We start from the raw sequence: 72,089 nt of genomic DNA on the forward strand, positions 1-72,089 counted from the left end.
AAATTTCGTTTATTTTACAGGTGAATCTGTGCTTAAACTAAAATTTTCTTGGTGAAAATTTCGTTTATTTTACAGGTGAATCTGTGTAAACTAAAATTTTCTTGATGAAAATTTCTCGTTTATTTTACAGGTGAATCTGTGCTTAAACTAAAATTTTCTTGATGAAAATTTCGTTTATTTTACAGGTGAATCTGTGCTTAAACTAAAATTTTCTTGATGAAAATTTCGTTTATTTTACAGGTGAATCTGTGCTTAAAACCATTTTATCCTCCAACTTTTTCACTTAATAAATACAATGTTTCAAGACACAAAAGACAAGTTTCAATCAATCTCTTCATTTGTTAAAGATGCTGAGAAATATGTCAAGGATGTAAAATTGAACAAAGATAAATATAACAACTATTGGATAAAAACAATTATGGTGGATATGATGAGTTCTTCAATTTACTTCAGTGGAAGGGCTTTTAGTATACCTGGAAGAACATCAATTAAGGTATCTCTAACAAAGTTTCTCCACTCCTGCTGACAGTATATTCAAAACTAGAAAAAGGAATGGAACAAGAAAAGGTATCAAAAAATAAAAACCTTATGTATGAAGCTTTAAAAAAAAACAATAAGTCCATCTGTAATATGCAAGGAGAAGTTTGCATTTTTTTCAACAACCCTAAAGATATAAATCCTGATGAAATAAAGGATGTTAATATATCAGGTGAAATGACATTTCGTTCAATTGTAGTTAAGGATCATTTTAAAATTACCTTTAATATAAAAAATGTAGCAGTTGAATCTGTTAATGAAAAAATGTATATCGATATCGATGGTAATGTTTTTTCTACTAATTAAATGAGCCAATATTCAACTGAAGATTTTGAAGATTATGAGAGTGATTATGATACCGAGAGTTTGCATTCAAACGATAGTTATGACACCGAGAGTTTGTGTTCAAATGATAGTTATGAAAGTATAGATGATTCTGAAAGTATCGAAGATGATATCGAAGATGAATTTCAGTTTAAGTAAAGTTTTACTTTATAAATATGAATAGTTTACTCGATTTTGAGCCTCTTGAATTCCATGATTCTCCATATGACAAATTTGAGAATTGTCCTGCGTGTGAAAGACGGGATTAAACACAGAGTCAAAAGCCTATAAACAATGTATATTCTGTGATTATCTTCTAATTAATGATAATCAAAAAATATAAAAAGGAAAATAATTCTTTTAGATTTACACCAAAAATGAATTACTTTACAAGATTGATTCGAGAAATGAATGCAAAGAACGAGGGTGAGAACACACCTTTCCTTACAAGGGAAGAAACTGAACGTATTAGAGAAATGTTCAAAGGATTGTTGTTATATCTTATTCATGGATGTGATTTTCAGGAAATATCAACACAAGATATTGCATAAATAAAATAATGGATTATCTTGAAATTAAACCTGAACTTAGGATAAAATATAGAATTTCGAAAAAAGCCAAGAATAAATTAAATAACCTGTTTTCCAAATATATAAATGAATGATTTTTTACCTATTTGGGAAAATAAGATAAAATTTGACAACCATAAAAATCTCCCAAATTCATTAAGATGCCTCATAGTTGGTTCAAGTGGATGTGGAAAAACCTGCTTACTTTTAAAGATGCTCCTCACTCCCAACTTTTTAGATTATGATAATTTAATAATTTTCACAAAGTCGAGTTTTCAACCAGAGTATCAACTACTCTCACAAGGTTTTAATGCTGGTCTTCAAAAAGAAGATATAATCGGTTTATTTAAACTTCAAAAAAACCTAAATGATTTTAACATTGAAGATATAATACAACTATTTTGTGATACACAGAGATGTAAAAAGAAATCAAAACCGATAACTTGTATTCTGAGTGATAATACGGATGATATACCCTCTCCCCAAGATTTGGATAAATCCAAAAAGAACCTCGTTATCTTTGATGATTGTGTTAATGAGAGAAACCAAACGGTAATGGACAGCTACTACACAAGAGGGAGACATTCTTCTTGTAATTGTATTTATCTTAGTCAATCGTACTTTCAGCTTCCTCGTCGTTCCATCAGAAACAATGCTAATACTTTTATTTTATTCAAGTTAAATTCAATAGATATAAACAATTTTTGGAGAGACAATTGTTCTACATTATGTAGTAAAAAGGAATTTGGGGATTACATGAAACACACGACTGAAAAATATAAATATATTGTTGTGAAACAAGATGAGATATTAAATGATATTTTTCAATAAATAAATGGATGCGAAAGAAAGAGCAAGAAGATTTAGGGAACATCAAGAGTTGGTTTCAAAAGTTGTAAAACAGCAGGAAGACATAAAGAAGAAACGCAGACAGAAACTAACGGGCGAAGAAGCATTTGAAAGAAAACAAGAGAAATTTTTTAAACCACTTTTAAAAACTTCCCAAGGAAAAATGAAAGATGTTTCCACAGTTCCCACGGTAGAATATACTCCTAAAAACTTCAAATGTTAAAAGATTTCAGTCAAATGACGGAGGAAGAATTAGAGCATTTAGGAGAATTAGAATATGATGATGAAGGTTTATTTCAACAACTGGAAGAGATTAATCGACCCCCTGATTATATTGTGAATGCTCTTCAAAACAATGAATATTCAGCGGATTCAAAAACCAAAGCAGGACTCATTCCAACAGAACAATCAGCAATATTTCATCTTGTTCAAGAAAAGGTATTGATATTTAATGATGAATTAAGGTTCTTGGGTTCTGCTCAACCCCCTATTAAACTAACTCCAAGATTAATGTTTCTTCTCACAAAAGATGGAAGACAAGGTTCAACTGTGAGGGATGAATCAAAGTATATTGATAAACCATTGGATATGGAAAATAATGATGATAGAGTATATATTGATCTGCTGAACACTCTAAATTATAAGGTTATTCTTTCTGGTAAAAGTAGGAAGAATGAGAAGGAGAAACACATTATTCAGGCTTTAAGTATCCTTGGTTCAGGTGTTAGTTTTCTTCCAAATGACCCATCGCAATTAGTTAATAGACTGTTATTGTTGTTAGGCAGTAAGAAGGCTGGAAATAACAATTGTTTTAATGAAGCATCAGCCATTTTAGACCAGTTGATGAACATGAAAATAATTAATAAATATCAATATAAAGACATTTTATCTCATATTAAATAAGATGAGAAGCACAATCCTTAGTTTCAATTTCACAACAAGCGACCACACATCTTCATTCCCATACCCACTACAACTTGACACAACAAAAGAATATGAGGCATCTTTATTGTCCATGGAAACTTATAATACCTTATTTAATATAACCGAGAAAAATGACAAGTTTAGTTATAATCCAGGAAGTGGATACAAAACGATAACAGTCTCACCCGGAGCATATGAGATTTCTCAAATATCTTCCGAAATTGCCCGCCTTATGAAAGAACAGGGTGATGAACCAAAAAATATTGTTATAAACATTCAAAAACATACTTCAAAATCAACCATTAAATTTACAAATAACTACAACCTTGATTTCACAATTGATAATTCATTTAGAGAGTTATTGGGTTTCTCCTCAAAAAGATTGAAACTAATGGGACGTTTTACAGTGATAATGTCATTCAAATATCCTCAGGAATAAATTCGGTGTTAATTCACTGTGATTTGATTGATGGTGCTTATAATGATGGGAAAAAAACAAATACAATATTTTCATTCAGCGCATACTCAACCCCAATTGGTTATAAATTCAATATGGAACCCAAAAATTTGGTTTATCTACCTGTGTCAGGAAAAACCATACACAGAGTAAATTTTAGGATAACCGACCAAGATAATCGTGTGATTTCTTTTAATGGAGAAGTTATATCCATCAGAATTCACCTACGTGAAGTTTTCCAATAAATAAATACGATGGTTATTTTGAGGAAACACGAGTTGGGAAAATATAAAATAATTACAGGGGATGGGATGTTCCTTTCCCCATACTACAAGGGTGAAGGTATGTATCTTGGTAGAGGATACTATAAACCTAAGAGACATAGGGGTGTTGGACATCAATTTAGAGGAGATGGGATAATTGATACTCTCATGGGTATTGGTTCAACTATTCTTAAACATAAAGATCTAATTGGTTCAACTGCTTCTGCTGTGGGAAATGTAGCAGGTGCCGTAAAGAGTATAAAAGATGCTCAGAAGGAATCTCATAAATTACAAGCAATAAAAAGAAATTAAGAAAGGCAAAACTCAGTTGTCCCCCCAAGAACGACAGAAAATAATTCAAATACTTGGATCAGGGTTTCAAAAGTTTTAACATCTTTTTTTTTCCTAAATAAATACAAGTATGGAAGCAATTGATAGTATCTATGATTTGGATGATACTATTATTATCTCAAACTCCACTAAAAAAGAAGATTACTTCAAGGTAAATGCAATAACTGGAACAGACTGGAATACGAATGGTACAAAAAGTTTTGAAATAAAAAATCAACAAACCTATTTGAAGCTCTCCGAAAGCTTCTTGTTGTGTAAATTTAAATTGACTAAGCAAGGGGATAACACAAACGCTACACTTGTAAATGATTTCTTCTGGAAAATGTTTGATAGTGTGCGTTTGTATATTGGAACACAAGAAGTTGAAGCGGTTGATTATGTCTCTGCTGTATCTGAAATGATAAAATTTACACTCTATACATTCAGTGATAGAATGGGAAAGGGGTCTGTCGAAGGTTTTATTCCTGATATGTCAACGGGAACAAACACAGACCCTGGGTATACTCAAAGGAAAGGAATGTATAATGATGATACAAAAAAGCAGAAAATAGTTTTACTGTGGCAGTTCCTCTTAAAGGTATATTTGGATTTTGTGATCATGATAAAGTTCTGTATGGCCTTAAAATTAGATTTCAACTACAAAGGAATGATAATGAAAATCGATTGCTTTTTGGTGTTGGTAATGCTTTTGGTGATCAGAATAAATTTGTAATTGAGGAGATGAGTTGGTATATCAGTGAATATACTCCTAATCTTAAAACAGAAGAGATGTTGAATCGAAGACTTAACTCAAAGAAACCACTCAGTGTATCATACCTCAAAAGAAGATGTCAACACGTTAAACTCAATCAAACTACTTACACGTGGAATTTGGGTGTTCTGGAAGGAAAGCCATGATATCTGTGGATGATTTTTAAAAAGCCAGATGGTGATACTGCGACTGATAAGAATAATGCATTGAGTGATAATGCTAAGGTGAAACAACTTCGCGTTTCTCTCGATGGAACATTTTATCCACGAGATAGATTGGAAATTAATTGGGAAAAAATGATTTTGCTGAAGCATACAAGTCTTACCAAAAGGTGTGTGAAAGTAATGGAAATAAAGAACCTATTTTGGATATGACAGCATTTAAAAGTTTGTATACAATCTATACGTTTGACCTGAAGCGCTCAAAAAGAAACTATAAAGTCTAATCGAGTGGATACTTCCCTATACATTGAAAGAGGAGAGAGTGAAGAAGTTGATACATATTGTTTGCTTTTGGAAGAAACAGAATTGCAGATTAATACAGATAATGGTGTGATGATTAGTCTCACATAATTTTTTGTTAAATAAATGAGTGGCAAAGTACCAACTGGGGTATATGTTAATCAAATCAATCTTCATAAACTATCATCTTGTGTTCAAAATCAAAAGCCTTGTACGATTAACGTTAATACAATTCAGAGAAAAGGAGCAGTAAGAATTGATGTTTTGCTCACAAGAGAACAGGTTAAAATCTTGAATGACACTGGCTCACTTAAAATTAAAATGACAAAACCAATGTTGAAAAAATATTCAATAAGAGAGACGAGTGGAGGATTTCTCCCATTTCTAATTCCTTTATTTGCTGGTTTAAGTGCGGTTGGAGCATTGACGGGTGGTATTTCAACAGCGGTCAAAACTGCCAACGAAAGGAAGGCTCAACTCCAGGCTCAAAAAGAATTGGAAAGACATAACAAAGAGTTGGAGAAACAAATTAGTGGAAGTGGTGTAATTGTAGATTTTGCTGAAAAACTTGAAGGTCTGCCTGATAAAGCGAGATTGTTAGTTGGAGATATGCTTTCTTCTATAGCACAAGCAGGTGTAAAATTAACGAAAAGAGGTAATGGATTATATCTTTCTAATAAATAAATGAGCATTGATGAGTGGTTGAAAGAATTTGGAAAGAATACAACATCAAATTTACAACTTGCCAAATATTGTAAGAAATTAAAAATTCATAATGTGGTTATTTGTATGAGAGATGAATTAACAAATGTGTCGAAACATACAAAGAATATTATTATGAACTTAGAAGATAATGATGGGAACGGTTCTCATTGGGTTTGTATTTTTAATAGTCAAGACAAATATTATTTTGATAGTTTTGGTCTTCCACCACCTTTTGAAGTCATAAAATTCTTACAGAATGGTGTTTATCAAACATTTCAAGTCCAAGAATTAAATTCCAAGTGTTGTGGTCAATTATGTCTATATGTGTTATTTCAACTCAACAAAAATAAAAAAATTTTATGATATTATTTTTAATCTAATATAAATGACTTATGTTGGTAAAGATGGTTCTATCTTAGGTGTATCTCAAGAACTGGATATTGATTTATCAAATTATTACACAAAGGCACAGGCTGAACGACATAAATATAATATAAACAAAAATATTAACATGAAAAATGCTTATAAATTAAAAAATTATCCAAGCCCGACTGACGCGAATGACTTGGTGAGATTAAGCGATTTATCACAATATATATACTTAAATAAAACGGCTGTGTATTCTAAAGATACAGAAGTGTTGATATTATCTCCAGGTCATACAGAATTCACAGTTCGAATTAAAATAAATTTTTATAAAGAAGAGGCGTATCGTTGTATGAGAATAGAACAATGGGGGTATGATATGAATGATTTAGGGTATAATTGGTCATTTAAAATTAACCTCGAAGACCTGGAACAATTAAATCAGTCTCGTAAGGAAGAATATTATCCACTTGGTATCGAGAATGAGTTTTGTGGAGCCACGATTAGTAAACAACAAATAAAAGAATTTAATAAGGGTAAATATAATAATGGTTTTGCCCTTGTTTATCTCATGAAAACAGAAAAAACAGGATTATATATAATAAGTAAGGAAATACAAAATGATTTAACTATGGGAAGATGGGGAGGTGTTTCTGCCATAATATTATTCTAACATATATTTCTAATACATAAATGACAGCAAGAAGGCTTCAAGAAAATTATCATTTCTGTGTCCAAGCATACCTTCAAGAAATGGGTATTCGGTATTTTAATAAATAGGTTCTACAACATAAGAATGAAATATTTTCAATAAAAGATTGGCATTATGCTGATGTTGATAAACCGACAACTTTAGATTTAATTAGAATGTTAAATAATGAAAAAATTATAAAGTTAAGAAAAGGTAAGGCTCTTTTAGAAATTCAAAAGAAATTTTATTGGTTTCCTGTTGTAAAAAAAAATTATTTTGGATACAGGAATAACAAGAAATCCTGATGAATATATGTATAATATTCTATGGGGTGTAAGCGATTCAAGGATAGTAAGGGATGAGGAAGGAGTTGAAGAAGAGAGAGGGAAGAGGAGGAAAAGGAGAAGAGGGAGACGAAAGAGAAGGAGGAAAAGAGAAGAGAGAGAAGGAGGAGAGGGAGGAAAGAGAGAGAGAGAGGGAGGAGAGAGAGAGAGAGAGAGGGAGGAGAGGGAGAAGAAAGAGAAGGAGAGGGAGGAGAGGGGAGAAGAAAGAGAAGGAGGAAAAGAGAAGAGAGAGAAGGAGGAGAGGGAGGAAAGAAGCGAGACAAAATAAATATCAAAATATGGAAACCAGTGAGATTAAAAAAAGATTAAGGGTATTACAGAAAATAACTCAACCCACCGAGGAGGAAAACAAAGAATTGGTAAGTCTATTTGCAATACTTTCGACAAGACTATTGACATCGACAAGATATGGATTTTAATTCAAGTTTTTCATTTTTTTTCTTTAATAAATGGGGGAGAGAGTGAAGGCATTTCTAAGGATTCTTTATGTTTTAAAAATCAAGATTCAAATGTGCATGTTGGAAACTAAAAAGGTTTTTGCACTCTGCAGGAATTTTTCTCATAAATAAATGAGTTATTGTCTCAAATGTAAAAAGAAAAATAATACTAAAAATATTTCATATATTAAAAGTAAAAATAACAGGGTTATACAAAAAGGTATATGTTCGGTGTGTGGTTCAAAAAAAAATCAATTTATCTCCCAACACAAACTAGGAGGAGATATCCAAAAGTTTTTATCAGGAAGTAAATTTACAACTACTGGAATACCAGGGGAATTACATCTTCCAGGGTATTCTTTCTGTGGCCCAGGCACAAACTTGGATAAAAGATTAGATGAGGCAGACAATCCTAAATCCTGGAGTCGGCCTATCAATAGAGTTGATGAAGTGTGCATGAGACACGATATTGATTATGGGAATACCACAACGTTGGAAGAAAAGCATGAAGCCGATAGAGAAATGTTGCATAATTTGTCTCTGATACAAAATCCAACCTTGAGAGAAAAAGTTGATCGGTTCATTGTGAAGAAGATGATCAGTGCTAAATTGAAACTTGGACTTGGAAATTCAAAAAACTTATAGGCTCTAATGATGCCATTAAGACTGAAGAGCAATTAGCTGATGAATTACATAAACCAATATTCACAAAGTTTCAGAGAAGGAAAGTTTATTCCAAGGAAGTAGATTATATCTGGTCTGCTGATTTGATTGAACTCAATAATGATAAGGGGTACAAGTATGCTTTAACCGTTATTGATTTGAGGAGTAGATATGCGTGGGTTGTACCATTAAAAAACAAAACAGGTAATACTCTTATGTTAGCCTTCCAACAGATATTTAATAAAAGTAAGAGAAAACCTAAAAAATTGTGGACTGATGAGGGTAGGGAGTTTTATAACAAGACATTTATGAATTTTCTAAAAATAACAGTATTACATTATACAGTACCTTTAATGAAGGGAAGGCAGTTGTTGTTGAACGTTTTAATCGTACCTTAAAAGAGACTATAAAAAATTCACACAACTCGGTTCACAACAATGGTCATCTTTTATTCAAGATATTGTGGATAAGTACAATGACACGATTCACACGTCAACAAATATGAAGCCATCAGAAACATTTACAAAATTAAAATATGAAAACGAGATTAATGTCAGAAAACCTAAGTTCAAAGTTGGTGATATCGTAAGAATATATAGGTGGAAATCTCATTTTGAAAAAGGTTATACGAAAAGATGGACCAACGAGCTTTTTAAAATTGTTGATGTAATAGATACGGTTCCTTGGACTTATAAGATATATGATTTGGAAGGGGAAGAGATTTTAGGTTCATTTTATTCACAGGAATTACAAAAGACAAAGATAAATTGAAATTTTTTGACTCCGCCCCTTTTTGGCTCCACCCACACAAGCCCCGCCCACACAAGCCCCGCCCACACAAACCCCACACAAACCCCACCACACACCCCCACAAGCTCCAATAAATTGAAATTTTTGACTCCGCCCTTTTTGACTCGCCCACACACGCCCCTCCCACCGAAGCCCCGCCCACACAAACCCCACACAAACCCCACACAAGCTCCACACAACCTCCACACAAAACTCCACACAAGCTCCACACACACAAACCCCACACAAGCTCCACCCATATTCATCATATTCACATAATTAGTGATTAGTTAATTAGTTCCCCACACACACAACATGTTTATTTAATTAAAAATTATCCACCCATCCACACAAGCTCCACTCATCCACCCATCCCCCCATCTCTCCACCCATCCATTTATCACACAAACCTCATCCACATAAGCCTCATCCACATTCACCCCTCCCACACAAGCTCCACCCACATAAACCCCTGCCCATATAAACCCTGCCCACATAAACCCCTCCCACATAAGCCCCTGCCTACACAAGCTCCACACAAAACTCCACACACATAAACCCCTCCCACACAAGCTCCACCCACATAAACCCCCCGCCCACACAAGCCCCACCCACACAAGCCCCACCCACACACACACCCCGCCCACACAAGCCCCTCCACACACACCCCACCCACACAAGCCCCCACCGAAGCCCTGCCCACACAAGCCCCGCCCACACAAGCCCCACCCCCTCATCCCCCTGTGCGCCCCCACCTTTGACCCACCACCTCCCTCATCCCACCCCCACCCTTCCCACACACACATGGGGAGGGGGAGGGATGGGATGAGGGGTGATGGGTCATTGGGGGAGCGCACCTACCCCCCCCAACCCCCCCCTTTACATCTCTTTTATTCTTTTCTTGTAATTCAGAATCAAGTAATTGTAAACAAAACAAATATAATTTATTAATATTGAAAATATTAAATATTCATTTGCGAGAATGTACAATCTTTCCCAGCAATCTTCTTCAGATGCCTTGTGATTTCGAAACTCAGACACCATATTCTGTTTTGAAACAAAAAGTGGATAATAATTAGGTTCTATAAAGATAATTACATGGTAATATGAATAAGCCTCGTTGACCACTGAATTAACACACCAGGAGCCTGTCATCCTTTCAAGGTCAATAAAATGAATTCCAGTGTACTGACAAAACCACGTCCAAACTAATGATGCAACCAACATAAGGCGACATTCTAAAGAGAGTGATATTAATAATAATTCAGAAATATTTACCTCCAGAAAATCATGTGTTGTATGAGTGATATTAATAATAATTCAGAAATATTTACCTCCAGAAAATCATGTGTTGTACAAGATTGCTTCAACAGCTGATGTTGTGCGATAGTGCTGAAAAAAAAAAAATAATAAGTCAAGGGTATAGATGAAGAGACAGACAGGGAAAGCAACACACACACACACACACGCACACACACACACATACACACACACACATAGACACACACACACGTGCCTCACCATTGGTTTAATTCATTCGAGATCAGAGACCAGTCATTATAAATCATTGGCCTCTTCAATAAGAGCAGAGAGAGGTAGGTAGAAAGACAGACAGAGAGAGAGGCACACACACGTGTCTCACCATTGGTTTAATTCCTTCGAGATGAGAGGACGTGATAAGACTTCATGCCACTCATTGAAAATGTCTTTCAATTCTCTTCTAAAATCATTGATCTCTTCAATAAGAGTATTAATTTCATGAACCACGTCGTGATATGTGAACTCAATTTCTTCCAATGCCCTGTCAGGGAAAAAATATATATATATCAGAATTATCATGATTTAATTAATAATCATTTGCTTCATCGTTCAAAGAAAAAAGCATACACAAACTTACCAACTCTGTAGTGGGCTGTTGGCTTCATCGGAAGAAATATCGTCCATGCCTCAGTTGTAAAAATGAAAATCCCGTCTGGCAGAAACTTTGTCTGGCGAACCGCTTATAAAGCAACGATGAGGAGATTGCTTAATCATTGGGTGTGAGCACAGGAAATGACAAGCTTCTCTTAATGATCTCATCTGGCCACCGCCCGAGTTGCAAATCGTTTTTGGACATAAACCACGCCATAAAAGTTTTGATTCAAATGTTTTCAGTTCGTGTTCTGAGATAAAATATAAACACGAGACCTTGTCTCACAGAATAGTTCCTATTTTTTCACAGCATGACAGTCCAAAACCACTTCCTCATTCACACAGCACGGCCGTGTCAAAAAACACTTCCTCATTTTCACGGCATGAACTGAAAACATTTGAAACAAAACTTTTTTTCTGGCATGGTTTATGTACAAAAATGATTTGCAACTCGGGCGGTGGCCAGATGAGATCATTAAGAAAAGTTTATCATTTCGTAATGGCACAAAAGGGGTATCTTAAAAACTATAAAGATTCAAATGTTTTGTTTTTCAATATTTTAGATGGGGATTATTGTGCAAAGAAAATTAAACTATTGAAGGAATTTGAGAATGAACAAATGTTTATAGGTTCAATGAGTGAGCTAAACAATATGCATTGGTTATTTGATAAAGAGTGCCCCGGGGCTTAGGCGTTTCAGATATTTTTTTCCAATCACCTTTAACAAATCTTTATCTTGTTGTATGGGCTATTTGAATAGAGAGCCCCTAGGTTAAAAGGGGAAATAAAAAAATGGCCATTTTTACAGCCATTTTTTCCCTGCTGTGCAGGGGTTTGGCTTTTCTTGAGGCAATGTTTTATGGCCGGATGCCCTTCCTGACACCAACCCTGGTCGCCTCTTACGACACACAGGGATATGGTACACCTATTCTAACCGGGGCATACACCGGGACCAGTACACTGGCACTCATTTCGCCGACCTCGGAAGGATGGCAGGCTGAGTCAACCCCCTGGTGTTAATTCAGCAGCCAACGGGATTTGAACTCAGGACCCTGGGATCCCAAGCCGCCACCCTAACAACTAAGCCAACACCAGGCTCCAGGTTAAAAGGGGAGACAAATAAATATACCTTGGGCTAAAAAGGGGATTTATTTTTTTAGGGGAAAAAAAGAAAAATTTCATGGCTGAAAATCCCCCATTCATTTACATGGGGAAAAGTGAGCCAGAACCAGTATTCTTTCCCTACTCATACTCTCTTTAATCCCACTCTTCCCACCAGGTCTTCAAAATAGCTGTTCACCATTCATCTATCAGGACCATAGTTTGTGCAGAGCGTTGGTGCTGCCGAAGCAGTCTCCTTGGCTATTGGGCACAATCCTGGATGGGTCGCCACTCCGACAGGATACCAGAAAGCTGGCACTTATTTTGCCAACCTCAGAAGGATGACAGGCAGAGTCAACCCCACCTGGTATTAATTCAACAGCCAAGTGAGATTTGAACTCAGGGTCGTAGGATCCCAAGCCCACCATCCGAACCATTAAGCCAACACCAGGCATGCTGTTAACCACTATCTCTTATCTTCCCCCATCCAAAACCATGACTTTTTCTACCCCCGTTAATCCACCCTAAACCCACCTCCTTCAAATTCCCTGCTTTCCTTCCTGAAATTCCCTGGAGTGTCCATCTTGTTTACCCGGTGTCCCCCACCCAATCCCTCTCCCTTCCACAGTTCTCCTAATGTCTCTGTTCCACATTGTTTTTTCCTTCCCTCTCCACCCCTCTTGTCTCCTTCTCCCCTTGTGCATTTCTGTGTGTTAGCTCTCATATGAGCCTCGACAGTGTATACTAAAAATAAAAATAAAAAGACCCAACCAACCAAATAAAATGTTTTCAGCTATAAAGGTTTCATGCAAACAAACTTGAAAAATTAACCACTTTTAACGGCCTTGTCTCATGGACGATTTTAACAAAACCACCACATTTGTTACCTCTGCCACCAAAGGTGGATGGAGGTTATGCTTTCACCCCTGTTTGGTTGTCTGTCTGATTTCAATGATGGAGGATTACGATGTGTCAATGTGGATTAAAATAAAAGAACTCCATATTAAATTAGGCTCTGAGATTGCAACTCAGAGAGCATTCAGGAGGGCATTTCCACGCAGAAAAGCCCTGTGTCATACATAGCACTATTTTCTCCTTCGTCAGAAAATTTTATGAAGACGGTAGTATTCGTCCACGTAAGTACGAGAGATGTACAGTGAGGACAAAAGAGACAACCGCTGCCAAAGTGGCACCAATTGCTGGAAGGCCGAAGAAGTCGATCCGACGCCTTTCAGGAGAATATATGTTGTTTGTCCAAGCAGTCTCGGACTTCACGAAGATCTTCACCGATGGCCATATAAAATATCCAGGTTGCTCAGAAACTTGACAATGCTGATTTAGGAAAGCATCAGATTTTTTTTGTCGTTGGTTACTTGACAGATGTGAAGAGTATGGCTGTTTGATAATGACAGATGAAGCTCATTTCGATCTTTCTGGTGATCTAAACAAATAAAACTGCAGGGTCAGAGCTGCGGAAAATCCCAGAGTTAGGTCAAAGTTAGGGCGCTGTCACACCTTGACGTTTTAGCCAGGAATGGCAACGTATAAAAATGCACGTAAAACGTTGGCGTACGCCGAAGTTTTGAGGTTTTTTTAAGTTTTGGTCGTATTCATAATGTGTTGGTCGTATGCATAACGTATTAGTAAGGGGCACAGAACGTTTCGTTGTGTTAAAGATAACTTATACCAACGAATGCTTAACCTGTTGTCGGTGTTCACAACCTAGCCCAACAATAGTTTAACTTAATCATAGCGCACTGCACGTATCGCAAACGAACTCGTGGCGTTCTCTGTTAAAAAACCTGCCGCTCGCAGATTTAAATCATAACCACCGGAAAATTGGAAGTGTCAACATCGCAGTCACACCTTGACGATAAAGCCAGCGTATGCCGACCTATGAAAAATCTGTCTAAAACGCTGGGACACGTCGAATACGGTATGGGTAAGTTGTGCATACGTTAGGAGCACACTGAAAAACAATGAAGTACGCTGGCATATTACGTGGTATATCTAGTGCGTCGTGAAATTTCAAGCATGCTGAAAATTTTACGACGTACTCGACGTATGGCTCACAAGTTCCGCATATGCTGACATAAGTTCTCGGCACGCTCCGCGATCGTTTACACACGTCGGACACATGTTACTTGTAAGTTACTCATAAGTCGAAACACGTCGAGGTAATGTTTAGCATACCCGAAACTTAATTTTTAACCTACGAGTAACGTGCTTTGAACCTATTAGTGGCGTGCTTTGAACCTATGTAACGTATCTCAAACGCATATTGACGTTTGTAGACGAATTTGATTGACGTCTTCCGGACGACCACAGAACCTACTGAACGTGTTTCTAACTTACAGCTACCGTATAATGGCGTCTTGGCAGCGTTTAGGGGAATTGGTATATACAAATGGGCTTCACAAGAGGAACCCATCAGTGTTCCAGACTCCATGTTGAGTTGATGTCAATGTCAGTAGCAGTAGCAGTAGCAGTAGTAGTAGCTAGAGAGAATTTAGTGATGTGGATGTTAGTAGTAGTAGTAGTAGTAGTTCGAGAGAATTTAGTGATGTCGATGTTAGTAGTAGTAGTAGTAGTAGTAGTAGTAGTAGTAGTAGAAGTAGTACTTTCAAGTAACGTGTTGCAAAGTGTGAACAACGTTCATGTAGCGTGCTTACAAAACGTTACTCATAGGTTAGAAATAAGTTTCGGGTACGCTAAACATTACCTCGACATGTTTCGACTTATGAGTAACTTACAAGTAACGTGTTTCGACGTGTCAACGATCGCAGAACGTGCCTACAACTTATGGCCAGCATAGCGGAACGTGTGAGTCATACGCTGGCATACGTCGTAAAATTTCAAGCATGAGAAAATTTGAGGAAAACCCAAAAGTACAACGTTTAAAGCCAGCGTACTACGACGTATGGCAGTGTTTTTCATTGCGCTCTTGATGTATACAAAACGTACCCATGACGTATTCGACGTGTACCAGCGTTTTAGACAAATTTTTCCTAAATCGGCATACACTGGCTAAATCGTCAAGGTGTGACAGGGCCTTTACATACATTATTGGGCCATATTTCTTCGAAGAGAATAAAGTGACTGACGGTAAACTCTGAACGCTACCTGGACATGTTGCAGAATTTTCTCATTTCCGAATTGCAGTGTAAGAATAGAGCGTATGCAGAAACATGGTTTCAGGAAGATGTAGCAACGTACTATCCTACAAAAATTAAGCAATTTCTAAGGCAACTCTTTGGGGAAAAGATAATCTCTCGGTTTGTTAATGGTTCATGGCCATCCCAATCCTCAGATTTGACCCCGGTAGATTTCTTCCTCTAGAGATTTTTGAACAGCCAAGTTTATAAGGCACGTCCCAGATGTGTAGATGAACTTAAGATGAGAATCACTGGAGCCATCCATTACCGCTATTGATAATGACACAATGAAAGCACCAATGAACAATGACAGTGAACACCAATGAACAAACTCCCAGGTTGGATGCAGGGAGTGCATTAATTGTAATGGATGGCATTTAAAAGATGTGGTTTTTAAAGAAGTAGAGCTGGGTTTTCTATACTGCTATGTATAGGCGTCGATTGGTGGGGGACAGGGGGGACATGTCCCCCCCTCACTTTTTATCAAGGGGGGGGAGGACAACATATCGATTACCCCCCCCCCCCCACTTTTTTCATTGAACGTAAGTTACGTAACACAAAACGAGCTGCTCTAGTGCAACCAGGCCGAGATGCTCCTCAAATACAAGAATAAATTTTTTATTCTCTATTAAAGTTTTATTGGTTGATTATAGTTCTATTAAAGATGATAGGTTAACAATTCAACATTGAGAATCTGTGCTTCCCAAGCCACGGTCTCCCACCGGCCAAGTGTCCATAACGACGTCGCTTTTTGATCCTTCGATGTCGGCTCTTCCTATCATTGCGAAGCAGAATTCGCCAAGCGTTGGATTGTTCACCCACTAACAGGGAACGTGACCAGGACATTTTTAGGTATGTTGGGATGTTTTCGAACTTTGTATCGTCATTCTATGAGTGTTTCAAGAAATCGCGGCTTCATGGCCCGGAGCGCGATGCCTCGGATAGTGTTAGGCCGCAACGGCTCGGGGCCCCTTTAGCGACCAAAATAGTTTATTTCACCTTTCTAACCTATATCGCCGGATGCCTGATATTATTACCTGCACGATGATGTGTGTGTTTAATTTTTGTGACTTTGCGCCGTCGAGTTATAAGCCAATAAAAGATTTCGCGGCCTGGAATTTTGATTGAGATGGTGAAGCCTGTGCAGCATGACGCGGTTTCACTCTACCGGCTCGCACGAACGAACGGAAAGATATTTTGTAATTCTGTTTTCACATTTCGCAGTCGATAACAGTGGCCTAAATCCCAACGTTGAAAACCGGGTGAAAATCGAAGGAAAGTGGGTATTTTGGCGACTAAATTAGCTTTGAATACTTGGGAAACATAAAATAAAATGCGCTGATTTACTCGCTTTTGCGGCGGTTAATGTAAATAATTTTTTCATCGGTACTTGGACTTAGCGGAGGTATAGACGTACAAAACGAAAGGTATCATTCGGTCGTCGGACTTATGAGGATTAAATTATAGATTTAAAAGGTTGCTGTTGAAAAATATGCAAAATTCACCTCGGCGGTTCGGACAAACGAACGGAAAATTATTTTTGAATTCTGTTCTCGGATTATACAGTATCTATAGGGTAGTAATGAGATTACCTCGAAAATCCGATTTAAAAAGGCTTAGACTTAGTAGGTTAGCCGCGGCTTGCAATTTTTACAAGGAAAAATAACGTTCTGGAAGGAATTTCTCTTCCGCCATCATCCGAATAATTTTCCGTTTGCACGAGGACAAAGACGAAGGATAGACCGACAGAATAAGGTGTCTCATTAAACCGTGTGATTTAGAATGATTAAATTAGAGATTTTAAATGCAGCGTTGAAAATAAAATAAAGAGGATTGTCACCTTCTTCTTCACCATGTCGACCCCGCAACGGTTCTGGGCACTTCAGCGACCAAAATGGTTTATTTCACCTTTCTAACTTGCATCGCTCTACACTTAAACAAAACGTACGGGCACACACTGTACTTAAACAAAACGTACGGGCACGCACTATACTTAAACAAAACATACGGGCACGCACTGTACTTAAACAAAACGTACAGGCATACACTGTACTTAAACAAAACGTACGGGCACGCACTGTACTTAAACAAAACGTACGGGCACGCACTATACTTAAACAAAACGTACGGGCACGCACTATACTTCAACAAAACGTACGGGCACGCTCTATAGTTAAACAAAACGTACGGGCACGCAGCCACACACTATACTTAAAACGTACGGGCACGCTCTATACTTAAACAAAACGTACAAGCACGCACTATACTGAAACAAAACGTACGGGCACGCTCTATAGTTAAACAAAACGTATGGGCACACAGCCACGCACGATACTTAAACAAAAGGTACGGGCACGCACTATACTTAAACAAAACGTACGGGCACACACTATACTTAAACAAAACGTACGGGCACACACTATACTTAAACAAAATGTACGGGCACGCACTATACTTAAAATGTACGGGCACGCACTATACTTAAACAAAATGTACAGGCACGCACTATACTTAAACAAAAGGTAAGGGCACGCACAATACAAAAACAAAACATATGGGCACACACTATACTTAAAACGTACGGGCATGCACTATACTTAAACAAAACGTACGGGCACGTACTATACATAAACAAAACGTACGGGCACGCGCTATACTTAAACAAAATGTACGGGCACGCACTACACTTAAAACGTATAGGCACGCACTACACTTAAACAAAACATACGGGCATGCACTACACTTAAACAAAATGTACGTGCAGGCACTACACTTAAACAAAACGTACGGGCACACACTGTAATTAAACAAAACATACGTGCATGCACTAAACTTAAACAAAATGTACGGGCACACACTATACTTCAACAAAACGTACGGGCACGCTTTATAGTTAAACAAAATGTACGGGCACGCAGCCACACACTATACTTAAACAAAACGTACAGGCACGCACTATACCTAAACAAAACGTACAGGCACGCACTATACTGAAACAAAACGTACGGGCACACTCTATACTTAAAACGTACGGGCACCTACTATACGTAAACAAAACGTACGGACATGCACTGTACTTAAACAAAACGTACGGGCACGCACTGTACTTAAACAAAACGTACGGGCACGCACTATACTTAAACAAAGCGTACGGGCACGCACTATACTTCAACAAAACGTACGGGCATGCTCTATAGTTAAACAAAACGTACGGGCACGCAGCCACACACTATACTTAAAACGTACGGGCACGCTCTATACTTAAACAAAACGTACAAGCACGCACTATACTGAAACAAAACGTACGGGCACGCTCTATACTTAAACAAAACGTACGGGCACACAGCCACGCACGATACTTAAACAAAAGGTACGGGCACGCACTATACTTAAACAAAATGTACGGTCACGCACTATACTTAAACAAAACGTAGGGGCATGCACTATACTTAAACAAAACGTACGGGCACGCACTATACTTAAACAAAACGTACGGGCACATACTATACTTAAACAATACTAACACTTAAATACTAACACTAACACTTAAACTATACTAACACTTAAACAAAACGTACGGGCACACACTGTACTTAAACAAAACGTACAGGCACCCACTATACTTAATACGTACGGGCACGCACTATACTTAAATAAAAGGTACGGGCACGCACTATACTTAATCAAAAGGTAAGGGCACGCACAATACTTAAACAAAACATACGGGCACACACTATACTTAAAACGTACGGGCATGCACTATACTTAAACAAAACGTACGGGCACGTACTATACTTAAACAAAATGTATGGGCATGCACTACACTTAAAATGTACGGTCACGCACTATACTTAAACAAAACGTAGGGGCATGCACTATACTTAAACAAAACGTAGGGGCATGCACTATACTTAAACAAAACGTACGGGCACGCACTATACTTAAATAAAACGTACGGGCACGCACTATACTTAAACAAAACGTACGGGCACGCACTATACTTAAACAAAACGTACGGGCACGCACTATACTTAAACAAAACGTACGGGCACGCACTATACTTAAACAAAACGTACGGGCACGCACTATACTTAAACAAAACGTACGGGCATGCACTATACTTAAACAAAGCGTACGGGCACGTACTATACTTAAACAAAGTGTACGGGCACGCACTATACTTAAACAAAACGTACGTACATGCACTATACTTAAACAAAACGTACAGGCACGCGCTATACTTAAACAAAACGTACGGGCACACACTATAATTAAACAAAACATACGTGCATGCACTAAACTTAAACAAAACGTACGGGCACACACTATACTTAAACAAAACGTACGGACACGCACTATACTTAAACAAAGGCACGCAGTTTCAAAGTTATTGTGTTTTTTTTGTTTTTTGCACGTACGGGCACGCACTAGTGGAAATGATGAACCTATTTACAAATCAGCAAACTATGTACAATAATAGGAAAGAAGAGAGTGCACATCCGGACGGCAACAGATCTTAATCCCTCATCTCCTGTTCTCGTGGTTTGTGAGAGGTGAAGAATTACATAAATGTTCACATTACAACTGATTTTAGCTCATTCCTTTGGTGAACCCTTTTGATTGCATGTAAATCAAGAACACAATCTTTAACGACGACGCTAACTATGACCCAATAACATCATAATCATCTCACTCAACTTTAGCTCATTGGTTAATTAAATGTAGATCAAATAAAATTATGAATATTAATAATCCCAGGTAATAAAATACCAGGGTATCTGACCCTAAGCAAAAGTAATAAAAGTAATAAGTGCGTCGCTGGGAACTAAGCGAGTTATGGAATGCTAAATTGGGAGCTCAGATGCTAAATTAAGAACTGAACTCGTATCGGCGCTCTTTTAGTAATCCATGTGTTATGCAAAGCTTATCACATGTCAACATTGTGCCTGAAGGTAGAGTGACCTAGCCAAAAGTATGGTGACCTTAAAAATGCCCTGTTATGCAAAAATAACCCTTATAATTCACATGTCAAAATTTATTCAACTGAAATGCAATTCCCTTCTCGTTTCATAGAGGATATGGATATCAGTTTTTCGCGACAGCATCAAGAAGCACATCCCCGACCACTCTCCTGGAGCAGTCAAGTTCCCAGAAAGAGGTGGACGATTCAAAAGAGAAGATAGCAGAAAAGGGTGCATGTGCAGGTAGTACTCGGCCTAATTTCCCAGATCAGCCTTTTCAACCTCATGATGTCAGTTGTATCCCAGTCCAAATATGCCAAACCGAAAGTTGAAGTTTCAACAACAGTGGTTCAAAGATTTTCCGTGGCTTCATTTTGATCAGAGCATCGGCGGTGTACCCTGTCACACCTGTACGGACGCTTCTCGTGAAAAACTTGCCGAACTTGCCCGCTGTGCAGAAGACGCATTTGTCTCAAAGGGCTTTCGGAACTGGAAAAAGGCTACAGAAAAATTCAGACAACACGAACGATCAAACACACATTGGCTTGCCTCTGAAAATCTGAAATGTCGCAAAAGTCAACCTGGTGTCCATGTGCAGCTGAGCAGCAAACTGCTAGAAGAGTAAAGATCTGCACGGTCAGCACTTCTGAAGATTATCATCTCAGTGCAATATTTAGCCTGACAAAGTTTTGCAATTCGTGGGAAGGATGCCTCTGAAAGGAATTTCAAAATGCTCTTACAATTGCGGGCCGAGGATGATGTAAACCTCAAGACGTGGCTGTCAAGGAAGACGACGTTCACAAGAGGAGAAATTCAGAACGAAATTCTACAGTTGATGAGTCATGCCATCCTCAGAAATATCTGCAGTAATGTGAATGAAATGTCCACTCAGTTCGGACTCGTAACCGATGGAACACAAGATATTCAGGGTAATGAGCAGGAGTCGGTGTGTGTGCGCTATGTGACGGATTCCTTTGATGTTCAAGAAGATCTCGTTGGCCCCTACAAAGTATCGTCAACAACAGGAGTATCACTTTGTAAGATGCTTCAGGATGTCCTAATTTGGTGTCAACTCCCTATTGAACACCTTAGAGCGCAGACTTACGATGGGGCAAGTAACATGTCCGGAAAGTACAAGGGCTGTCAAGCACAGCTAAAAAAAACTCCAACTGCTGGCCAATTATGTTCACTGTGGAGCTCGTGTCACCAAACTCATTACATCCAAAGCCCTACAAACTGCACCGTTCATAAGAGATGCCCTTGATTATGTCCAGGTACTCAGCAACATCGACAACAACTGTAGAAAATTCAAGCATCTGTACTTGAATATCCACGCTGACAATGCTGACACTCCTTGCCCTACACGCCTGAGGCCAATTTGCCTGACGCGTTGGTTAACTCGTTCTCCTGCAGTGAAATCGATATTTGATTACTATGAAGTGGTACTGGATGCCCTTCAACAAGAAAGTGATGACTTTGGTATGAACACGGCATCATGAGCCAACGGTATTTGAAGCTGTCTTTCATCAGGAAAGTGTGTTCTCGGTCTGTTTGCATCATTGCCCGTTCTCCAATCCCTTGAATACCTCAATAAGGCACTTCAGGGTTCACAAGTTACCGTCTCTGGTATGCTTACTGCTGCAAAGGTAACTGCACAGAATCTCCAATGTCTCCGTACCGACCAGACGTTTAAGGAGGTTTTTGAAGCAGCACAACAGAAGCTCCAGCAGTGCCAACTCGATCCAGTGACCCTCCCTTGTAAGCGCAAGCTTCCGAAGAGACTTGATGGAGGCACGCAGGAATACACTGCCAATTCTGCAGAGGAGGTATACAGAGTTGAATTTTTCAAAGTCATCGACAGCGCATCCGTGAAGTTGAATGAGTACTTCACATCAAACGACCTCATGGCGTATAGGGGACTTGGGTGAAATGCTCTTGTCTGGGTCATTCAAACCGCAAATAGTCCGCAAATATCCCAAACTGTTGGATTCCCTAGAGCAGGAACTTGGCTTCTTTCGTAACCAGTTCAGTGGTTCAACTGTTGAGGATTACCGTAAGATATTTGTAGACATGGTTCCGGAAGTCCGTGGAATGTTCCCACAGGTAGAACGTTTGCTTAGGTTTCTATTGCTTACCCGAGCAAGTTGATGTGAAGCTGAACGGTCATTCAGCGCACTCAGACGTATGAAGACTTCGTTACGTTCCACAATGACCCAACAACGCCTCAACCATCTCATGATCTGTCATGTTCACCGAGATAGTCTGACTGCACTTAACCCCCAAGACATTGCTACAAAGTTTTTAAATGGATCGGCACACAAGAGGGTTCATATTTTTGGCAAGTTTTAAGGTAAGTTGACCGTACTCGTGTAATATCAATTTGTATGTCAGTCTAGTTTTCAGTTTATGTTAAGTGAATCAGTTCAAGGGTCATGAAAAGGAGGGTTGATAAACAATTCTTCATATATATTGTTGCGGATTCGCGCCCGCCGGCGTGCTGACGGCCACGTAACTCGAATCGCGGCACGTCGCCCACCGGACGGACAATCCAGTCATGACCCTCTCGGACTAACGCCGGGAACCAGTCACGGGTGGACCTTTCGGTCTCACCGCGATCGAGCCAATCAGCCCCCGCGTGGGATAGGGTTGCTCGCCGAATTCGACCTACCTAAGTACCCACGCGGAGGGTAGACCGGGCGATCGCACCTCGCCGCAGGTCGACTTCGGACACGGGCCACTTAAGCGACCCGTTCCGTACTATCAGAATAACCGAGCGGTGTTATCGTCGACCTCGACGGTTCGATTAATTATCGGGCGTATTCAGCCCACTACCAACCCTTTACGTGAAGCAAGATGGGGATTCAATGGGAGAAATGACGAAACGAAGCGGGAGAACAGTTCAATAATAAAGCACATTTATTCGCGGCACACGGGAAGCACACATATTCAATTCCACCAAAAGCACACAAAAAAAAGAAAACACAATTCCATTTACACAAAAAGCAAATGTAAAAGCGAAGACAATGCAGAGCTAATACCGACTACCGAGCACACGGCAACACTTATACAATTCTACTTCACAGACGGCGCCGACAACACATACCCAAAACCAAGGAAAGAATACCCTCAAGGATGAGGCGAGCCTGAGGCCGAGACCGGGTCGCGCCTACCCGTCTGGTGATGAGACGCGGAGCGGCGATGGCGCCTCACTCCGCGGGCCTCGCGGACAGTGCCTGGCAGGGGGTGGGAAAAGGGGCCCCCTTGGTCGCACTATCTCAGCGCGGGGGGAAACAGGAGGGGGTTGCTGATGCTCGGGGTATAGAGGATCTTTATTATCCCTGGTGTGCGTCTCCACCTCGGCCAGGTCGCGCTGCCGGCCTTCCTCGGGCGTGCAGCTCCCGGCACCGTCGCGAGCACCCCCTCGTCTGCCTTCGCCGCTGCTGCCTCTCCGCCTCTGGACTCTCCACCCTGGACTCTTCTTTGGGCTCTCCTCGTTCGACTCTCTTCAGCTTCTCCAGCTACTGCAGGCTTCGGGCTCCAGACTTCCACACTCTTCTCTCTCTGCTGACTGACGAACACCGTCCTTTTATCCCCCCGTAGCTTCGCCTTTGACCCCCTCCCTTCGACCTTTCACCTCGCTCCCCATTGGCCCGAGAAAAAGTGGGCGTGAAGGCTTTTTGATCCACAAATTTGCATATATCGATCGTTCTGGAGGCGGGGCCAAATCGCCCCTCGCTCACCGATTGGACGGCAAAAAGTGGGCGTGTGTCGTTTTTGATCCGTTTTTGAAGCACAAAATCCGTGATTTTGTACACGCTGTTCAACGTGCGCCCTGCACGAGTCCAACACCGGTACCCACAGCGGGGCAAGAACGGTGGCGATGCTACGGTTGCGAGGTGTGACGTGAAGGTCGTGGCGGTTGTGGTGAAGCGGCGTTGTGGTTGGTGGTTGATGTTGTGGTTGTGGTGGTAATCATGGCGGTTGGTCCAAAATAAAGATAGTAAAAGAAAAACGGCTATCCTGAAGAGTCGCAGCACGTATAAATGACATGTATTCCCACTAGACAACGGGTTTGGGCCTAACTACACATGCACTTACCGAGATACCTCACCTAAGGGACCTGAATGGTGGTTTGCGAATTTGGTAACCACAACAATATATATATATATATATATATATATATATATATATATATATATATATATATATATATATATTATAATATATATTCAAAGGCGAAGCTACGGGGGGGATAAAAGGACCGTGTTCGTCAGTCAGAGCGGTGTGGAAGTCTGGAGCCCGAAGCCTGCAGTAGCTGGAGAAGCTGAGGAGAGTCCAAAGGAGAGTCCAGAGGAGAGTCCAAAGAAGAGTCCAACGAGGAGAGTCCAAAGAAGAGTCGGTCGGAGAGTCAAGAAGAGGAGAGTCGGAGGGAGGAGAGTCGGAGAGTCCAGAGGCGGAGAGGCGGAGAGTAGGAGAGTCGGAAGCAGAGGGTCAAGACTTCGCGGGCGGTGGAGCTGCTCGTCGTGTGCGGAACGGAGGGGACGGAGCTGTGGAAAGGCGGCGACACCAGACGAGGGGGTGCTCGCGTCGTGCAGGAAGCTGCACCCGAGGGAGGCCGACAGCGCGACCTGGCCGAGGTGGAGACGCTCGTCGCACATAATAAAGATCCTCTATACCCCGAGCATCAGCAACCCCCTCCTGTTTCCCCCCGCGCTGAGATAGTGCGACCAAGGGGGCCCCTTTCCCACCCCCTGCCAGACACTGTCCGCGAGGTCCGCGGGGTTGGGGCGCCATCGCCGCTCCGCGTCTCATCACCAGACGGGTAGGCGCGACCCGGTCTCGGCCTCAGGCCCGCCTCATTCTTGAGGGTATTCTTTCCTTGGTTTTGGGTATGTGTTGTCGGCGCCGTCTGTGAAGTAGAATTGTATAAGTGTTGCCGTGTGCTCCGTAGTCGGTATTAGCTCTGCATTGTCTTCGCTTTTATATTTGCTTTTTGTGTAAATGGAATTGTGTTTTCTTTTTATTGTGTGCTTTTGGTGGAATTGAATATGTGTGTTTCCCGTATGCCGCGAATAAATGTGCTTTATTATTGAACTGTTCTCCCGCTTCGCTTCGTCTTTTTCTCCCATTGAATCCTCATCTTGCTTCACGTAAAGGGTTGGTAGTGGGCTGAATACGCCCGATAATTAATCGAACCGTCGAGGTCGACGATAACACCGCTCGGTTATTCTGATAGTACGGAACGGGTCGCTTAAGTGGCCCGTGTCCGAAGTCGACCTGCGGCGAGGTGCGATCGCCCGGTCTACCCTCCGCGTGGGTACTTAGGTAGGTCGAATTTGGCGAGCAACCCTATCCCACGCGGGGGCTGATTGGCTCGATCGCGGTGAGACCGAAAGGTCCACCCGTGACTGGTTCCCGGCGTTAGTCCGAGAGGGTCACGACTGGATTGTCCGTCCGGTGGGCGACGTGCCGCGATTCGAGTTACGTGGCCGTCAGCACGCCGGCGGGCGCGAAGACCGCAACAATATATATATATATATATATATATATATATATATATATATATATATATATATATATATATATATATATATATATATATATATATGTATAATCATACACATTTCAAAGTATTACATATGTATTTCTTTGATGACACTTGAATCTTTGAAATGTGTATGATTCATGTTTAATTAATTTCGCTCCGTCTGCTTACATTTGATAAAAAGATGGTCGATAGATGGTCAGATTAATTTAAGGGATTTGTGTGATCAGAAGGCAGCATGTCAACGAGCGTATAAAATCAAGAATTTGCAAGGGTAAACTTGCTGTGTCCACGCCGGCACGAAGTGGGCTTCGTGGTCTGGACATGCAATGTCCTCCCCCCCCCCCCCCCATTTTTCAAAAGCAATCGACGCCCATGCTGCTATGACGGTATGACATTGCACAATTTCCCATACCTGTAATTCACTTTATGTCACTAAAAATATGATTTACTCTGTATATTCGTGTTTTATTACAGAGATAGACATGTCAGAAATTAATGCCACAACCTGTATAATAGGAAAGACCTAGTTTTAATTTTCATATTTTATTATAACTCCACATTGTGAGATTTGCAATTATCAAAATGAGGTCTCTGGAGCTGGCAGTATAGTTGAGCGGTGTAGTTGGGGTTTGATTCCTAGCCTGATGTTGCGTTTCAGGAAAGGCGTTGTTGCCGTCAGTGAGCGCGCCATCGTTCTGCGGAACCAGAAGCCAGGTGTCCCGTCTCAAGATCCCATGATGCTGATTGAAAAAAAGTATACTAATGTGTGACATTACTCTGAGCAAGTTCCTGCCTTGACTATAATTAGATGGGAAGAGCAATGGCAAACAACCTAGTGTATTCTCTTGCTTTCTGGCTGTGCCAGCTGTACCGACGCTCTGGAAAAACCATAAATATGAACAAAAATAAGATAACTTTTGCCACTAGAGAAATAAAGTTATAAGAAAGCCATTTATTGATTCAAACAAACTTTTATTATGGCATTTAGAGTTGAACAAAACATCCAAAAATCCTCCATGGGCTGAAATAAAAAAAAATTGGTAATGCAACATCGAGACTCGGGGACGGGTGATGGCAGGTGGAAGAGGTAACATACCGACGATGGAGCCACATATGGACAAAACAAGCAAAGGAATGAGTGAATAGAAAAAGAGGAGAGGGGGAGGAGGAGAATTTCTCAACATATCCAGCAATTCACTTTCATTGTGGAGTGAGTGTGAGTTTTTATACTTTCTTGGGGATGTGGCACACGTCGAACTCGCAGGTCTCGATCAGTCCTGCACGGTGATTGGAGGTGACAAGTAAACATTTACAATCACTACCTTCTGGATCATGGCATACAAAAGAGGTCATGGCTAATCACAATACATTGGGAATACGATATATGACCTCTTCAGGAAAATGATTGCATGGTTGAAGAGGAATACTGTATTCTAATCGTTACTGGACACCACCTGGCTGATTTGTAAAATTTGCTTTGATTCAAACTACCTTCACAAATCTGATCATTCTTCTTCTTCTTGCATATGGCGGCTTGGCTGCCGGGTAGCTATCACCTTGTTGGGGCACAACTATGCCGCTGATGCTGTACTCCTATACCAATACACTGGTACTCATTTCACTGACGTCGGAAGGACAGGCTGAGTCAACCCCAACTGATTTTAATTCAGCAGCAAACAGGGCTCAAACTCAGGACCCTAAGATGCCAAACCAGCCACCCTACCCACTAAGCCAACACCAGGCTTACATCTTATCATTAAGTCCTCTCTTCATTCCTCTTTTCCACCATTTTGGAACTGCCCTCCTGAGGGTGTTCAATCACACTCTTCCCACCCTGTGAAACACTGCGATGACAGTTGATAGCTGTGTCGGGATTCAAACCCAGGCTGGACAGCTTAGAGGGGCATTTGCATACCTCTCGGCCATCCTGTAAGCCCGGGTGCATTAAATGAGTGAGTTTGACTCAATCCGTGTCATCAAAGGTCACTTAGCAATCTGAGTTTTGTGTCAGGACAAAAATCTGGTGACCTGAGTTTCATGCCAAATGTCCTCAGTGCTGTAGTCATTTAAACCATCAAAATATCGATTACCAGACTCACCGGATGGGGCACAGGCATTCAGCCCCTCCATAGACTTGAAGTAATCTCCGAGGAAGTCTTTGTAGTTGTTGGTCTCAATGCTTACGAGACATTGTGTGGAGTCCTTGAACAGCAGGTCTTTTTCCACATAATCGGCAGAGCAAAACATGCTGAAGATGTTTTCTTGAGAGCCTCCGTGGCCATATTTTTTCTGCAGAGGGAAGAGGAAGGTTTGAGAGATTAGTAGATCATCTTCGCCTTTGGGGCAAGACCTAAAAAGGTGTCTCAAATATCATGCCTTCAGTCACTGTTCTCGAGTCGATTGTTTAATGTTGTGAGGGTAAATGCTTTGTCGATAGTAGTGGAGGGGGAGGGTTCTAAAAGGAAGAGGGACGACAACTATGGCAATGAACCTCAATAGGAGATTGACAGGAAGAATTGAACGAACCCAAGATGAAAACCTAGCGGTTTCGGTTTTGAGAGACATTGTTTCTTAACGGGTTTTTATGTGTGTAAAGGACTGTTTGCGGCAATTGTGCGTCAGACACTTTGGGAGCTATGTTGTGGTGAAGAACCACACAAGAAAGGAAAATGGCATGCAAGGAAAATCGGGTCTAGTTGCGTCGAGCACTGGGAACTGAGCAAGTGCTTTCCAGGTTGGTGAGCAGTGGCGTGTATGGCTGCGCGAATGGGTCCTGAGGACTAAGTGCAGCACAGTGAGGGCTCAACGGAGCGGCTTCAGGTCAATGCACGTGGAGCACCAAGTAATGACTCGAGTTCTCGCATGGTTGAAATACAATGGACATGGCAACGCGGTAAGTAAATCAAGCAGGCATTAACATGCAGGTTTTAACATTTCCCCCATTGCAAACCAGGCTTTACAGTGGTCCTCTCAGCAAGTTCTATAACCTCCGTGTTGAGTAGCGTGGTATGCTGCCCTGATACGTCATCTCAATCAGAAGTACAATTGTTACAAACCTGAGATTTCAGGAGGAAATCATGAACCCTCTCCTTCATTTCAAGTCGTGAAAACACAGCATGTGCTGGAGATAATGCAAGGTTGCATTTTAAATAATCGGTGATTGGAGCTCGAGTTCCATCAATGCACAATAGCTCAAAGTCACTGGACTTCAGATTATTGGCCCATGGTGCCGGATTTGCACCTGGAGAAGCAAGAGAAAGAGCAAGCATTAGTCTCATCTAATGAGTCCAATGCTGCTTTGATTATCATTTCATCAGATATAAAGTATTTCCTGCTATCAGAGTTCCTTCTATATCAGATTTGCAACGTGTTCCTGGTTTGGAATAATATCAGACAGAATGGGATGTTGATCATTCTTACCATCGGTATTCTCTGGTACAGTCAAGTGCTTCACAAAAGCGACGTCACCTGCACCCTCTGCCATACACCTGGGAAAGGGTGCACCAACTTAACCCAAGGTATTATTGAGACTCTAGATATGCCCAAAACACGATGTACAGTAGCTCCGTAATATGCTGTTCATGTTCCCTTTCGAGTTTAAAATACAAAGCGAGACCGTATTATGCAATTTTGTCCCTTATGCCAACTGAAACGTCTCCATAAAACACACATTTCTTCTCCTAAACATTCTGTTGAACGTGGAAGGAAAACACAAAGTAATTCCATATGAATAACATTGTAAGAAGAATGTTTCAAGAGTTTACCTGAATGCTCCAGAGTAACCCGAGTATCGTTCGCTGCTGCTACGTTTACATTTATCAGTGTCTGAGTCACCGACGATATTGACACCTGATCCCACACATTTCTTGCACAGGTTTGAATCGAGAGGAGCTCCAGGAGCACAGCCAGGTCCAAAGTAATTTGAAGCAGCTGTCGAATTCAAGAGAGTAGGCATCAAGGGATGGAAATCAAATTTTACTGTTCCTCGGAACATCAGACAGGCAATTTTCTTGTTCAGAAATACATTATTTTGAATACGTCATCTCAATCAGGATGTGCAGTTATTCATGTCAATATTAAATTCAGGGCAAAAAAAAAAAAAACACATAAAAGCTATTCGCGGTGGTTTTGGGTAATTGTCTGTTTTTGAGATAATTGGCCACTTTGGTCACCCAAGTGAGAGAAAACTGATTTCCGAGCTCTGTGTTATCGTTTTATCAAACTTTTAGCTCGTAACACCAACGTATATCATCTGATGCTGCAACTCATTGGGGTGCCATACTATTTCCATACCACGGACGATGTCACATTTCGAAATCTTTCCCATTTGCACCAGCCGTCCGATGGGCACATTCCAGCCTGCCGTGCGGTTGACCCCAGTATGACAGGTACTCTTGCCAGCTAGCTCTCGCAGAGTGATGTTGTGGTTGGTCTTGCGAACAACCGCGACTGCATAGTATTTCCCTGCAGGAAACAATTACTGTACATTTTGTTTGTAAATAACTTGGTGTTGATCATCTTGTCATAAATTCATCAGACTCTTGATGTCTGACAAAAAGGAACTTGGATGTAAGAGGAGCCCATTTGGCCCATCATATCTGTATGTTAACATGAGCACATTTATTCAATATTTCAGTTTATTGACTTAATTCCACTGTGGGGAATGAGTGGGTAAGATAATGTGTTTAGCCACAGGGTCGTCAAATGGGATATCTTATTTTTGATTTTTAAAATTATTTTTGAGGAGGCGGGCGATGAAGAGGGTTGAACAAACACCAACCTCACATTCCATTTTTGAGAATACCAGCTCGAATACCCAACAATCACAAGACTTGTATACTATATCCATTCATACCTACGATACCTACCAGTCCCACCAATAGCCATGTACCCCTTTATCCCCAATACTTCTAAGAACCTACAGTATGTAATTACTATTTTTGTTGCCAGTACCGATCCAAGGAGCCCATTCCATGCATTAACTACTCTCTGAGTGAAAGACTCCTCCCTAACTGTCTATTCTGAAAAAAACTCTTCTGCATTTATTTTGTCTTTCCCCTCCAGTATCTTAACATCTGATCATGTGATCCCGAATTAACATGTTAACATTTCCCCTCCCCCCCCACATGATCCCTAATTAACATCCCTCACATCTTCCCCACACCGGAAGTCAAACAAACAGGTCTATAGATCCCCAATTCCTGTCTGGCTCCTTTATCAAATAATGGTGTTACATCTGTTACTCTCCAATCCTCCAGTGCCTGTCCTGACTCCATTGAGCTGTTAAAGATATCTGCCAACATCTTGCTTATCTGCTTCACCACCTCTCAATCAACACCCTTGGATGTAGATTATCTGGCCCTGTAACCTTATCATCATAGGTTTCTTAGCTGCTTCTTAACTTCCTCCACTGTTAGTAATACCACTGTTTGTTATTGTGTAAATGTTGAAACATGATAACTATTTAATAAGCCTGCAATCTCGCTTTCATCATGAACCGATCTCCTTGTGCTATCCCAAAATTTGGGCTTCCACTCACCTTAACCCGTTATTTACCCCTTGTATACTAAAAAAAAAAAAGCCTTGTTATTATATTTAATATCTTTGGCCATATCCTTATCATATTCTCTTTTGCATTACTGAGTTATTTTGTTAACAAACCTGTTTTTACTTCCATTTATACTGATCTGAGTCCAACTCCAGTTCTGTGTTTTCATACCAAATGAATACCTACTGCTCATCTTCGGCGGTATTCCGTAACTTCTTGCTCAACCACTATGGTATATTTCCACCTCTGGATTATCCTAACTCCATATTACACATCTCCATAGTCTTTATGGGTTCCAACCACACTAACCAAGTCCACAAAGCCACCACAATTGGTCTCCAAACAATTTTAGCTTTGACAAATAAATCAGAATATCTTACCTGAAGTTTTTGGTTTATCTGGATGGGCACAAGTGTCATCTGGAAGGAAACAGAAGATGTTGACGGACATCATAGGCAATTGCTTTCATGTACATGAACAAAATGACAACAATATCTCATGCACTGTTTGATTTGCATGAGCACACATACACACGCACGCACGTACGATTTGATGAGTGTCACAATTATCGTTGAAACAGAGTACAATATTTCGTTAAATAATAACTTTGTATAATATATATATATATATATATATATGTATATTAACCTGTGCTGTAGTACTCTGACATGACAGGGACGAGGCCACACTTGCCGGCTGTGTAAATGTGACCCCCATCCAAGCTCATCACATCAGCCTCGCCAACCTGAAGGTGTGCAGAGTGATTGTGACATTAGGTTAGGTATAAAATGGTGCAATTAATTCAGTAATTAGAAACGTCTCATTTTGAGGAGTGCCGCTTTATTTCAACGACATTAGCAGAGAAAGCAGAAAGTTATGATTGATTTTTAACATCAAAATAAAATGCAAATATCATAACAAGACACAAAAGGGTTTCTATGAGCATCAGGTCGTTAATAAGCTCACATCATTGATGTGGGTGGGTGGTCTTTGCGAGCAACGGGTTTTTTTTTTTTTTGGGGGGGGGGGAAAGGTTGTCACTCTCATCAGAGAAAGCGACAACAAACTGATTTACATCGAGCCAGCAAATGCATATTCAAAGGGGATTTCATTACAAATTTGGTTTGCTTGTCGATTTGTTAGTTGCATCATTTTTGAGTAGTGGCTATTCTGCCAAGGCAGTACCTCCATCGGTTAGGTCAAGAACTTCGAATTTCTCTGAAGGTATCAGCACACAATGGTCCACTTTGTTCGATGAAATACTGTGGCATCTTTAACATTTGGAATGATTTTCAATTTTGTTTCACTGCCAGACAGACAGAGTAAAAACCATGATCTCACAACTCTCTGCACATGTGCAATCAGGTCAAATTCAGAGCCAAAGTACTGCTAAACGACTGTGTTCAAATTTTCGTTTCATGTTCCAATTAGTGTTCAAAATAAAATATTCAATATAAATTAATCTGTCATGCGCGTGGGATAACTACAGGCTGAACATCCCAGAAGAGGACATCATTGAAGCCACTTGAAACAGTTGTACAGTGATGGGGATAGCAGAGACAACATCTGATGCGATGATGCTTCCAATAACCTTGATTTTCCAGATGCAATTTTCCACTGTGGAAGAACTAACACACTGCAATTTCTTCTTGCTGGGGTCCCAAGCATCGCATTTTTGTTTTTCACTGTCGCCGATGCAGCACCAACGAAGGGCCTTGGTCTCTGCAGAGAGAAAAACATTTCGTCATTACCCCAATAGAGAAATACCCATGCACATAAGGGGGCCAACTGGCCCATCATGGCTTGAGCCATATCAAAACCTCAACACTCATACAGAGTAATACGAATTGTACAGCTAACCCCAAACGAGGAATCTGCCTTGGGTACCGGCACACAATGGCCTTTTCATAAATAATGTCCCAAAGCATGCACACGATATGTGTAAGATTGGAGGAACAACACGAGAGGAGCTTGTTTTCCTTTAAGAAAAACAAAATCCACGAAATATGCTCTGAAGAGGAGCTTGAGCAGTCCATACTACATGCCACTGTGATGTTTTAATTGCTTTCATGTGCAAATGAAACTTTCACAGGCCCATGAACTACGAAGCCGAGACGGTACCGAGTCAGCCATCAACAGCCACAAATATTTGGGGGAAGAATAGATATGAAACTGTCATACAAAATATTCATATCTCAGATGGATGCTCTCTTGAACCTGCTTTTCTGTTCATCTCAGTTCCTTGTTTCATCTTCCGTATGCAGCACAAGGCTACAGGGCACCATCATTGGCTGAAGGCATGGCTGTGCCACTGATGCAGTGCCCTCTGTGAGTTATGGCAGGAATTTGTCATTTGTTCATGGTGCTGGCAATAGCTCAACTACTCTTCGCGTCGGCCATCATGGGATCTTTAACATCCACCAACTTATGCCGACAGATGGGACTCTCGGTTTAATGTCCATCTGATGGCAGGACCCCAGGCAAGATGGCTCATAGGTGTGTGTGTGTGTGTGTGTGTGTGTGTGTGTGTGTGTGTGTGTGTGTGTGTGTGTGTGTGTGTGTGTGTGTGTGTGTGTGTGTGTGTGTGTGCTTACCTCCCGGCCATCATGCCAGCCCCAGTTCTACATGAAAGCATTAGATTCCAAGTGGAGAATTTTTATTGGCCTCGTTTTCTCTGTGATGCCTCTATTACCAAAAGTTTCCATTTATAGAGATGTTTCCTTATTTATAGTCTATCGACCTTTCTCATTCTAAAAAAAATGCCCAAATCCAATGACTAACAAAGCCAAACTTGAGAAATGCAAGTCGATGTTTTTTAGAAAAAGTTTTATTGCAAGACTGTCAAAGGCTGATACCGGTATGTGCCCCGGTTAGAATAGGTACACCATATCCCTGCGTGTCGAAAGAGGCGACTAAAAGGGTTGGCGTCAGGAAGGGCATCCGGCCATAAAAACATCGCATCAAAAGGAAACCATGATGAGTACAACTGATGGGCAGGGTACAGCCCGAAGTACCCTGTGGGGGTCCTCACCCCCTCTCGTTAAAACTCAAGGTGAGGAACCCGATCGAAGCAAGGGAGGAAATCTTTCCATTTATGATGACCAATCGTCTAATGCCCCACGTGGAGATCGGTTTCTGAGGTTTGGGATATGGAATGTAGAGACAATGACAGGGGGATCAGGAGAAGTGGTTGAAACATTGGTCTGAAGAAGAGTGGGCATATGTTGTGTGCAGGAGACACGATGGAAGGGAAGTGGTACGAGAATGGTGAAGGGTGGGCAGGGACAAATGTACAAGTTTATGTTGCAAGGGTGCCCAGAAGGTATACATAGTGGATCAGACTCTTCGATGGTTGCTCAAGTGAGATGTGCATGGAAGAATGATCGGGAACTGAGTGGCGTGGTGACGAAGAGGGGAGTGTCCTTGAAGCTGAAGAGAACGTGTATACTACATGTGTGAGGAGTACAATGATTTATGGGAGTGAGACATGGGTACTGAACATTGAGCAGCAACAAAGGCTGGAAATGGTTGAAATGTGAATGGTTCGGTGGATGTGCTCTCAACAAATATTGTTGAGAGAGAGGAAGACAAATGACTTGTGGAAGATGATGGGAATAGAGTCTGTGATGGATGTTGTGAAGAGAAACAGTTTGAGATGGTTGGGTCATGTGTTGAGGAAGGATAAAAGTGACTGGGTGAGAGGATTGTTGGAAATTAGTGTAGTCGGAAGTAGAGGACGGGGAAGGCCGAGAAAAACTTGGCTAAAGGTGGTGGAACAAGAAATGTGGGCAAGGGGATTAACAAGGGGAGATGCAGAAAATATGGTAAAGTGGAGAACATTGTCATAGGGCCCGCAAGGCTAACCCCCACTTTAGCAGGGAAAATGGCCTTAAAAATGCTTCTTGTTGTTTGTTTGTCAAAGGCTGATGGCCTTTTCCATTTTGGATGAAATCTGCACACCTATTTTATTGCATCAGTTGCACATTCAGCTCTGGACATTTTATGAGGGACATTTTTGAACAACATGCATCTCTCGTGGATTCTGAAAATCCAAAGTTCTCCACATTATTGGAATTTCCGCACCGAGGCCGATGCACTAGAACTGTTGCTCTCTCTTCCTTTGGTGCTCGGTTAGTCTCTCCATTTTCGACTGTCTATTTTCCAATATTGCTCTCTCAGTCCTCTGACCCTTCCCAGCTCCTGCAGAATACATGTTTTTCCAGTAACCCCCTTCCAGTTAAACTTCCAAAATCCAGGCTGAATGCACATCTCATCGAACTTTGTTCCTTGTTTCTCTCACATGTGGAACCACCGTCCAAAGACCATGCTATCCCACTCTTCCCTCCAGATCTTCCAGCAGGTGGTGCACCACCATCACCTGCCATCCACAATCTTCATTACCCCCGTTAACCCATCCTAATCCAATCTTCTTACGTGCTGTCTGCATTGTCTCCTTCCCTCCCCTCTTCACTCTTTTCCTGATCATTTATTCCATTGCTTTGTGTCTCGGGATTATCCCACTGCTTTACTGTGAGTTAATACCCTCCACGAGCCTCGATCTTGTGAATAAAAAAACCAATGCCCTCTATGCCAGAGGAAAGGGGGTTAGATGATTGCTCAGTGTGACTGGATCGATCATACAGGAGAGCAAGGTGTCAGCAACATTGTGGGGGGGGGGGGGGAGGAAGCATCACATTTGGTTCTGGTACATTTAAGAATAAAAGAAAATCACAAATAAACCCTGGATTATTTTCATGAGTGGTTCAGATTCGACCTGAACTTTTATAAAAGAGAGAAAAATGTATCTTCTTCTTCTACAACGACGACTACTACTACCTGAATGGCTCCAATTAATCATCACCTTGTGAGGTTGGCCATGGAGGAAATTTGGTCTAAGTTTTTTCATTAAGGGGCTGGGAGGCCTAATGTTTGACTCGTGAGCTGATTTTGACATAACTCGCCTCGTCCTCTCGAAAGGCCTTTCCTTTTGTAACAATCTTTACTCTCCACCAACAAATGCGAGCAGACAGGACACCCGGTCTAATGTCTGTCTGAGGTATGGTATGCTTGTGATTCAACTTCCTTCCTCAAAAGCACCGATTCGAGTCTATAGTTGGGTTGAGACTCGACCGCAGACAAGACTCAAATGTGACTGCGCTACCTCCACACCATCCTTTGTGACAGGTATGTAGATTATTTTGAGGAAATAAATACCCATAACCACGCATTTCCTGCCTTAATAAACGTGCTAAATATCAAGATGGTGGCAGGCGAGGGAACAAAAAGGGTGGAATGACCAATAATTTTGAATTCTGTGCTCAACATAAATATCAAGACCCTTCAAATTTACAGATGATTCAGGGCACAGTATGGTGATGACTGCCTGTCAAGGTTAAATCCAAACTTAGTTTTAAACATCTATCCCAGACAAATTTGAAGCACCCTCTGAGCTTATCATGCCTTCTCAAATTTGCATGGACCACAAATAAATTATACAAAACTACATGTTGTGGTTTATGGAATTTTTAGAAATTCCTGCAGTGCGTTTGCCTGTATAAAAGGACCTTCAAGCCACCATTACTTCCCGCACCCTTTTCAAAACAGACGAGAGCGAAGTCGATGGCACGCAATCGCAAGTCCATACACTTCCCACCAAAGCAGTTGAAAGATGACAAAAAGTTCCACCATGAATTACCAATATTAAATTCTGAGTTAATTTTTGTTTTCCATTTTGACTCTTGTGACCCCCAAGGCCTCACCCCCTGGGGTATGAAATGGAAGCAAATCCCAAAAAATTGATACATATTTAATATGTCCCTCAATGTTGATTGTACATACAAAGTTTCATTTGAAAATGTTTTCAAAAGGGTCTGTAAATGCATTTCTCGGTGTTTGACCTCTTGACCGCGCCCCAGGGCGTGACACCAAAAATGGCATTGCTCTTGCACCTTGGTGTCATGTGTTGATCATAACTACCAAGTCTGGTAACTTTCTGCACAACCATTTAGGAGTAGATAGTGTGATGGACAGATAGACAGATGGAACTGGTTACAATATCTCCCCGTTTTTTTTCAAAAAGAGTGGAAATAAAACTTTTACCTTTCTTTTGGACGAGACTCTCCACAGCAGTCACGTATTTGTTGCCCAGGTATCCTCGGTAGTCGAGGCCCTCTGGTAAATGGAAGAGGCTCACCGTCGAATCTTTAAACATCAGGTTTGAACCAGAAAATTTTGAAGAACTGAAAAGCTCAAAAATATCCTTGTGGCTTCCTTGAACACCAAACAGTTTCTGTCCAAAGGATGAAACTTTTGTTAAGGTTAAATACCCTGGAAAGTTTATGGTTTTGAGGAACGATAAGAACATTTGAGGAAATGTATAACTGCAGTTTATCCACACTGTATGAGGTGCAAGACAAAAATGGCTGGAACGGCCAATGGTTCTCACTAATTTTCCACCGATTGGCGACTCGTCCATTCAAATGATTCAATGACTTGATGTATGTTGAACATGAGGTCATGAACGTTGATGTATGCAAAAGATAAACAGTCTTTTTCAAAGTTTATACATAAATATGGTAGTTGTTCCACAATCGGTGGTGATTTTCATCACGCATGCTTCACATACCTCAGCTTTGTCGAGCAGAGCCAAGATGGCAGCCCTCGTTTTCTGATTATTGGCATCGGCTTTTCGAGCCACCACTGCATGCGCGGCAACATAGGCCAGGTGACAATTCTTAAATTCAGAAACTGCGGCACGGCTGCCATCAAGGCAGAGTAACTGGTAATTTTTCCGCTCGTCGTCTGAAAAGAGAAGAACAAACATGCAGTAATTTGGATTTTGTCACCTCGGTGGGATGGCAATTTGTGCAATTCCTTTATGAACTATCTTGGACTTGGTTAATTGTTACTCTTGGTTTTGTGCCAATGAAGGGACTGCAAGGCAACACACACAGCAACACAAAGGAGACATTAATCGAACTGTCCAATTTGTGATTAATGGATGGAATCAACAGAACGTTGAGAGATGCAAAGAGAAACTAGAAGGGCACTCGGTAGAGCGCATACCTCTGTCCCGTAATTCCTGATCCATGAGAACATATCGGGTCAAATACATTTTTGAAATATCATGCTATACAGTACTATATCGTTATTGGCCCTGTCTCTCAATGGTGAAGAATGACACACACACACACACACACACACACACACACACACATATATATATATATATATATATATATATATATATATATATATATATATATATATATATATATATAGATATATATATATATATATATATATATATATATATATATATATATATATATATATATATATATATATATATATATATATATATCCGATATATTATTTCTGTTAACGTCTGCGCGTAATTTGAGGTTTCTCCTCCGAAACTGCTGGACGGATTGTCGCCACTTTCGGCATGCGGGTGTTCTGTGGTCTACTGAACAGCATGGGCTATGTGAGATCGCGCCAGACGGACAGGTTTGGGAATTTTTGGCGATTTTCTAATTTTTACATTCGTTTACATGGCGACGTGTGACGTGACCGCTGAGAGGCGTAATGACGTCATGACATCATCGGTCATTCGGTGACATCATTACGTCTGTCGTCGACAGACCGTCACCGCTGAGAGGCGTAATGCCACTCTGAGAAAACAGCGTCTGCAAATGTAAAACCCTGATCTGCACATGCTGACTTCCTCAGAAGGTGAATTTGACACAAAAAAATGTAACAAGAAACATTGTATTTAAAGAAATTCGATAAATCACATTGTGAACACTGGATTTTTTGACGTCCGAAGGAACCCTCACTTCCGAAACTTCGCGCGGAGCATGGGTTTGGCTAGTATATATATATATATATATATATATATATATATATATATATATATATATATATATATATATATATATATATATATATATATATATTAGTGGGGTATGCTTACACATTAATAACGAACCGTGCTTCCCCATTGTCTCAAGTCGCTCACCTGAATTTGATTTTTTATTTACCTGTATTTGTTTTCTTTTTTTCATTTATTTATATTTTCATTTACAGATGCTTTCTGACAGTTGTGTGGTTTTTTTCCTGGTGTAATGACTTTGATGTCCGTCGGCACGCAAAATTACTGTGCATCCCCATTGTCTCGAGTCGCTCACTTGCATTTTTTTTCATTTTTTTAATATTTTAATTTACGGATGTTTTCCAATGGTTCTGTGATTTTTCCCGGTTTATTGGCTTTGATGTCCATCGGCACGCACAACTTCAGCTTTCTATGTCACCCAGAAGGTACAGATCTTTAATATCAGTCAGTCAGTGGTTTGCATGAGCTTTATATATTAGATATGCTGTATATCTTCTAGCTGAAGAAAGCTGCATAAAGCAACCAAGAAAGCTACAAGGTAAGCCCTTTTCGTTTTTCAAACCCGACCCAGGTTCCTCGACAGCTGCAGTCACAAGCAGCTAAAGCAGTTTTTACAGTGAAGGTTAAAATCCTCGATAGGTCGCCGCTCCGCCGCAAAGAATTATGGCAGGAATTTGTAATTCATTCAGTGTGCCAGCGATAGCTTGCCTAATCTTTGTGAAGGACACCATGGGATCTTTAATGTCCATAAAATAATGCCAGAAGATGGGATGCCCAGGTTAACGTCCATCTGAGGGACGGCACATACATTGATGAATCACCCTACCTGTGAAACACTGGGATGACACTTTATAGCTTGGTCGAATTCAATCCCAGGTTAGACAATTTAGAGGGAAGTGTGTGTGTACCTTCCCCTAGGCCATTCTGTCAGCCACTCAGGAGCTCATAGGAACAATAAGCAATACATTACTTTACAATAAGGTAAAAGCATCATGCCTTCTGTGGTGTAACATAATAACAAAAAGTTGTATGAAGTTAATAAAACTTCTACCTGTAGTTTCCTCTTTCACGGTAATGTGTTTCACAAAAGCCACTTCGCCAACATTGTCCTTCAGACAGCTGTCGTAAGCAAATAAAAAAGAAGGAAAAGTAAATTATTGTAGATGAAGGAAAATTGCTCAATAAGAAACAAAATTTCATGGTTTATGATTGGGGGTGAGGCGAGGGGAAAAGGTGTGGGGGTGGGGGGTGGGAGTATTTACACCAACACCAAAACATGAAAACTTGCTAGGAATGTCTTCGCCCTTGCATATGGTGTACGTTTTAACTGGAGCTGCAAATATTTTCAAGATATCGGGTACTGCAAGTTACTGTGCTTACTACAATCTGGATATTCTCCAATAATTATCTTACCTGAAGGCTCCGTGGTACCCGTAATAAGGCTCGTGTGTATTTTTAATGCAGAAATTCTCCCCTTGGCCCTTGCAAAGTTGGCACAGCTTTTTTTTGGTCACTACACTCAGCCCTGGGATGTCCTTGGCGCCAGGTACACAACTTTCCTTGAAAAATCTGCTCACGGCTGGGGTAGAGAACATTTACAGGAATTAAATCACAAACAAGGAACACGTTAACTGAATGTGAAGCTCTTCCTGATGTCGTTTGTCTACTTACTCTTCTTACACCGCGCACCGACCAGATATGGGGTCGGTGACCGATGAAGCAAGTAAAATTGGCCCGAGTCTTTCACGAACCAGGACTTTTGACTGGAGCTGACTTGGACGGCAGTTTGTAATTTGTTCAGGATGCCGGAGATAACTCGCCTACTCTTTGTGAGTTGCTATCAATGGGACACACAGTCTCCACACCCACTGGAGACTTGAATGCCTCGAGGCAGTGTCTTTAGCCCAGTATTGTTCCACATTTACCTAAAGGACCTCTGTGATTCTCTGTGAAACCCCTTCCTTCCTTTTTGCAAATCACACGAGATTGTATCGTCCTCCATCCCATTGACAGGCAGAGGGCAGCTGCTGTGCCACTCTCTATGAATCTAAAATTCATTAAACGCCGGTTAGATAAATAGAACATTTCTTTCAATCCGAGCAAATCTTGCAGTCTTACCTGATCACTGCACAAGGAACGTCAAAGCAATCCACCTATCTACTCATATTTCCATGGCCATTAACTAGAGAAAGTACCGATGCTTGAAATTTGAGGCCTCACCAACAGCCATGACCTCTCCTGAACCAACCTTATAGCAAAGCTGGTCTCCAAAGCCAGACGCAGACTGGCATTCTCTGTCGTTCCAAGTCATTGCTTGGAAAATCAAAACAACTGAAAACATTCCAGGCCTTTGTCCATATCTTGATGGATGATTTCTCTCCCCCGTGGGCTGAGGCTGCAGCATCACATCTATCTACCTTTCGTGCATTTTGTAGATTACAAAACACCCAATATCATTGGCATATCCCACAATGAGGCCAAAGGACGAGGCTTGTTATTGTCACATCGTAGATTGGTCAGTGGCCTCTGTTGTTATTTTCTTTGTGGGGAGGGGGAGGGGGGGAGCAGATAGTCCCTCTGCTGTCTCTCAACACTTCAACTCTCCGCAGCTATTCCAGGATGCACATGTTCTTCCAGTAACCTCATCCTGGTTAAACACTGAAAACTCAGGCTTTCCACACAACTCCACTCCTCTGTTCTTCTTTTCTTCCATTTGTAAACAGCTTTCTGGAGGAGGTTCAATCCCACTCTTCCCTCCAAGGCTTCTAGCAAGCAGTACACCACCACCTCGTGTCACCCCACCCCCCCCCTTTCCCATCGATACCCGTGATCCCTTCCATCACCATTCACCATCATTACCCCATTCTTCTTACTTGTAGATTACTGTGATTATTTTTCTCTTCTCTCTTCTCTTATTGTTTCTTCTTTATCTTCCTTTTTTATTGAAACTATCACCCCTCTGTCCATTCACTCTTCCATGAAAACCGATTTTGTATGCCATGACATCATGACGGTTTGATAGAGGTTCAAACGGATCAATGGACAGATAAATATATGAATAAAAATAAGATTATTGCCAGCGAATAACAGTAAAAATTGTGAATGTAAGTCTTTTTAAAGTTGTATTGATGCAGAACGTTTCTCCCGTTAAAAATGAATACGGTAAAATTACAAAAATAAACTTCTGGGGTATTGCTTTCGTTTCACATACCTTGTTGAATTGGTTCAACGGAAGGTCCTTCCCAGGTGAGTGTGCCACTTTCCAGGAGTGCACCGATGGGCAGGTTCCAGCCTGTGGACTTACCCATTCCTGTGTGGCATGACCTTTTACCTTTGAGTCCATCAAAACCAAATGAGCTTGAAGAGCGAGCCACTGCCACCGCAAAGTAACACGTGCCCACATCTTGCAAAAGTGAGAGAGGAGAGGAAGGAGTGATGGGTCGACGATCGCCATTAATTCGACCAAACATACAAAAGTCAGTTTTAAACTGCTCTAATGTGGAGATGGGAAGCATCTTGTATATTATTTCCGAGTTTGTGGTTTACGTGTCACGCTATCTTCGACTTTGTTCTGCGCTCGAGCAATGTGATATTTGGCTTACATTATCTCAAAGACCATATGAGATGTATGGTACAAAAAAAAGTAAATAAAATGGTTTTGAAACGGTGAAATCGTATTCCACTTACTGCATTAAAGTAAAATTACTACTGATACTCTGCATCAGTTCCTTTCTCAAACACACCCACCCTAACATGTCGCGCAGAGCGCGGGTTATGCGAGTGGCTATTTATATTAGAGCGCAATGAAGTTCCATACCATAAGTGTGTATTACATTCATTCAACTTCATTTTCACAGCTGATTCTTACCCGAGAATTACCCTGCCACACCTGCCTCCCCTTTGGATTTTACCAACAATAAACCAATAACTATATTAATAAAAGGCTCCCTGCCAGTCAGTTATTGAGCTTTACATGAGGACAACTGCAGTTGGGTCAAAATATAATTGGATGGATTTCATTCACCAAACTGGTCTTATAATGTAACAAGTTGGGTCACTCAATCAAAATCTGGTTATTTAGACTTTAGTAAACTTCATCAAGAAGATTGATGCTTAAAGCAGGAGCAAACATAAACCTGCGAGTGCACCACAGCAATGATGGCCCAAATGCCCTCATTTCCTTGTTTGAGTTCGCACAGGATCGTGCGATGACTACTTACACCGAGTGTAATCCTGTGGAGACTGTGGATTCTTTGTATGTTAATTTGCATACAGAATATTAATAATTAATGCAATTGGTTTGGTTCCTGATAAAGAGATCACATTCGAACGTGACTGAGGAAGGGCCAAAGGACTATTAACTATCCTTACTCCTCCATTTTCCATCGATGCCTATCAATAAACATTGTTATTTGCCACATGTCACAGGTCTGCAAGAACTCCACATTGCTGTTGTTGTTGGGGTTCATATTGGGGGTCGATTTTTGAAATGTGCACCAATTGGTCAGATAGTTGCCGGACCACACCCACGTTGGTCATTGGACTCAACCCACCAAGGTACCCAGACAAAATGATATGGCCACCATCTTTGTTTTCTGGTGGGCCCAACACATTAAGTCTGTGGGCCTCTGTTGATAATCCACTGTCCGGATCTTTTGCGTTACATTTCTATCGGCTTTGTTCCGGTTGAGTGTTAATTCACGATGAGAGACCCCAAAAAATCTAATCATATGTCGAATAATAGGAGGGTTTAATCAAGCCTGTTAGAATGCACGGTATGTCAGAACGCATGGAAATCAGTGTTACATTACATTACATAATCAAACATGAAGTTTATTATAGTTATACAATCAAGCATTACGTTACATAATAAAGTGTTGTTACATTAATTACTAAAAAAATAGCACTACATAGTTTTTGAAAGACCCCATATTGGGGTTAAACAATCTGTGACCATGTGAAGTATCAGCTAGTTCTGATATAACCGTGGTGGAGGCTGACATGGATAAGAGGTGTCAAGTTAATCTTTTAATATCGCATTAAATATGCTTCCTATTCGCGTTGTTCATCTTTTAAAAGTGCTTTAAATGTTTGTTTCCCAATTGGTCTGTTACCAGATTTTGCCGCAGGTTGTGACCTCATTCTTGTTTATATATATATATATATATATATATATATATATATATATATATATATATATATATATATATATATATATATATATATATATATATATATATATTTATATATATATATATATATATATATATATATATATATATATATATATATATATATATATATATATATATATATATATATATATATATATATATATATATATATATATATATATATATATTTATATATATATATATATATATATATATATATATATATATATATTTATATATATATATATATATATATATATATATATATATATATATATATATATAAATATATATATATATAAATATATATATAAATATATATATATATATATATATATATGTATATATATGTATGTATATATATGTATGTATATATATATATATATATCTTCTTCCTCTTTCGGCTTGCTCCCGCTAGGGGTCGCCACAGCGGACCAACTGTCTCCATTTTGCTCTATCCTCCACATCTTCCATTGACACTCCAACCACCCGCATGTCCGCCCTCACCGCATCCATGAACCTCTTCTTTGGCCTTCCTCTTCTCCTCCTGCCTGGCGGCTCCATCTTCAACATCCTTCTCCCGATATACTCCGTTTCCCTCCTGTGCACATGTCCAAACCATCTCAATCTCGCCTCTCTCACTTTGTCTCCAAACCGTCCTACCTGCGCTGTCCCTCTAATACACTCATTTCTTATCCTATCCATCCTCGTCACTCCCAACGAGAATCGCAGCATCTTTAACTCTGCCACCTCCAGCTCTGCTTCCTGTCTTTTTGTTAGCGCCACCGCCTCCAAACCATACAACATAGCTGGTCTCACTACCGTCTTGTATACTTTCCCCTTCACTCTTGCAGCTACCCTTCTGTCACAAATCACTCCTGCAACTCTTCTCCACCCACTCCATCCTGCCTGCACTCTCTTTTTCACTTCTCTCCCACACTCTCCGTTACTTTGGACAGTTGATCCCAAGTATTTAAACCAATCCACCTTCCCCACCTCAACTCCTTGCAACTGCACCATACCACCACCCTCCCTCTCATTTACACACATGTACTCCGTCTTACTCCTACTGACTAACATTCCCCTTCTCTCCAGTGCGTACCTCCACCTCTCAAGGCTCGATTCAGCCTGCTCCCTACTCTCCCTACAGATCATGATGTCATCCGCGAACATCATGGTCCATGGAGACTCCAGTCTGATCTCGTCCGTCAACCTGTCCATCACCATTGCAAACAGGAAAGGGCTCAGAGTCGATCCTTGGTGCAATCCCACTTTAACCTTAAACCGGTCCGTCATTCCTACCGCACACCTCACCGCTGTCACACTGTCCTCATACATATCCTGCACGATCCTCACATACTTCTCCACCACTCCCGACTTCCTCATACAATGCCACAACTCCTCTCTTGGCACCCTATCATAAGCTTTCTCTAAATCCACAAACACACAATGTAACTCTTTCTGGCCTTCCCTATACTTCTCCATCAACATTCTCAAAGCAAACATCGCATCAGTGGTGCTCTTTCCTGGCATAAACCCATATTGCTGCTCACAGATCGTCACCTCTCCTCTCAACCGAGCTTCCACTACTCTTTCCCACAACTTCATGGTGTGGCTTAACAACTTTATCCCTCTGTAATTTCCACAGCTCTGCACATCACCCTTATTCTTGAAAATCGGAATCAGTACACTTAATCTCCACTCCTCCGGCATCCTCTCACTTTCCAAGACTTTATTAAACAATCTGGTTAACAACCCCACTGCCATCTCTCCTAAACACTTCCATGCCTCCACTGGTATACCATCTGGGCCAACCGCCTTTCCACTTTTCATCTTCTTCATAGCAGTCCTCACTTCATCCTTACTGATCCACCCCACTTCCAGATTCACTATCTCCACCTCTTCCAACCTTCTCTCTCTCTCATTTTCTTCATTCATCAGCTCCTCAAAGTACTCCATCCACCTTCTCAACACACTCTCCTCGCTCGTCAGCACATTCCCATTTGCGTCCTTTATCACCCGAACCTGCAGCACATCCTTCCCAGCGGTATAAATCTTGCCAATCTTCCCAGCGGTATAAACCCTCTGTCTTGCCAATCGGTATAAATCCTTTTCCCCTTCTTTTGTATCCAGCTTCTCATACAGCTCGTCATATGCCTTTTCCTTGGCCTTTGCCACCTCTCTTTTTGCTTTTCGACGCCACTCCTTGTACTCCTGCCGACTTTCTTCATCTCTCTGACTATCCCACTTCTTTTTAGCCAACCCCTTCTTCCTTATACTTTCCTGTACTTCCTCATTCCACCACCAAGTCTCCTTATCTTCCTTCCTCTGTCCAGATGTCACACCAAGTACCTTCCGAGCAATCTCCCTCACAACTTCTGCTGTCGTTGCCCAATCATCCCACCCATCTTTACCACCATCCAGCGCCTGTTTCACCTCCTCCCTAAATTTCACGCAACAGTCTTCCTCCTTCAGCTTCCACCATCTGGTCCTTGGTTCAGCCCTCACTCTCTTCCTCAACCTCACCTCGAAAGTCATCCTACAGACCACCAATCGATGCTGTCGATCTACACTCTCCCGTGCCACAACCTTACAGTCACTAATCTCTTTCAGGTTGCATCTCCTACTTAAGATGTAATCCACCTGTGTGCACTTTCCTCCACTCTTGTATGTCACCCTGTGTTCCTCCTTCTTCTTGAAATACGTATTTACCACTGCCATTTCCATTCTTTTTGCAAACTCTACCACCATTTGCCCTTCCACATTTCTCTTGTTGAGACCGTACCTCCCCATCACCTCCTCATCCTCTTTATTACCTTCCCCAACATGACCATTGAAATCTGCTCCAATCACCACTCTTTCATCCTTGGATACACTCTCCACCACTTCATCTAACTCACTCCAGAAATCTTCTTTATATTCCATCTCACACCCCATATGTGGGGCATATGCACTGATGACATTCATCATCACCCCTTCAATTTCCAACTTCACACTCATCACTCGGTCAGACACCCTCCTCACCTCCAATACCCTCTTGACATGATCTTCCTTCAGGATTATCCCGACACCATTTCTCCTCCCATCCACACCATGGTAGAACAGTTTGAAACCACCTCCAATGCTCCTCGCCTTACTCCCCATCCACTTGGTCTCTTGTACACACAGTATGTCCACCTTTCTTCTCTCCATCATATCAGCCAACTCTCGCCCTTTGCCAGTCATCGTCCCAACATTCAGAGTTCCAACTCTCACCTCCACACTTCTACCCTTCCCCCTCTCCCACTGCCTCCGGACTCGCCTTCCCCGTCTCCTTCTCCTCCTTCGCCCAGCAGTAGCACAATTTCCACTGGTACCCTGCTGACCACCGGTACCGGTGGCGGTCGTTGGTAACCCGGGCCTCGACCGATCCGGTATGGAAATTCGTTTTGTTGTCCGCATAATGATTTGGCATAGGTTTTTACGCCGGATGCCCTTCCTGACGCAACCCTGGTCGCCTCTTACGACACACAGGGATATGGTACACCTATTCTAACCGGGGCATTAGTACAACTGGTGCTCATTTCGCCGACCTCGGAAGGATGGCAGGCTGAGTCAACCCCCTGGTGTTTTCGACTTGGTTTATATATATTTATATATATATATATATATATATATATATATATATATATATATATATACATACACATTATATAAATACATATATATATATATATATATATATATATATATACATACATATATTAATTCAGTGTCCCAACGGGGCTTGAACTCAGGACCTCTTGGGTCCCAAGCCACTGCCCTTACCACTGCGCCAACACCAGGTATTATATATATATATATATATATATATATATATATATATATATATATATATATATATATATATATATATATATATATATATATATATATATATATATATATATATATATATATATATATATATATATATATATATATATATATATTTGTCAAACTTACTATTCATAAACCTTGAAATAATGCCAAAAGTTCTGTGAATAATCACCATACTTTGAGGACACCATGTCTCATGTGGGTGCAACCTTTAAACATTGCTGGCGTCATTATAACTATAATTTCATTTCTCATGATTGTCTTTTTCTACAGGCAGCACAATTAAGGAATCATGGAGTAATATGGACCTTTGTGGTATTTTGTAATTCCAATCTGCCTTGAGCTGGATGGACTATTGGACAATGCCATTATGGTCAGATCTACAGTTTACAAGACGCAAAACTAAATGGTCATCTCACAGCAACAAACGGATATGTTTTGTGGACTGGAGGTTATCATCATCATTCTCTGGGGATTCCAGTAATGCAAGTACAACATAACACCATCACATCACATCCCTTCCCCAGAATAAAGAAATTGGACATTATATCTTGTACAGTTTGACTTGCGGTTCACAATTGGCTATAATAGAGCTCGATTAACTGGTCATATGAGGGAGTTTCCTCAATCTCTCTGCGGTGGCTAAAAGGATTTGATTATCTATACGATAAGAGAGATGCTCGTCTGTTTGACTGTCTGTGTGCCTGTATCGCCATTTTTCTCAGAGATGGTCAAACAGATCTTCGTCAAACTTTCAGAGGTTCATCAGTGAATGGTGGGGAGTGTTTTAAACCAAATTTTGAAAATAAAAGTTGAATTTTGTTTTCAACGCTCTATTATGTCTCAGCCTTTGTAGCTATGTAGAAGGTAATATTAAATGATCCCTGACCCTATTCCTTTGTGGGTGTAGTGTTTTAGGCCCCACAAAAAGGGGAAAAAAAGTTTTCTTTAAAATGCCAACAGGATTATAACAGCACCGGGCAATGTCGGTGCCCCGCTACCCCCACTAATTTTACTTAAAGAAGAAAAAAAATATATATATTTTTTTACTGGTTGTTAAATCAAGTTCAGACATTTGTGAAAACTGAATTATCCTGAAATGGTGCCATGCATTCAAACAAACTTCATTATATGGGACTTCTGTGCCATCAAAGTGCTCAGATGTGCCGATTTTGAATTTCACGTTCTTCAAGGGTCCAAAGTAGCACATTATCCCCTCAATTTACTTGAAAACAGTTAAACTGCTAGATTTACACAAAACAATCTAATCACAATGATGATGAAAAAAAATGTTTGTTTTTAAGTGGATAAACGCTCACCAGGCCCGTAGTTCTCTCCAGCAATCGGCTGTAGATTATGTGGAGACTTGCCTGCGTTGAAAATATCTCCTCCATCTAAAGTTACAGCATCTGCTTTGTTTTCCTGAATGCGATGGCATAAGTAAGACAGGTATCATATTTTATTCGTGTTCCTCAGCTTCTATATGTTTTTCACAAGTTTTACAATCATGGCCTTCCATTCTCCTTTGACAAAAGAATAGCACATCCGTGGGATGAAGAAGGATAATCACAAAAAAAGAGTTAAAGGATTATTATTGGTAATAGTATAGTAATACTAGGATAATGCACCCGGCGTTGCCCGGGTTCTTTTTGAATGACTTTAATCTTCTGTTCATTGGTCTGACGCGAGCCCAGTCACAGTTCCCTATTGGGTCATGGCAGTAATAGCCCAAGGGGGTTGGTGAGGGGGACACACTCCCCTCCCCACCCCCGGCCGAGGGGCCTCACCACCTTGCCTATCACCTTCCTTGGGCCCGTCCCGACATTTTTTGTTTCAGAGTTTCCTCCTGTGGAAGAAAATAATTTTATTAATTTACTCTCAATTATAATGGTTGCTGGTGCTTTATAAATTTAATTTTTATGCTATAAGTCGAATTGGCTGTCAGTGATGCTTCCGTTTACCCAAGAGTCTTTTGACCTAAATGTTTATAAAAGGAATGTCTTGCTATGGAACAAAGTGCCTGCAAAGGAATGTCTTGATAACGCTGCAACTTTTGCCATGATTCTTTCACCGAGTGGACACGTATTGCAGTTGGAGTTCTTTTGTCTAATGCTTATCAGCCCCCCCCCTCCCCCACCACTCTCACAAAAGCATATAAATGCCAGTAAATGTAATCTTAGCTTTGTGCAAATCATTGTGGATGTATACCATCTCAGTGGTTTGGACTCCTTGGTATCATGTTAAAATAAAAGTTTCTCTGATCAAATGTACTTTCCGTTGTGGACAGTGAATTAATTGTTTCGTACAAATTGAGCAGTAGGATTCACACCGAGTCGGTTAACAACAAAATTCCACAACACTCCTATCTTTCACCATTCAGGAAATTGGCATGTGCAGAAAAACAAACAAACAAACCAACAAAAACTTCAAATTATATATTAGATAACGCAAGTAATTTTGTTAATTACAAAGTAGAGGCAAATAATAATAATTTAATTTCCAACACTTCTGATAATTCTATTATACAATATGGTATGGAGCACGTACGTTAATTGCAGTGATGCACTCTGCATGGCTAGTCGTTTTTACACAGGTGAGGTGAAGGCCATGTGATTCGATTGCTTTGGCAAATGCCTGACATTTGCTCTCCTCTCCCGTGGAGATGACACACCAACGAACACCTTCATTGCCATTGACAACCAAGGCGCACAAGCCTGCCACGTACACCGCAACAACCTTTCCTTCATCACGGTCCACAGCTATACACACAGTACTCAAGTTAACGAAATTACGAGTGGGTCACATCTGAATAAGTGTCACTGAGCAAAACCAATAAACAAACAACCTGTATGACTTTAAATGGTTTGGCCTGTTTGTGATGTTGCCATCTGAGCACATGGCTCCTGATGCTGTGACCCCAGGTTCAAATCCCATACGCTTTCTTGGTTTGTCTCCTGTCTGGTAATCTTGCTGGATATGTAGAAATGTGAAGAGATGCTTATTTGCCCCTTGTTACTCCAGTGAATCCTTATTGTTGAGGGCTGTATTTCAATGGATGGTTGGCCCAGTGGTTCCCCAGTGCCGACTTGAATTAGTTGATGGCATATTCAAGAAAACGTAATGTCCTTATAAGTCAAGCAAAAGTACACTGTTGTTTCCTAATGTCCTTGTCCTGCCTGTGTTCTGCTCATGCGATAACACAACATCTCAGCAGGTGTAGTAAAACTCCATCCTTGAAATGGGAGAGGGCCCTGCATACCATTAGCTGAAAGTTTGGAAATTCTTGCAGGAGTACAGATATAATCAAATGCATGGGAGACGTCTGTGAAATGGCCTTGACCTCTTGTTTGACATTCAGGGCATCCATCCATTGATATAGAAGAAGAGGCTATCAAAAGTGGAATGACCTGGGCAGAAGCCAAAGCAGAGAGAGACAGAGAGAGAGAGAGAGAGAGAGAGAGAGAGAGAGAGAGAGAGAGAGAGAGAGAGAGAGAGAGAGAGAGAGAGAGAGAGAGAGAGAGAGAGAGAGAGAGAGAGAGAGAGAGAGAGAGAGAGAGAGAGAGAGAGAGAGAGAGAGAGAGAGAGAGAGAGAGAGAGAGAGAGAGAGAGAGAGAGAGAGAGAGAGAGAGAGAGAGAGAGAGAGAGAGAGAGAGAGAGAGAGAGAGAGAGAGAGAGAGAGAGAGAGAGAGAGAGAGAGAGAGAGAGAGAGAGAGAGAGAGAGAGAGAGAGAGAGAGAGAGAGAGAGAGAGAGAGAGAGAGAGAGAGAGAGAGAGAGAGAGAGAGAGAGAGAGAGAGAGAGAGAGAGAGAGAGAGAGAGAGAGAGAGAGAGAGAGAGAGAGAGAGAGAGAGAGAGAGAGAGAGAGAGAGAGAGAGAGAGAGAGAGAGAGAGAGAGAGAGAGAGAGAGAGAGAGAGAGAGAGAGAGAGAGAGAGAGAGAGAGAGAGAGAGAGAGAGAGAGAGAGAGAGAGAGAGAGAGAGAGAGAGAGAGAGAGAGAGAGAGAGAGAGAGAGAGAGAGAGAGAGAGAGAGAGAGAGAGAGAGAGAGAGAGAGAGAGAGAGAGAGAGAGAGAGAGACAGAGAGAGAGAGAGAGAGAGAGAGAGAGAGAGAGAGAGAGAGAGAGAGAGAGAGAGGAAGAACAGACAGTTTGAGAAGGGATAAGTCTAGTTCCACAGAGATTATTTACTTGATAATTATTATTATGACGGAGGGAAGGCTAACTAGTTTCTCCAATGGAATAAATCAACACAACGTTGATCGAGGTATGCTGTCATTAGAAGAAAGGAGAAGCTCACATTTTGACTGTTAACCCTTCGGCAGAGCAAAAGAGAGGGAACGTGCTTCTCTTCTCCTTTGCTCTGATGAATGGTTAACGGCTGAAATGTCAAGTCGACTTCTCCTTGCTTCCTACACTGATGAGCATACCTCAATCAACTGTCCTGTTGATTTCATCAATCGTTGTAACTGTCTTCCGGTGCAAATCGACACTCGCCTTCACAATCAAGACCAGTTCTTCATTTAACTGGTCTGTAGTTGAAAGAATCATTTTTGACACCATTCTGATATAACGGATCACCAATGGTGATTTTTTTCAATGATTGCCGACAGCCACCATTCAGAAAATGACAGGGTGAAGTTGGAGGTTGGGGGGGGGGGTATAGAAAGGGGAGTGATAGCAGATTAACACCTTCTGATTATGAAAGCAATGATGCCACCATGGCCAGTGGCCGTTGAATGGACAAGAGTGGCAAGGAATTTCTCAACCTGTGGTGGAAGGAGTTTTAGATGATGTAGGAGTAGCATGAGTACAGGAAAAGAAGGATTTTAAGGACATTGACCTTTTCTGCAAGGATAGAGTTATTGTTAAAGCAGTGAAGCCTTAGCATGAGTTCATGACTTCAGACTTCAAGAATGAAGAAACCGATGTAGTGTGCGCTCCAGAGACAAACTTGACCACCTGCCACTAACGTTTTGTCGATGGTGATACACCTGTAATTTCAGACCTCAGGTTGGTCCACAAATTTGAATAAATGTGAATGTGATATACATTATTAATGCCAACCGTTTTGTTATACTTGAACTAAAAATGAAACGAAAAGTTTCTTTTTTTTAATAACCCCATGACATTTCAACAATCACTGCTGTTTTGTTAAAGCGAACACCTTACCAGCAAAGGTGAGATAATGAAGCAAGTTTTGTTGGACTCCCATGGTCTGCAGTGAACCGGTGCTTGCTTGAAGTCCAGTGATCACGATACTCAGTGCTGTTTTATTCTACTCCGAACCATGAAACCCCTCCTCTTGTCAGGCTTATCTAGTGTCAGTGTGCAAACGCATTCCACCAGAGATAGACAATCGGTGGGCAGGCACAAAGCCATAAAAAACCCAAAGTTGAGTAATTGTCATTTCATTGCAACGACGGAAAAATCCAGACATGCAAATAGGTCATTATATTTATAATTAAAATATCCAGGTCAGAGAAGAGGAACAGTAGTTTATTTTTTTTAAGTTATTATTGAATCATAGAATTAATTTCTGAGATAAATCAACATTTTGGGTTTTGGGGTTTTGGGGTATGATCTTTGTATCCAAAGCTTTAGTTGGGTCCCACGGCCATTCGCAAGAACATCTATCATCACTGTTCCAAGTGAAAGGCAATCATATTTGCTTTAGATGTTTGAGAATATCTGAATAATAATAAGAATGATGATAATAATAATCTATATACAGTATATAATCCTGTGAATAAATATATAAGACCAAATAAAATAAAATAAAAACACCAGTTGATCATCCCTGCCCACTTCCTTTTTTTTGTTAATTGTTATTTTGTGAAACATCACGAGAAAATAATAAATCGCACCTGCGTCAGAAGGAAGTTGTGCAGTGAAACTGCTGCACCACCTGAAAAGTAGCCCCATGGAGGATTGGCAGTTATTTTCCCAACAGGCTAAACAATAAACTCCTAGTAAGGCAATAACAAAAAATCGCAGCGTGCCCATTTTCGAAAGGAACCTTCCTCTACTCAACCCCAACACACACAGCAAAAATGGATTTAGTTGGATAATCGGACAAGGCGTTCTCCTCGAAATCGACGGAAACCAATTTCAAGATGGCTGCCATGGAGGCCACATTGAAAATCGCGGCACGCCCATTTTCGAAAGGAACCTTCCTCTACTCAACCCCAACACACCCTGCAAAAATGGATTTAATCGGATAATTGGACAAGGCGTTCTCCTCGAAATCGACGGAAACCAATTTCAATATGGCTGCCATGGAGGCCACATTGAAAATCGCAGCGTGCCCATTTTCGAAAGGAACCTTCCTCTACTCAACCCCAACACACCCTGCAAAAATGGATTTAATCGGATAATCGGACAAGGCGTTCTCCTCGAAATCGACGGAAACCAAAAGTTGACAGACGAACGGACGCCTGGACAACACCTATGACGACAATACCCCTTAGCCAATTCGGGCTGAGGGGTAAAAACTAAACAACAACATGAGAAAAACTAAACGCCAACAAACTACAAACGAATAAAAAACGTTGGGGTTAGAAAGTTTCTTCTTATTCATTTTGATGGACAGATGGAAGGAAGGACAGACGGTATGTTGAAGCCGTTTGCACCAATTTTAAAATCCATATCTTCGTGTACTACTCTTATACCATTCAATGTTCCCCGTGTCGATGCTGAGTTTTTATAACGTCTACGGCGTTGGACCAGGGAGTGCTGGTGAGTCCACATCCCACATATGTAAATGTTTGTATCAAATGTTTACTGTAGATTTATATAGAAAGATGGCATTGCCAATCATTTTAATATGCACCAAGTGTGTGGTTTTTGTTGTTTCACCTTACATTTATTATATATTTGTTTAGAACTGTGCATTGTATTTTCAAGAGGCTTAGTGAGTGTGTACGTTACATGTCAGGCATATGACCTTCGTCATATTTGTTTAGGGGTAAAAAAAAAAACCGGCGCATCAGGTACATGATTTGTTGGGTACTAAAAGTCCTTTTAAAAAAAAAAATCCGGACGATCAACTGGTATATTATTTTACTTGGCCAATCCTCCCGTTTTTGAGCTTTTTCAAGTAGCGCAACAATAAAAGGCTTCATTTTTTTTTCCCCTTTTTGATATTGTCGCATTTTCTATCATGGCCCTGTGCTAGTAATAATATAACATGGGTTCCCTGATGAGGAACTTTTGACACAGGATGAGGCCTTTAGGCCCTTCAGAGCCTGTCCTATTATTACCAACTTATGGTTGTTTGTCTCTTCTCGAGCCTGTTCAAATGCTGAGCGTCAAGCAAGGAAACAGCACGAATCATTTTTGAAGTCGTTGGTGTGACTTGTTTTATCTACTTAGTCGAGCTGCTTAATTAGAATACCAAAAGCTTGGTGTTGGCTTCGTGGTTAGGATGGCTGGCTTGGGACCTGAGGGTCCTGAGTTTGAGCTCCTGTTCGCTATTGAATTAACACCAGGTGGGGTTGACTCAGCCTGTCATCCTTCTGAGGTCAGTGAAATAAGTTTCAGTGCACTGGTATCGGGCCACAGCATCAGTGGCACAGCTGCACCCTCAACCAATGACGCAACCAGCAGCCACAGGCTGCTTCTGAAGAATAATAATATTCAAATGATTTAGAGTTTAGAAGATGCCAACCATGGATAAAGTTTTACAAACTTTGAGATAAAAAAAAAATAATGACGTAAATGCGAGTGCAATCTCTGGGTGAGACAATCATGCAACAAGGTCCAAACAGTTTAGCAAGAGACATTTTTGCACATTTACACGATTTTGCAAAAATGAAGCCTTTGATCAAAATGTTGCCGAGTCAGACCTATTTCGTAACCCAGGATAAATATTTAACAGGAGGAGAGTCGAGCCAGTTACTGGCACGTTTTATTTATTTATTTCCACTTGTCCGGACTTGTCCGAGGCCACGCCAGTTCAAGCAATGGTCGCTGGTGGAATTTAGAGCCTGGTCAGCTGACGACCATATTTGGTCCTGGCACAATGTAATGGCAAAATGATTGCATAAGAGTGATACATTTGCACCACCCTGATAGCATGCAAGACCGTAAATGCAATATTTCTGTAAGTGCCACAGATAGCAAATATTATTCCATTAAGCATGACTCGAGCATTACTCGGGGATAGCTTGGAGGTACACACACTCATCTCGCACAGCCTGGGTTTGAATCTAGACCCAGCTATAAACTCATTCTGGTGTTTCACAAACTGGACGTCCCGCCTGCTGGCATTAGTTGGTGGTCATTAAAGATCCCACGGACTCCTTTGTGAACAGCAGGCAAGCTATTGCCGACACCCTGAACAAATTATACAAATCCCTGCCATTACTGACTGCTGGGAAGGCAATGGCAAACCACCCATGGCATCACCCGTGCCATGAAACTCAGCACCAGCAACGCTACACAAAGAGTACATGGTTAGAGTTACAGACTAAATCAGCTACACAGATTCAACGAAGCTTTGCGATGAACAATGGAAAGCGAGCAGCCACCACTGAGAAAAACATTTTTGTGACTGACTGGGAGCATCATCTACCAGAGAAAGGGGGTAGGACGGCCAAGCCTCGAATCCCTACGAAGGTAGCCACAACTTGCAATTAGAAGCCATTTTGTTTCCATCGAGAACAGCACACCTAACCTGTTTCCATTGTGTGTGAAGCGTGTTGTGTCCGTTTTTTCATGAAGATGTCTTTCACTGTGAAAAGGGAGATTATATTGTTGAAGATTCGGCGGCGCTTAACAGCACCGCCGTCTCAAGGGTTATAACACCGGCTAGTTCGGCACAGGTCTCGGGTCACGTGCCTCAGATCACGATACCAAAGTACACCTGTGCCTTGCCAGTTGGGGATATAGACCTCGGCTACAGACTGGGTTTGTTCAGAAACCGAGCGAAGTCTGAAACAGTGCGTAGCCAGTTTGGTTTTAAATACAAATCGAGCGATTGTTCTTCAGCACAACACGAATAAATTCAAGGCGGCAAATTTCGAATGAATCAGCCAGACTTATTGGGGAAACATCGGGGGATATGACACATGCAAAGCATTCACGAACGTTATAATTAATCTATAACCCGCTCTTATCGAGGGAGCTATGGATACGGGTTTCGAAGGGGGCCCTAGCAAAATAAACCTTAGGCCTGGACAACATGCATACAAGACACGGAGTACTTGGTGGTGCCTCATGGACAAGAGGAAAAGTGTCGAAGGCACAAATGCGGCTCGTGACAAGCCGATGGTGTCGGATTCGAGCGCCCAGCTCGAGCATGCAGCGTGGCAAGATGGCCACGACGACGTCCTTTTGTCGGCACTGCTCACACACGCAGCCTCGGTGCATCCAGCCCCTCGGAGGTCGACGGCACAAGAGAGAAAGATCTCTGGTGTGTTCCAGCTGGTTTTTCACAAGGTCCAGTATACGAATCCAGACCTGGCCTGTACACCAGACCAGGCCAAATCTGGGTGTTGGGCTCTGCAGGCAGATCGACTGGATGAAAAGACATGGCCCAGCCGCGCAGGGAGCAAGGACAGTCTGAGGCTTTGTGGTTAGACTCAGGATGAACCTGGGAATGACCTGCATGCTGGATCCATGGCCAAGGAGGAACAGCTGGTTGAGTCACAGAGGAACCTCATGAAGCAGATTCCAGACCGGACAAAGCAGTTCTTCTTGCCTTTCAGGGCGAGCCTCTTGGACCACCCCTGGGGACACGTGATTGGTCCATCAATTGAGTTTGCAGCAGCTTTCCACCAATGGGTTGCTGACCTGTCCTGTTGACTGACTGCCAGGGTGCTGGGTGGGGGCTCGTTAAGAGGGGTGGGGGGGGAAGGAAAAAGAAGGCGCCTCTCGGTACACCACCACTGTATGAACACCGGACAGCCTGCTATATTCCCGACACACATGTAACGTCCGATTACCAAACAACCTGGCTAAACATGCATTTAAGGGGGGATCTGGGCTAATCCTATATTTAATAACCCACTAAGGGCTCATTTCCGCAACAATATTACTTAATGATTATTTTCGTTTTCCCAACGCATCTGAATACATATAATCAGACAGGTTTGATTTAACCGTAAAATATGTCACAGAAGCTGCGGGAAAATGAAGTGGAATGCTCGAGTGAAGGTTCACATCGATATATTCGAGGTGTACAGAGTGAGTGAGTGGAAGAAACAAATGTAGGTAGTGAGAGAATGAAGAAATTTGAAAGAAGTGGAAAAAGGAAAGTGAAAGACGGAAATAGAGGCACACGCTATATTTTGCTTTGAAACGCGCAAAAAGAAACCACATATCATTTGAAAGTAAACCCGGAAACCAAATGCTTTAGAAACAGTTGTGAGGACAAATGAAAACTGAAAAAAACGAGGACAAAGGATAAAACCTGCAATGTATGATCTCACTCTTCATTAAAAAGGGAGGTGTAACGAATGTATATATTGTTACGAATCTACCGCCCGCCCAGCGTGCGAACGACCGCTTTTCACGAATAGCAACCGCACGCCCACCGGACGAGCAATTCAGTCGCGACTTTCTGGAACAATGCCAGAAACCAGTCACGGGTGGGTTCTTAACCCCACCACGGCCTAGTCCGTATTCTACCCACGCGCGACAGGTTCAATCGCCGAATATCGATATACCTACGTATTCGCGCGCGTAACCTACCGAGAGACCGTACCTCGGAGAAGGCCTGCTTGGACACGAACCGCTGAAACGGTTTGTTCGGTTCTGGGATAACCGAGCGGGGTATTATTGCCAGACTTCGCCGGACCCGATTCTTTTATCGGTATTCAAAAACCAACTACCATTCCGAAATGCAATACGGCAGTTCAATATGGGAAAAATGACATGAAGAACGGGTTCACATTCAACTAAGCACATTTATTTACACACCTGCACATATACAGCCATGCAGGTATGCAAAAACACGCATGCAGTCATGCAACCAAACAAGCAATGCGCGGGACGGGCACAAAACACGAGCAAGGACCAAGAGTTACCACTGTCTATTAGTTATTATCAATGTACACTTAACAGTTTCTACTTACGTGACACGGCGCCACAACATTCATTCAAAAGAAAAGACCCCCTCACAGACAAGGGAGTCAGACTGGGCCCGTGGGGCTTTGCTGACCGAAAGGGCCCCACGAGACTGTTGCAGGTTACCTGCACCCTCGTGGTGCCTTGATGGGGCGAGTCGCGACGTCCCATCCCCACGGCAGCTAGCGTAGCCGCGGTTGAGCTCGGGCCTTCCGCGTGGCAGGCGAGCTCTCCCCGGCTCTCCCCGGCTCTCCCCAAACGAACGCGCAAGTTCGCACGACACAGCAGGACTGCGCCTCCAGACGGCGTCTCCTTTGCGACGCCCGGACCTCCACTGACTGACTGTTCCAAGCTCCCGACTCTGACACGAGCCCAGACCTCCACACAGCTCGTTGGCTTCTCCAGACTCTCCGAACCCCGACAGACACACTCCAAACCCCGGCAGAGACTCGGTTCTCTCCACGCAGCCCCCCCTCTTATGACACACACACACACACCTCGCTGCGTTCAGCGCTCGCTTTTATTCCCCCTCCCTTCTCCCCCCACCCTCCTTCCAGCTCCTGCGGGAAACTTCCAGAAGGGGGGCGTTTCCCTCGTGGGTCGGGGTTTTTCGTAGCAATCATCCTGGTAGCACTTCTCTATTCTCCCTCCACTCGCCCCTCTCCCGTCCCAAAGCGCAGGAAAGTAAGAGGAAAAATCCGTGCGTTATCGGAACGCCTTCTTCTTTCTCCATGGCAGAGACGGTTTTCGATGCGGAGAGGGTTGTCACGTGGGTGTGGAGAAGGTGATTGGTGGTGTGGTTGTTGTAATGGTGGTGTGGTTGGCGTGGGATGGTTGTCGTGAGGGTGGTGTGGTTGGGTGCTTGTCGTGTTTGTGGTGAAGTGGTTGGTCCAAAATAACGACAGCAAAGAATAACGGCTAACTCAAAGATCACAGCCCTGTCCACACGAATAATACCCTTCAGACAACGGTGGGGAAATCTATCTGAACACACACTTAGCGATATAACTGAACTAAGGACCTATATGGTGTTCTGCAAATTTCCACAGCCATAACAATACACTATATAGTGTTCCTTATGTGAGCCAAAAAATGAAGCGTCACTTCCGCTTGAGCCAGAGACGTGTCCATGGTCGATGCTGTCACACGTGCCTGAGTCAAATTCATGCCCATCCAACCATCCATCCATCCATCCATCCATTGGGACCATACTCCATACGGAGCCTTGGTGCTGCCAAAGCAGTCTCCTGGACGATTGGGCACAATCCTGGACGGGTCATCACTCTGATGTAGGAAACTCAAATGGCTCAATCATCCCAGCAAGCTGGAACTCACTTTGCCAACCTCAGAAGGATGACAAGTTGACTCAACCCCACCTGGTATTAATTCAATGGCCGAGCAGGATTTTAACTTTGCAGGCAAGGATCCCAAGCACACCACGCTAACCATTAAACCAACACCATGCACATTCATGCCTCCCCTGGAGGTTAAAAGGGTTAAACACGCAGTTACATGACGTGGGGAGTGGTGATGAGTGCTCCAAACCATGCTCGCTGAGGGTTAAAAGGATTAAATATGCGGTTATGTGATGCGGGAGTGGTGTTGGCATTAAATCCATGCCCCCTGGGGGTAAAAGGGTTAAATATGTGGTTATATGATGTGATGAGTGGTGTTCGAGTTAAATCCAAGTGCTCTGGTGGTTTTCGCGTTAAATGTGTGGTTATCTGACATGATGAGTGGTGTAAGAGTGAAATCCCCGTTTTCTAAAGGTTAAGAGGGATAAAACTCTCTATTAAAACCAGTGGGAATGGGTGGCCGAGTGGTCTGAGCGGGCAATTTCACGGGCAGAGTCTGGTGAAACGGACCTGGTCCTGTGAGGGGTTCGATCCCCGCCCCCTGGTTAGGCTGCCGAACATGATGAAGCATCGGTCTTGTCCATGTGGAGTGTCCAGTCGCAATTCATTAGCTCACACACTCCCCACGGTGAAACTTCGGTGAGGTTCCCACATATTTTTAACTAATTACTTGTCCATAATTAATACATTTTAATTCCTTGATTGTGGTGACGTCACACCTCAACCCCATTAAATCTTATTTCAGGAAAGGATTTAAATTATCTCATTTATCCTTCGGGAATTATCCTTTCGATTAAATTATCCTTGGAACATCCGGGAAGGTAAAAATAAAATTAATATAAATTAAACACCAGTTTCCTTCCAACGAACTTCAACGTCAGAAGCCTGAGGCCCATCAAGCACGCGCAACGGTTACCAAGCAACGGTTACCAAGGTACGGTCGATGTGATTTGGATGGACACGAATATAAATGTACAATTGTAGAATAGAGTATCTGAGCAATTTACTTCTTATCACGATTCGTTTTCACTGATTTGTAAAAGACATCGAAGAAGACAACCCATGTGACGTGTCGCCGTCGGGCCGCCATCTTGGTTAGCTCAACTCGAGTCACTGGAAAAGCGGATCTCGTTGTTTTTGAACGAATCTCACACGGAATGCTCTGTGAAAATGCCGTTTTGTGCAGCAATACCTACACCGGGCCAATGATGGACGGAAGGGTTGTGGAAACACGTTTCACAGATCGTTACCTCCTCCACCGAAGGTGTTCGGAGGTTATGTTCTCCCTTCTTGTCCTGTGTCTGATTGTGAACAAAATATCTCAAAAGGTTGTGGACGGATTCGGACGAAACTTGATGGATGAGTTGTTTATATGACGAGGACAAGCTGATGAGATTTTCATTCAGGACCGAATCCAGATGCAGCATATCAGTGAGATCCAAAACGTAAACTAACCAGCCTGGTGGAGGTTTTATGTCTGGTGTTGGCTTATTGGTGGGGGTGGTGGGCTTGTGATCCCAGAATCCTGAGTTAAAATCCCACTCGGCTGTTGAATTAATACCTGGTGGGGTTGAATGCCTGTGATCCTTCTGCAGTCTGCAAAATGAGTGCCAGCTTGCTGGTATCCTGTGTTGGAGTGGTGACCCATCCATGATTGTGCCCAAGAGCCAAGGAGACTGCTCCGGCAGCATCAACGCTCTCTGCAGAGTATGGTCCCGATGGATAGATGGATGGTGGAGGTTTGCGCTCTACCGAGTAACATTGTTGTTGAAAATGTTGCTGAACAGGTATCACGTCATTTTACTGTGAAACATCACTGCGGTGTTGCAGGATTCATCACCCGTATCATGGCATCGTAATGTGGTGTCATTCCTCCCTTGTTTGGTTGTTTTTATTGAGGTTTGATCCCTCCATGTTTTTACTTTTTTTTTTAAATGTTTTTTTTTTCTTGTTTATATCGTTGCTTTAAGAACATTTCAGGCTCCACGATTTAAATTATTGGATAAAATACATCATTTCAGGATTTTTTGTTGCCTTTCATTACCAACAATGGATTCCGGACACAACTGTAGATTGGCAAAGGGTGCGATTAGCCTTTCACAAAGAGATGCGTTACTGTTACAACTTCCAAGGTACATTTAATTTGGGTGAAGAAATATAAGTAATGAAACAAGAAACATTGTTTTATATGTTCCTCGTATCAGATTCCACAAACACAGAGAGTAAAAATCCCTGAAACAAGTGAATGTGGACGATATTAGCGAAACAATGTTCCGAGTTGTACCGTCTCCAAGTTTTCAAGAGGAGTTGCTCTCTTCATCAAAGACTCTATTCCTCACTCCCCCATACCCCCAGGAATACCTATGGCTACGGCTTCCCCTCCACTCCCACCTCATGTTTATATGTGTACTGTACCGTCCACCAAACAGTGATGACTCCATCTACACCTCAATATCTGAAAACATGGACCAACTTCTATCTTCTCATCCAAACTCTCTCTTCCTCATATCTTGCGAATTCAGTTGTCATCATGCCAGTTGGCGAGGTGTGGGTACCTCTCTCACCTGTCATGGCACTTCAGCAAAAGCTTTCTGTGACTCATTGGAACAGACTCAATCAGTCAATTTCCCAACGTGGATCTCAACCAATGGTACTCCATCTCTTCTGGATCTGATTTTGACCAATTTCCCTGACAATATCTGCTTCTCTTCCTCCGCTCCAATCACTTCTTCTGACCACGTCCTTGTCAAAGTGGACATCTCTCTGACTGTTATCAGAGAACCACCTCACCGCCGTCGAGTCTGGCATTTCACTCAACCTGACTGGCAGGGTCTCCAAGCAGCCATCAAACTTATAGACTGGTCTCCTATCACTACTTTCTCCAACATAAACTCATCCTGGGGATTCTTTCAAAGAAACTTGCTCTCCCTCATGCACAGATTTATCCCCTCTCATCTTCAGTTGTCCTACACTTCCTCCCGCCCTTGGTTCACTGAAGCTTGTGGTGAGGCAGTTGTCCTGAAACAACTTGCCTTTTTCTCATCCAAAGCAAACCCAACTGAGGGTAATCTCAGTTCCTTCCATAAAGGGTGGAACAAGTGTGTATCTCCCCTCAGGAGAGCCAGAAAACAACATCTTTCTAAGCTCAAGTCTGAACTCTCAAACCTCTCTCCCTCCTCGAAATCCTGGTGGCATCGAATCAAATCTGTTTCTGGTATATATTCCCCCTCTATCCCCTCCCTTACCTCAAATGGCCACACTGCTGATCCACACGTGAAAAGGCTGAATGCCTAAACTCGGTGTTTGCATTGAAATCTTGTGTCCAAAACCCATCGCTTTCTCTACCCACCTTACCCAGTCACACCCAACTGTCCCTGGACTCTGTGTCCTTTACCCCTGACAAGGTGGAGAGCTTGCTGTCAAACCTCGACTCAGATTCTGCAACCGGTCCAGATGGCATCAGATGACGTGTCCTAAAAACCTGCTCTTCTGCTCTTGCTCACCCTCTCTCTGTTCTATCCACCCTCTCATTTGCTCAAGGTCATCTGCCATCTGCTTGGAAATCAGCAAACATCACTGCCCTGCATAAAAGGGTGCAAAAACAGATCCCTGCAACTACAGCCCATTCAGCCTTCTGCCAATCATCAGCAAGGTTATGGAATCCAACATCGCTTCAGACATTAAATCCTTCTTCCTCTCCAACGGGTTGATTTCCGATCATCAATTTGGTTTCAGACCAGGTCACTCTACCCTGGATATGCTGCTTATGCTCTCCCAACAATGGATGGAGGTCCTCAATGTCGGACATAAAATCAGAGCCATATCCCGAGACATATTGCGTGCTTTTGACACAGTCTGGCACCCTGCCCTGCTCAGCAAACTCTCTTCCAATGGTATCCAAGGCCATCTCCACTCATGGCTCACAGATGTCCTCTCCTGTCGCAGTCAACGTGTGGCCCTAAATGGAGTTCTTTCATCCCCTGTTGCTGTTCAGGCTGGAGTTCCTCAAGGTAGCGTTCTGGGCCCTGTTCTTTTTCTGGTTTTCATCAATGATCTTTCCGACTCTCTGGAAAATCCTCTTTATCTCTTTGCTGATGACTCCACCCTCTGCCGTACCATCTGTCATCCCTCAGACCGGCATGCAGCAGCTTCTTCACTCACTGCAGATCTGGGTAAAATCACAAACTGGTCCAACATGTGGAACATGTCTTTCAATCCAGACAAATCGCACACTCTCACTGTGTCTCTCCGAAAGGACCATTTGGAATGCCCACCCCCCATCCACTTTCTCAACAAACCTCTGGAAGAAGTCCTTTCTTTCAAGCTTTTGGGTCTCACTATCTGCCATGACCTTTCCTGGGAAAGCCACATTTCAAACCTGGCCTCAAAAGCCAGTCGCCGACTGAGAATCCTCCGTTGTGCAAAGTCCTTCCTCAGTCCATCTGGGCTCCTGACCACTTACAAAGCTTTGTCCACAGCCTGATGGAGTACTGCCCTCCCCTCTGGGCTGGTGCTCCTGCCTCCCACCTTTCTCGGCTTCACGCTGTTGAAACCAAGGCATTTCGGATCATTGGCATCTCTCGCGATGAGGCTGAGTCTTTGGGCCTCTCGCTCTCTCACCACAGGCTGGTCGGTAGTCTTTCTGTCTTCTACCGTGTCCTCTCCAGCCTCGCCCCCCCCCCCGGGCTCTCTCTGCAATTTGTCCCCACCACATTTCCACAGGGTGCTCAAAGTCCACCAACAACCCCCTTCTGGTAAAACTACCAAAATCACGAATCACTGCTCACCTTCACTCTTTCATTCCTCTTTTTCCCCACCTTTGGAATAAACTCCCTCGCTCTATTCAATCCCATTTTCCCTCCAGGCATTCAAAACAGCTGTTCGCCACCACCTGTTATCATCCCCCATCCAAATCCTCGATCTTTTATACGCCCGATAATCCACCTAAGCCCACCTCCTTTAAATTCCCTGCTTTACTTCCTGAAAGTCCCTGAAATGTTCATCTTGTATTCCCCATGTTCCCGCCCCATCCCTCTCCCTTCCACAGATCTCCTAATGTCTCTGTTCGCCACTGTTTTGTCCTTCCCACTCTCGCCCCTCTTGTCTCACGCCCCCCTTGCTGTGCGTTGCGTTAGCTCTCATACGAGCCTTGACAAGGGATACAATTTTTTTTTAAGCATACCCCGCTAATTAGTTATATGTTTTATTTCCCCGTGTCCTGCCCTCTTTCTGCTTCCATGGTGTCATGCCCCCTTCATAATTATACATTTCATTTTAATGTAAATTATAAATATTCAAGTAAATTATTAAAATCTCCTTTCCTGTTCCACATTGAATGCTGTGGTTCTACGTATATACCATTTCAACATAAGCTGAAGTTACTGACTCGTCTCATGTACATATGTTCATGTCGGTGCACGAGATATGAGAAATAAATTTAAAATAACTTTATTTTTGCCAGAAACAAAGCCAAAAACGTTTGCCGCTGACAAATGAAAACTTGACTTCAACAGCTTTTCAGAACATACAGGTAGTGGACAAAAAAATGGAAACACCTGGGTAAATGAGGGACACCAAGTATATTGAAAGCAATGGCTTCCACACAGGTGTGGCCCATGTTTTAATTTAGCAAGCAACATACCAGCATGCTTAGGGTCATGTATAAAAATGCTGCGCAGGCCTGGTTGCCAAAAATTATAGCTTGCATGGCTGCAAGAGGAGACCTCAGTGACTTTGAAAGAGGGGTAATTGGTGAGGCATGTTTGGTAGAAGCTTCAGTGATAAAGACAGCTCAACTTATTGATGTTTCACAAACAATGGTGTCTCAGGTGATGTCAGCATGGAACTCTGAGGGAAAGACATCATCAACAAAGGGCATCATCCGGCGGCAGGGCAGACTCGGGGATCGTGATATCCGTGAATTAATTTGAAGTGCAAGGCAAAGCAGGTCAGCAATTGCAGATAAATTGACAGTAAATTTCAACCTTGGGTGGGAGCAGCCAATTTCATCAAAAACATTCTGCTGAGAACTCCACAGAGTGGGACACCTTAGTCAGTTTACAGTGCACAAACCGCTCATCACATGTGATATGGTCAAATGAATCATCCTTCACCATGTTCTCAACAAACGGACAAGTGCACATGTGGAACCAACCTCAAGAACTTAACAACCTTAAGTTCTTCGTTCCAACAGTGAAGAGTTTTAGTGGTTCTGTAATGTTGTGGGGTAAATTTTCCTGGCATGGTTTGGGTGCAGTCATTCCCTTCGAAGGCAAGGTCAATGCTAATCGCAACATCATGGTTACTGGGTGATCATCTTCACGACATGTTGTGACATTTCTTTCCTGCTGGGAGGGTTGTCTTCCTGGATGACAATGTCCCCATGCACAGAGAAGGTGTGGTTGCCCAATGGTTGCACGAGCATGGTACTGATGTTATCCATACGTCATGGCCTTTCACTTGCCAGATTTAAACCCAATCGAGCATGGGATATTCTGGAACAACGCCTGAGACAGTGTTTTCCACCTCCATCAAACAGTTGTGAGTTGATTGACTTTCTTGTGGAAAAAGAAAAGACCTTACCGGTCGGAATCGGCATACTCTGAACTGCTTCAACTTTGGCTGGATCAGGCAATAATCTATCAGCAGACAGTATGTGTCCGACATACTGTACATGTGACTGGCGGATTTTGCACTTCTACAGATTCAACTTCAGATTGTAATTTGTTGCGCTCTCAAAAACTTTTTTCAGAATTCGATCATGCAACTCCACATTTGGACCAGCCACATGAATGTCAACCATGATTGTGAATGCTCCATCTATGCCTTCAATCATTTGGTCCATAATCCTCTGAAAATTTTCAGGTGCACATTTCAGTCCAAAAGGAAGCCGAAGCCACCTGTACCTCCCGAATAGTGTGTTGAAACAAGTAAGATAGGACGATTCCTCATCCAGTTTGATGTGTCGGAACCCTGGCCGCGTCAAGCACTGAGAACACCTTAGCATCAGGTATACTTGCAATGACCTCCTCAACCATGCACCCAGTCAATCGTGGGATGCTCAAAGTTAACGGATGCCATAGATTATGTATTTCAGATACCAGATTCAGATGGCATGAATGAACGATATTAGCAACATTCTTTCACGAGCTCTGAAGCCCGCCCTCATTTTTCCTCAGCAACATTCTTTCGCGAGCTCCAACGCCCGCCTTTTTTGAGAGCGCACGGGTTGTCATGGTAACCGTGCCCCAGTGGGGCGGGGTGAGCTTGGGGCAGACGCACCCTGCGGAGACGGCCCTGGGATATAAAAAATGAGCGAGGGGTACATTCAAGGGAGAAAAAGTGTGAAGAGAAAAAGTTCGAGGAAAAAAAATGAGGAGAGAAAGGAGGGGGAAAAAGCATTCTGAAGAGAAAAGCATGAGGAGAGGAAAAGCGAAAGGAGAGAGGAAAAAGCAAAGGGCGAGAGAAGCGACCAAGAATCAGGTGTCTGACCAGGGCCAAAGAGACAATTCGCCCTTCCCAGCGCCTGGGCAAGCAAGCATGTGGTTGGTGCGTGTGTGGGTGTGAGCAGCGCCGCCAACAAGTGAGGCACGGGTCGATCACCAACAACACCAGGTCTAAACCCGAAACGGACGATCTCGGTGTCCTCCAGACTTCGACTGGCGTTCAAAGCTGCCCCGCGAGAGGGTGCACGGCAAAGCTGGGTGCTGGCGACGGACGTGACACGCACGCATGCATTTTCAGGACGTTTTCGCTTCACGGACGACTTTCTGGTGAGCGAGTCGATTCTCCCCCTCCACTCCCCCTGAATGATCTGCTGGGTACCCTTGTCTGCATTTATCTGTAAGTAAGTCAACCCCCGATAAGCATCTGCTCTTTGTCTCTTTCCTGGCATTTTGATTGATTTTGCTTTGAAATTCATTCTTTATTTACCTCGAAAATACAAAGATCTTTTTATTTATTTATTTTATTATTAATAAATTATTGGTCAATTTCCAACCTGTCCGTGTTTGTCCTTTCCTTCTATTGTTCAAGCATTATCTGAACCGAGATAGACTGGGAGGAAATTACCACAGATTTGACCAAAAAATCTTTGGCACGCACGAGCGGTTAAAACGCTTGGCCACCCGAATTAAAATCTAATCAGATAATATTGGTGCTTTGCCGAGGGCGCGCTCCCCGCTCAGGTAACCACCTGACCTCTAGTTAATCGGAATAATTAGACGGCGGACGCTGGTACTCGTGGTTGACTGGGTGGCGTTCGTGGTTTTAAAACAACCCACCGTACCATTACGTTAATTGTGAGCGGTGGCCGTAGGTCTGGCTCTATTGAGGACAACTGGGGATTAATCCCCCTGAGTGACAAGCTGGTGTCTCGGTATCTGTGGCCACAATACAGGTAGTCGTCGACTTACGACCGCAATTGGTTCCGACCAATCGGTCGTAAGTCGAACAACGTATATTTTACATACAAAAAAAAACTATTTTTTTTTGGGGCCACTTTACGTGGTTGTAAAGTCGAACAGTCATAAGTCGTAAGTCAACGGTTACCTGTAATATATATATATATATATATATATATATATATATATATATATATATATATATATACATATATATACATATATATATATATATATATATATATATATATATATATATATATATATATATATATATATATATATATATATCCTTTCCTGATAGCTGGTGATAATTGTGTGTGTGTGTGTGTGTGTGTGTGTGTGTGTGTGTGTGTGTGTGTGTGTGTGTGTGTGTGTGTGTGTGTGTGTGTGTGTGTGTGTGTGTGTGTTTGTGTTTGTTTGTGTGTGTTTATGTGTATGTATATATTGTTTCTGTTCTCGGAACCGTATGCATACAACATACAGTTGTCCCGAAGTTAGTTATGCCATTAAGTATATGTGCAGATCGAACCCTCCTTGTGTGTAGTGGGACAGCAAAAGGGGGTGCATTGCGATGGCTTTTAGATAGGTTTATAAATCACTCCTCCCCTTTTATTTTGAACCACAGTACCTTCCTCTCACTTTCCAAGGCAAAATCTTTGTGCAGTACCTTTTAGGCGAATCCAGACATGTGTGGAGTGGGCGGGCTTCCCGGTATGGCCGAAACCTCGCCCAGAAAGGGCGGACCCCTGGAAGCCCCATCCAATCAGGGCGGACAATGACGTCAGCTTCACCAAGGCCCCTGCCCACTGAGGGAGATCTATAAATTACGAAGCACTGGAGTTAGGAGCATTGGAGAGGAGAGCGTTGGAGTGAGACAGTTCGTCAGCTGGTCGCAAAAGAAAGGAGGAAGATCGTAGAGTGGTTGCGATCTTTGGGAGTCGTTCGTTTTGACTGTGAGAGTTGGGAACACCTCGACCCAACCTTGACCAAGTCTCTCGTTGGGTCCTGTCTGCAGCCCTGATCCCCGCCTCGGACTCCGCTCTACTCGACCAGGGCTCCTTCACAGACACGGTCTCCACTCGTGCAGCCGTGGACCGAGCCGCACGACCATTGACAAGTGCCACACCACAGAGCATCCCTTCCCTCCAACGTTCAGGTACCCGAAAGAACTGTGACCTCAGCTCACCTCCCTCTCTGGCTGCGGGGGTCCCTTTGTCATACACCTGGGTTTATTTTCTTCTGAGTGTGCATCTGGCACCATCTTTAAGGAGAATTGCATAAGTTTTTTATTTGATCATTGTAAATGTTGCCTGTTTTATTCCCACGTAAGTCTGCTCTGTGTCCTTCTTTTGTAAGCTGATTGTAAATAAATTATTGGAGAAGTGTTCCCAGTTCGTTTTTATCTTTTCCTTCATTGGTCCAGCATGGTTTGGATCTGAGTTTAGCCGGGTCTTTATCCCCGATAATCTGTTCATTCTTGCCGGTACATACTTGGCAGGTCCGCTCGGCTGCATCTGAACAGGAAAGGTAGTAGGTAGTTGGTATTGGTGGAGTGATCTAGTTCGAGCAAGGTGTACTGAGGGCGTGGTTCCCCGGGAGTCAAAACCGTGTGGTTAATTAGGTAAATTGATGAGAGACAAAAAGACCCTCTGCTACGCGGTGGAGGTATTGGCGTCCACGGTCGGTTAAGCGACCTGCCGCGTCACGGAATTATCCGTGAGTGACGGCCTACAATTCTGGGAGTCTAGTGGGAGACGACGTAACTTCCCCCACCTCGCGGTCGTTCTCGCCATCGGACCCTGGCCCACAACAACGTGTATGTATATGTATATACATATATGTATGTATATGACTCAGACTGGAGTCTCCATGGACTATGATGTTCGCGGATGACATCATGATCTGTAGGGAGAGTAGGGAGCAGGCTGAAGCGAGCCTTGAGAGGTGGAGGTACGCACTGGAGAGAAGGGGAATGATGGTCAGTAGGAGTAAGACGGAGTACATGTGCGTAAATGAGAGGGAGGGTGGTGGTATGGTGCGGTTGCAAGGAGTTGTGGTGGGGAAGGTGGATTGGTTTAAATACTTGGGATCAACTGTCCTAAGTAACGGAGAGTGTGGGAGAGAAGTGAAAAAGAGAGTGCAGGCAGGATGGAGTGGGTAGAGAAGAGTTGCAGGAGTGATTTGTGACAGAAGGGTAGCTGCAAGAGTGAAGGGGAAAGTATATAAGACGGTAGTGAGACCAGCTATGTTGTATTGGTTGGAGGCGGTGGCACTAACAATAAGACAGGAAGCGGAGCTGGAGGTGGCAGAGTTAAAGATGCTGTGATTCTCGTTGGGAGTGACGAGGATGGATAGGATAAGAAATGAGTATATTCGAGGGACAGCGCAGGTAGGACGGTTTGGAGACAAAGTGAGAGAGGCGAGATTGAGATGGTTTGGACATGTGCACAGGAGGGAAACAGAGTATATCGGGAGAAGGATGTTGATGATGGAGCCGCCAGGCAGGAGGAGAAGAGGAAGGCCAAAGAAGAGGTTCATGGATGCGGTGAGGGCGGACATGCGGGTGGTTGGAGTGTCAATGGAAGATGTGGAGGATAGAGTGAAATGGAGACGGTTGATCCGCTGTGACGACCCCTA

The 72,089-nt window shown here is 42.2% G+C and overlaps 1 protein-coding gene and 1 long non-coding RNA gene across 2 annotated transcripts; both read right to left on the reverse strand.

The window, feature by feature from the left end:
- Window positions 1–10,355: 10,355 nt before the first annotated feature.
- LOC147012969 (uncharacterized) lies at window positions 10,356–11,963 on the reverse strand. Its single transcript, XR_015050962.1, has 4 exons — window positions 11,379–11,963; window positions 11,124–11,282; window positions 10,816–10,873; window positions 10,356–10,528 (listed from the first exon to the last, which is right to left on the reverse strand). It is a non-coding gene; the product is annotated as an uncharacterized LOC147012969 (long non-coding RNA).
- Window positions 11,964–27,108: 15,145 nt separating this feature from the next.
- Window positions 27,109–53,953, reverse strand: LOC147012970 (serotransferrin-A-like). The gene is made up of 17 exons (XM_085854373.1): window positions 53,795–53,953; window positions 51,179–51,345; window positions 49,951–50,053; window positions 42,811–43,002; window positions 41,013–41,178; window positions 40,651–40,718; window positions 38,331–38,506; window positions 37,805–37,994; window positions 33,297–33,427; window positions 32,354–32,450; window positions 32,086–32,124; window positions 30,451–30,621; window positions 29,922–30,087; window positions 29,578–29,645; window positions 29,214–29,398; window positions 28,257–28,446; window positions 27,109–27,434 (listed from the first exon to the last, which is right to left on the reverse strand). Exons 1-17 carry the CDS (start codon window positions 53,835–53,837, stop codon window positions 27,382–27,384), a joined length of 2,205 nt encoding a protein of 734 aa, XP_085710499.1. The 5' UTR covers window positions 53,838–53,953; the 3' UTR covers window positions 27,109–27,381.
- Between the last annotated feature and the right edge of the window lie 18,136 nt (window positions 53,954–72,089).

This window comes from Eptatretus burgeri, chromosome 14 (genome assembly GCF_056783735.1).
Source record: "Eptatretus burgeri isolate ZD-2024b chromosome 14, Ebu_testis_v1, whole genome shotgun sequence".
NCBI classification, from domain to species: Eukaryota; Metazoa; Chordata; class Myxini; order Myxiniformes; family Myxinidae; genus Eptatretus; species Eptatretus burgeri.

Coding starts and splice junctions, on each gene's coding strand:
- LOC147012970 (XM_085854373.1), bottom strand. CDS start 53,837: ATGGGAGTCCAACAAAACTTGCTTCATTATCTCACCTTTGCTG. Junction 33,428..37,804: donor GAGTCTCGTCCAAAAGAAAG/GTAAAAGTTTTA, acceptor TTCTCTCTGCAG/AGACCAAGGCCCTTCGTTGG. Junction 29,646..29,921: donor GGTTACTCTGGAGCATTCAG/GTAAACTCTTGA, acceptor ACCCTTTCCCAG/GTGTATGGCAGAGGGTGCAG.